General features: G+C 46.3%; 2 protein-coding genes across 3 annotated transcripts in view; one reads left to right on the forward strand and one right to left on the reverse strand.

Moving 5' to 3' along the window:
- Positions 1-12621: 12621 nt before the first annotated feature.
- Positions 12622-43841, reverse strand: CYP24A1 (cytochrome P450 family 24 subfamily A member 1). The gene is made up of 12 exons (XM_089670702.1): positions 43410-43841; positions 38561-38751; positions 31240-31333; positions 29228-29324; positions 28194-28285; positions 26525-26636; positions 25862-26007; positions 23566-23732; positions 22849-22927; positions 18866-19063; positions 16923-17039; positions 12622-14894 (listed from the first exon to the last, which is right to left on the reverse strand). Exons 1-11 carry the CDS (start codon positions 43647-43649, stop codon positions 16929-16931), a joined length of 1527 nt encoding a protein of 508 aa, XP_089526828.1. The 5' UTR covers positions 43650-43841; the 3' UTR covers positions 12622-14894; positions 16923-16928.
- Positions 43842-68419: 24578 nt separating this feature from the next.
- PFDN4 (prefoldin subunit 4) overlaps positions 68420-72089 on the forward strand; it is a 12090-nt gene continuing 8420 nt past the window's right edge. Inside the window, exons 1-2 of one of the 2 annotated variants that reach the window (XM_089670703.1) lie at positions 68420-68544; positions 70550-70657. In XM_089670703.1, coding sequence (XP_089526829.1) covers positions 68491-68544; positions 70550-70657 — 162 coding nt within the window. In that variant the 5' untranslated portion in view covers positions 68420-68490. Of the gene's footprint in view, positions 68545-68659; positions 68702-70549; positions 70658-72089 lie in introns of those variants that run through there. The other variant, XM_089670704.1, reaches the window with a different exon arrangement.

Raw genomic sequence — 72089 nt, forward strand, 5'->3', positions numbered from 1 at the left:
ACCTGAATCCGATTGAGCATTTCACTTGCTGAAGACAAAACTGAAGGGAAAATGCCCCAAGAACAAGCAGGAACTGAAGACAGTTGCAGTAGAGGCCTGGCAGAGCATCACCAAGGATGAAACCCAGCGTCTGGTGATGTCTATGCGTTCCACACTTCAGGCTGTAATTGACTGCAAAGGATTTGCAGCCAAGTATTAAAAAGTGAAAGTTTGATTTATGATTATTATTCTGTCCCATTACTTTTGGTCCCTTAACAAGTGGGAGGCACATATGAAAACTGTTGTAATTCCTACACCGTTCACCTGATTTGGATGTAAATACCCTCAAATTAAAGCTGACAGTCTGCAGTTAAAGCACATCTTGTTTGTTTCATTTCAAATCCATTGTGGTGTATAGAGCCAAAAATGTTAGAATTGTGTCCATGTCCCAATATTTATGGACCTGACTGTATGTATATATATATATATATATATATATATATATGTAGGTGGCCCGTGTGATGATGCAGATAAAATGACCTCATGAGATTTCACTCATTTTTAATATAAGCCCTAGGCTACACTCATACCTCTCAGCTTGGGTGCTTGTTATAAGGCACCTTCTTTAGAGGGACCATAAAATATCTAAAAGACAATGAAAGGTGACTGTAAGGAATACACTGAAGTGTGAATGTGTGAGTAGCAGATAGCAACGTCATATCAATGCATTAGATGAAGCAATGGCCATGCTGCAGTGCTCCGGGGTTGTGCGATCCATAAATAGTGACAATATTACACTTGGTGTCCCTGCCCCTCCCACAAGACCATAAGGACCATGTCATTCAGCTGCAGCACCATTTCTAAATTTCATCCCTGAAGCCCCCTGAGACCCATCAGTCTGGTGCGTTGGGTTGGTTCCTTTCAGCAGAGGGGATTAAATATTAACCCGACCCAACAGAGCGAGTCAGAAGAAATGACGGTGAAGCAGATTTTGGGCTCTTCAAGCTCTGGTAGCACTCTGGAACAACAAAAATTCAATGAAAGGCAATGATGAATAAAAGGGACAATAAAGTGAATCCACATACCGATCCCCTACGTTATCCATGTTTGCAGTCTGCTTTTTAATCATCCTACAGCATCCTCCTGTAGCATGCTAAATTGCAAGAAAAACAGCTTTTGCTGCAATATTCACCTTTAATCCAAAGGTTTCCCCTGCAGCACTATAGTTCCACCACTCGTCCATCCTCAAGGATCAGGGTCGGGTATGTGTTTTTAATGGGAACCCCACATCATTTTTTTATTGCTGCTCCATAACAACCAATGACTGTGCGGGCGTTCTTAGTTGCTAGGGGGCAGGCGGCACAGCAGGGAGTTGTCATGCAGTGGCAGCAGTACCATCCACAAATTGTGAAGATACCTGCCTGCATTGCTGAAAATGCAAACCGCATCCCTACGCAAGACGGGCCCATTTACATGGGTGCATATGGCTCGTTAACATGCGTTGCATTAAGGCAGCTCATTGGAAATAATGTGTTGCAGATGCACCAAAGTGTCCCAAATACTGGATGTGCCACAAATTGTTTTACACAAATTGCAGCGTGCCCCATCACCTGTTACCCTAGAGTAGGGGGGCTCTAAACGTTTCAGTGCGAGGGCCACATTGTATGTTTTACAAATATTCTTGGGTCGCAAAATAAAAATTGTTTTACATCCAAGAGTGACCATAAAAGCCCCTCTTACATTCAGGAATGCCAAGCATAGTCCCCTATTAAACTGATGTGTGCCCAGCACGGCCCCCTTACATTGATGAGTGCCCAGCACGGCCCCCTTACATTGATGGGTGCCCAGCACAACCCCCATCCATCCATTGTTTACACCCTCCGACCCCATAAGAGAATCCATCTATTGTTTACACCCTCTGACCCCATAACAGAATCCATTGTTTACATCCTCCAGCCCCATAACAGAATCCATCCATTGTTTACACCCTCCGGCCCCATAACAGAATCCATCCATTGTTTACACCCTCCGGCCCCATAACAGAATCCATCCATTGTTTACACCCTCCGACCCCATAACAGAATCCATCCATTGTTTACACCCCCATAACAGAATCCATCCATTGTTTACACCCTCCAGCCCCATAACAGAATCCATCCATTGTTTACACCCCCAGCCCCATAACAGAATCCATCCAATGTTTACACCCCCAACCCCATAACAGAATCCATCCATTGTTTACACCCCCAGCCCCATAACAGAATCCATCCATTGTTTACACCCTCTGACCCCATAACAGAATCCATTGTTTACATCCTCCAGCCCCATAACAGAATCCATCCATTGTTTACACCCTCCGGCCCCATAACAGAATCCATCCATTGTTTACACCCTCCGGCCCCATAACAGAATCCATCCATTGTTTACACCCTCCGACCCCATAACAGAATCCATCCATTGTTTACACCCTCCGACCCCATAACAGAATCCATCCATTGTTTACACCCTCCGGCCCCATAACAGAATCCATCCATTGTTTACACCCTCCGACCCCATAACAGAATCCATCCATTGTTTACACCCCCATAACAGAATCCATCCATTGTTTACACCCTCCGGCCCCATAACAGAATCCATCCATTGTTTACACCCTCCGACCCCATAACAGAATCCATCCATTGTTTACACCCCCATAACAGAATCCATCCATTGTTTACACCCCCAGACCCATAACAGAATCCATCCAATGTTTGCACCCCCAACCCCATAACAGAATCCATCCATTGTTTACACCCCCAGACCCATAACAGAATCCATCCAATGTTTGCACCCCCAGCCCCATAACAGAATGCATCCATTGTTTACACCCTCCGACCCCATAAGAGAATGCATCCATTGTTTACACCCTCTGACCCCATAACAGAATCCATTGTTTACACCCTCCAGCCCCATAACAGAATCCATCCATTGTTTACACCCTCCAGCCCCATAAAAGATGGTGGGCACCCATGCTCAGCCCCCCCACTCCGGGCTGGGGGGTAAACAAAGCAGGAGCCCACGCATGGCCATGGCAACAAACCAGACACGGTTGCAATGCTGTGCGGGACTCCATGCCGGGTGTAATCAATGCACCTTCCTGTCATCACTGATACAGCCCCATGTCTGGGTGGACTCTCCCTTTAAACCTCTTTTGGGGCGGTGAAGGGGGGCAATGCAAACTAGGGGGGAGGTCTGCAAAGCCTGACATGACGGGAAACATTAGGACCGATTCAGCCATAAACTATCCCACCTAATGTGCCCCCCACTCCTCACACGGGGAACCAGAACCATCTGAAGTGACCGCAGCCCCCAGCAATACGCTGTATACCTGTGGGATCAGCGAGTGTCCGCAGTGCGAGCGGCCGCTCTCAGTATTAGGACGGCGGAGCCGGCGCCCCCTGCCGGCTCCCGATCGCAACAACAGCGCCAGCCGAACGCAGCGTATTCGCAAGCGCGGGGTTACAGGCGGAATAGGCGTAGCGAGAGGGCGGGACTGCAGGCAGAATAGGCGTGGTGACGGGGCGGGGCTACACGCAGAATAGGCGTGGCGATAGTGCGGGGCTACATGCAGAATAGGCGCGGCGATAGGGAAGGGCTACAGGCGGAATAGGCGCGGCGATACGCAGGAGAAGCAATCACCGCGGAGTGTGTCTCCTCCAATTCCTCCCCTTCGACCAATAGAATGGGAACGATTTGTATACATAATAAGCCTTCTATAGGTAAATGTGGGCGCAGTAGATTGATAAAAACGCGAAAAATTCGCCTGTGAATGCCGCGTTTTCGCCGGATTCGTAATTAGCGAACGAAACTGATCAGAAAACGGTACAGGGACTGCGATGGGTGAAAAAAATCACCCTAATATTGAAGTTGGTGGAATATACAGGGTATAAATAGAGCAGCGGCAGAGAATGGGCTCTGGATGTGAGGGCGATCTGGCTGCGACATCTGTCACCCCATTGATCGCTAGGGTTGATTCGGCTGATCTGGCTGGCTAGGCGGGTGTCCCCTTCCTCCCTCACCGCTCCATGTGCGTCCCTCCCGAAGCTCCGCGCTCGGTCGAAGAGGATGGCCATCCCCGGTAGATGAAGCACCGATCTTCGGTCAAGGGTATACGAGTAGCTGCGCTCCCCTGCTAGAACCTCCAAACAAGATCCAAGGTCCCATTGTAGGAGAAACGTAGGGTAGTCAAGGCTTCCACCAAGTCTGCAGACACATCCAACTGAGGCGCTGCATGTGGCAGTATGCCTTTCTTTTACTTCCCGATACTGGAAGACTGGATCGTCGGCTTCGCTGAATACAGAGCTTCGAAAAAGTATTCATACCCCCTGAAACTCATTTACGATAATGGAAGATGGGATCATCAGCTTCGTAAATAACAGTGCCTTGAAAAAGTATTCATACCCCCTGAAACTCCTCTCCGATAATGGAAGACTGGATCGTCGGCTTCGCTGAATACAGAGCTTCGAAAAAGTATTCATACCCCTTGAGACTCCTCTCCGATAATGGAAGACCGGATTGTTGGCTTCGCTAATCACAGAGCTTCGAAAAAGTATTCATACCCCTTGAGATTCCTCTCCGATAATGGAAGAAAGGATCGTCAGCTTCACTAATTACAGAGCTTCAAAAAAGTATTCATACCCCCTGAAACTCCTTTACGATAATGGAAGATGGGATCATCAGCTTCGTAAATAACAGTGTCTTGAAAAAGTATTCATACCCCCTGGAACTCCTTCCTGATGCTGGAAGACCGGATCGTCGGCTTCGCTGATCACAGAGCTTCGAAAAAGTATTCATACCCCCTGAAACTCCTCTCCGATAATAGAAGACTGGATCGTCGGCTTCGCTGAATACAGAGCTTCGAAAAAGTATTCATACCCCTTGAGACTCCTCTCCGATAATGGAAGAAAGGATCGTCAGCTTCACTAATTACAGAGCTTCAAAAAAGTATTCATACCCCCTGAAACTCCTTCCTGATACTGGAAGACCACATCGTCGGCTTCGCTAATTACAGAGCTTCAAAAAAGTATTCATACCCCCTGAAACTCCTCTCCGATAATGGAAGATGGGATCGTCAGCTTCACGAATAACACTGCTTGGAAAAAGTATTCATACCCCCTGAAACTCCTTCCTGATACTGGAAGACCGCATCATTGGCTTCGCCAACTACAGAGCTTCGAAAAAGTATTCATACCCCATGAAACTCCTTCCTGATACTGGAAGACCACATCGTCAGCTTTGCCAACTACAGAGCTTGGAAAAAGTATTCATACCCCCTGGAACTCTTTCCTGATACTGGAAGACCACATCGTCGGCTTCGGTAATTACAGAGCTTGGAAAAAGTATTCATACCCCCTGAAACTCCTCTCCGATACTGGAAGATGGAATCGTCAGCTTCACGAATAACACTGCTTGGAAAAAGTATTCATACCCCTTGAGACTCCTCTCTGATAATGGAAGAAAGGATCATCAGCTTCGCAAATCACAGTGCCTTGAAAAAGTATTCATACCCCCTGAAACTCCTTCCTGATACTGGAAGACCACATCGTCGGCTTCGCCAACTACAGAGCTTGGAAAAAGTATTCATACCCCTTGAGACTCCTCACCGATACTGGAAGACGAGATCATCAGCTTCGCTAATTACAGAGCTTCGAAAAAGTATTCATACCCCCTGAAACTCCTTCCTGATACTGGAAGACCAGATTGTCGGCTTCGCTAATTACAGAGCTTCGAAAAAGTATTCATACCCCTTGAGACTCCTCTCCAATAATGGAAGACGGGATCATCAGCTTCGCGAATAACAGTGCTTGGAAAAAGTATTCATACCCCCTGAAACTCCTTTCAGATAATGGAAGATGGGATCATCAGCTTTGTAAATAACAGTGCCTTGAAAAAGTATTCATACCCCCTGAAACTCCTTCCTGATACTGGAAGATGAGATCGTTAGCTTCGCTAATTACAGAACTTTGAAAAAGTATTCATACCCCTTGAAACTCCTTTCAGATAATGGAAAACAGGAATAGCTTTGCAAACTACAGTGCTTGGAAAAAGTATTCATACCCCTTGAGCAGGGGCGGACTGACAACTCATGGGGCCCCCGGGCAATAGGGGATCATGGGGCCCCTGTCTCCTTGACCAAACTCAAAAAAACCTATGAAAAAGGTACCAGGGGCATCTCATGGGGCACCCTACTGACCCAGGGCCCTCAGGCAGTGCCCGAGTTTCCAAATGGTCAGTCCGCTCCTGCCCTTGAGACTCCTTTCCGATACTGGAAAGACGGGATCGTTAGCTTGATGAATAACAGTGCCTTGAAAAAGTATTCAAACCCCTTGAAAGTCCTTTCCGATACCGGAAGACCGGATCATCAGCTTTGTAAATAACGGTGCCTTGAAAAAGAATGCATACCCCTTGAGACTCCTTTCCGATACGGGAAGATGGGATCGTCAGCCTTGCAAACCAAAATGCCTTGAAAAAGTCTTCATACCCCTTGAAACTAATTTCCGATAATGGAACACCCCTTGAAACTCTTTTCCGATACTGGAAGACCGGATCATTAGCTTCGCAAGTGAAAGTGCCTTGAGAAAAGTCTTCATACCCCTTGAAATGTTTCAACCAAAAATGTAAATGTATTTTATTGGGATTGGATGTGATAGACCGACACAAAGTGGCACATCATTTTTTACAAATAAATCTGTGAAAAGTGTGGCGTGCATTTGTATTCAGCCCCCTTTACTCTGAAACCCCTAACTAAAATCTAGTGGAACCAATTGCCTTCAGAAGTCACCTAATTAGTAAATAGAGTCCACAAGTGTGTCATGTGATCTCAGTATATACTGTATACAATTGTTCTGTGAAGCCCTCAGAGGTTTGTTAGAGAACATTAGTGAACAAACCGCATCATGAAGGCCAAGGAACACACCAGACAGGTCAGGGATAAATTTGTGGATAAGTTTTACGCATGGATAGGTTATAAAAAATATCTCAAGCTTTGACCCTCTCACTGAGCACTGTTCAATCCATCATCCGAAAATTGAAAGAGTATGGGACAACTGCAAACCTACCAAGACACGGTACCCATCACATCATGCCTTGAACTGGTACCCAATCTAACATGGGCTAGTAAACACCATACCTTGGGATGCTACCCATCCTACCAGGTGTTGGTACCCAACCTTCCCTGTGCTGATTCCCATCATACCTTGGTCCACTACCCATCCTACCAGGGGATGGTACCCAACCCTCTTTGGGCTGTTATCCATTATACCTTGGGCCGCTACTCCTCCTACAATGGATTGGTACCCAACCTTCCTTGGGCTGGTGCTCATCCTACTTGGGACCACTATCCATCCTACCAGCGGCTGGTGCCCATCATACCAAGGGCTGGTATTCATCATGCCTAGGGCTGGCACCTACTTGGAGCTGGTACCCATCATACCCAGGGCTGACACCTACCTTGAGCTGATACCTATCACACCAGATACCAGAACCCATTATACCTCGAGCTGGTACTCACACCTGGGGCTAGCACCCATCACACCAGAGGTTGGTACCCATCATACCTTGGGCTGGTACTCAATGCCTGAGGCTGGAGGCTATCATACCAGAGGCTGGTACTCATACCTGAGGCTGGAGGCTATCATACCAGAGGCTGGTACTCATACCTGAGGCTGGAGGCTATCATATCAGAGGCTGGTACTCATACCTGGGGCTGGTACTCATCATACTTGAGGCTTTACCTATCATACCAGAGGCTGGTACTCATACCTGAGGCTGGAGGCTATCATACCAGAGGCTGGTACTCATACCTGAGGCTGGAGGCTATCATACCAGAGGCTGGTACTCATACCTGGGGCTGGTACTCATCATACTTGAGGCTTTACCTATCATACCAGAGGCTGGTACCCACATAACAGGCAAGAGGAGATTGGGCAAAAAAAAAGCAGCAGGGTGGGTGAGCTTCCTCTTTGACTATAGATGCTGTGGTTAGAAAATGGATCAGAGTCTTTAAACAACTACTCATATTGTAGGCACCACAGCTCTTTGCAGGCCCAATGGTCCAAAGACTTCTCTTCAGAGAGGATCTTATGGAAGTTCTCCATGATTGTAAGTTTCCAGGGTCTCTTTTCCCATTTTTTTCATACACAGATTATACCAGTCTTTTTCAACCTTTTTTAACATGGAGGAACCTTTGAATTGAGATATCAGGAAATCCTTGGTAATGGTTACTTTATTTACAGCTCATGGTACACTTACATGAATGTTAGGTTGAAGATATAAAAATAAATAGAGAAATATAATAGAGAATGTGATACACTAAACAAATTTGACACCCAGGGCTGCTCTATACAACAAGATTAAACAAATAATACCAGTAATAATGGCCAGAAGATACGTGAACATTGTAGTATTCCCTCACTTGGTGGTCAGTAAAGAAATGCCTGCTTGCGTTGATGGTCAGTGGGAAAGTGCCCGCTGGACATGACATGCCCCCTTTCCTTACACTTATGGTAGGAGGAGAAGGGACTACTTTGGATGGTAGTTAATGAAATGTTCCCTTACATTGGTGGTCAATAGAGAAAGGTCTTCTTATATAGGTGATCTGTGGAGAAGGACCTTCTTAGATTGTTGGTCAATGGGATGAATGTCCCCCTCAGGAGCGGACTGACCATTTGGAAACTTGGGCACTGCCCGAGGGCCCTGGGTCAGTAGGGGGCCCCATGAGATGCCCCTGGTACCTTTTTTATAGGCTTTTTTGAGTTTGGGCAAGGACACAGGGGCCCCATGATCCCCTATTGCCCGGGGGGCCCCATTAGTTGTCAATCCGCCCCTGCTCCCCCTTACAGATAACTACAAAGATCATTGGTGTTTATGAAAACTTATCTGAGAGGAAGAAACTGCACATCGCTCAAGGAACCCCTAGCAACCTCTGGAGGAACCCTACGCTTCCATGGAACCCTGGTTGAGAAAGAATGGACTATACTACACCCCTATAAAATGTATAGGTGGGCATCTAACTCGCAGCCCAATGCTGCAGATGTGATCTAAACTGCAACTTTTCCCATCTTTTGGACATGTTCTAAAATCCTACCCTGTTGGCACAAGTTCACCCTTTGCTAACTACAGTTCTGAGTTTTAACTTACCGTTTAGCCCACAAACCTATTAAAACTCTATACCAGGCTCACACACCAGGATACTGGGAACGGTATTACCATTCTATACCAGGAAAACAATTCTGCTGTGTGGATGGAGTCTTCAGTGACAGACTTTAAAACATTTCTTTTCATTTTTAATGACAATCTGCCAAAATACCAACAAGTGTCTTTAGTGGGCAGCACAGTGGCTAAATGGTTAGCACTTCCACCTGGCAGTACTATTTGGTTCAAATCCCAACCACAGCACCACCTGTCTGGAGTCTGCATGTTCTCCCTGTGCCTGGGTAAGTTTTTCTCCAGGTACTCCAGTTTCCTCCCACACTCCAAAGACATGCTGGTAGGTTAATTGGCTCCTGTCTAAATTGTCCCTAGTATGTGTATGTATGAATGTGAGTTAGGGACCTTAGATTGTACGCCTCTTGAGAGTCAGGGACCTTAGATTGTACACCCCTTGAGGGTTAGGGACCTTAGATTGTACGCCCCTTGAGGGTTAGGGACCTTAGATTGTACACCCCTTGAGGGTTAGGGACCTTAGATTGTACGCCTCTTGAGAGTCAGGGACCTTAGATTGTACACCCCTTGAGGGTTAGGGACCTTAGATTGTACACCCCTTGAGGGTTAGGGACCTTAGATTGCACGCCTCTTGAGAGTCAGGGACCTTAGATTGTACGCCCCTCGAGGGTTAGGGACCTTAGATTGTACGCCCCTTGAGGGTTAGGGACCTTAGATTGTACCCCCCTTGAGGGTTAGGGACCTTAGATTGCACGCCTCTTGAGAGTCAGGGACCTTAGATTGTACGCCCCTTGAGGGTTAGGGACCTTAGATTGTACGCCCCTTGAGGGTTAGGGACCTTAGATTGTACGCCCCTTGAGGGTTAGGGACCTTAGATTGTACGCCCCTTGAGGGTTAGGGACCTTAGATTGTACGCCCCTTGAGGGTTAGGGACCTTAGATTGTACGCCCCTTGAGGGTTAGGGACCTTAGATTGTACGCCCCTTGAGGGTTAGGGACCTTAGATTGTACACCCCTTGAGGGTTAGGGACCTTAGATTGTACGCCTCTTGAGAGTCAGGGACTGGTGTGAATGTACAATATATATGTAAAGCGCTGCGTAAATTGATGGCGCTATATAAGTACCTGAAATAAATAATAATAGTAAATAGTGGTGCTTGCCCAGTCAAGTTTGGTAAAAACTTGGGGCCTGTGACTGCAGGCCGCTCCCCTAATAACTTAATTTCATATACCTTAGATTTACTGTATGTGTAGGCATGATGTGAAAGCACCCCCATATCTATAATTATATATGTTATCCTGTGAGCTCCTATGGGAACATTTGGGAAGGGGGGGGGGGCAGACCCATTGATTAATTCAGTAGTATGTGCAAAGCTAGAAGCTTTGAATGTTATCTATTCATGTACCATTAGAGGGAAAATGTCCTTTAAAAAAAAATGAGTTAATAACAGGGGCGGACTGACAACTCATGGGGCCCCTGGGCAATAGGGGATCATGGGGCCCCTGTGTCCTTGCCCAAACTCAAAAAAGCCTATGAAAAAGGTACCAGGGGCATCTCATGGGGCCCCCTACTGACCCTGGGTCCTCGGGCAATGCCCGAGTGCTCGAATGGTCAGTCCGCCCCTGGTTAATAAAAAGGCACTAGAATGTTACAAAGCATTTTTGGTGCTGCAAAAATTAACAAATGTGTTGTGAGCAAGGAGTGTGGTGGCTGGATAGGGATGCACTGTGAGGCGTGGTGGCCATGGAGGGATGCACTGTATATAGGGGATGAGGTGGCTGTGGAGGGTAAGGTGCCCATGGAAGGATGCACTGTAAATAGTGGGTGAGGTGGCCAGGAGGCCATGATCAGATGAACTATAAATGGAGAATGAGGTGACCATAGAGAAATGCACTGTTAATGGAGGGTAAGGTGGCCACTAAGGGTTAGGGGGCCATGGAGGGATGAACTATTATTTAGAAGTGAGGTGGCCATGGACGAATGTACTGTAAATGGAGGGTTAGGGGGGCCATGGAGGGAGGAACTATTATTTAGAAGTGAGTTGGCCATGGACGAATGCACTGTAAATGGAGGGTAAGGTGGCCACTAAGGGTTAGGGGGGCCATGGAGGGATGAACTATTATTTAGAAGTGAGGTGGCCATGGACGAATGCACTGTAAATGGAGGGTAAGGTGGCCACTAAGGGTTAGGGGGGCCATGGAATGATGAACTATTATTTAGATGTGAGGTGGCCATGGACGAATGCACTGTAAATGGAGGGTAAGGTGGCCACTAAGGGTTAGGAGGGCCATGGAGGGATGAACTATTATTTAGAAGTGAGGTGGCCATGGACGAATGCACTGTAAATGGAGGGTAAGGTGGCCACTAAGGGTTAGGGGGGCCCTGGAGGGATGAACTATTATTTAGATGTGAGGTGGCCATGGACGAATGCACTGTAAATGGAGGGTAAGGTGGCCACTAAGGTTTAGGAGGGCCATGGAGGGAGGAACTATTATTTAGAAGTGAGGTGGCCATGGACGAATGCACTGTAAATGGAGGGTAAGGTGGCCACTAAGGGTTAGGGGGGCCATGGAGGGATGAACTATTATTTAGAAGTGAGGTGGCCATGGACGAATACACTGTAAATGGAGGGTAAGGTGGCCACTAAGGGTTAGGGGGGCCATGGAGGGATGAACTATTACTTAAAAGTGAGGTGGCCATGGACGAATGCACTGTAAATGGAGGGTATGGTGGCCACTAAGGGTTAGGGGGGCCATGGAGGGATAAAATACTATTTAGAAGTGAGTTGGCCATGGATGAATGCACTGTAAATGGAGGGTAAGGTGGCCACTAAGGGTTAGGAGGGCCATGGAGGGATGAACTATTATTTAGAAGTGAGGTGGCCAGGTAGTCATGGATGAATGCACTGTAAATGAGGGCGATCATGAAGGTATGACTTGTTAATGGACCAGACAAGATCTGATCTACAACACCTCAATGGCTAAGCTTGTGAGGGCTCTGCTGAAACTAATAGGGCAGGAGTGAGTATTAGAGTGCAAAGGGGTCAGGAGAGATGAGTTGGAGCAGGATGAAGTGATTCCGGAGAAAAACTGAGGAGTGGGATTGAGGTGATGGTACCAGGACAAACCAGAGGAGATGGGGCTCCATCCTGAACCATGGTGGCAAGACAGTGCAGAGGCAGAAGAGGCTCTCCTTCTCCAAATGCACCCACCCCCTCAGAAACACAATGTCTGAAGACATCCTCCAGTCAGTGGCTTTTTCTAGGCTGAGTACATGAAATCAGTCTGCTTATCTAGCACAGGCCTGGACAAATCACCCAGAACTGGGAGCCAGCTTTATAAAACGTAGGAGCCATCTCTACGCAACCTGCATATGACCGTACAGGAAGCTGAACAATACATAGTTGAACAACAGTTAAAAGGAAAAAAACAGTATGCTCTGGAAATTTTGAACAGAATTTATTTTAGCAATTAAATAAACAATAAAAATACAGAACAGACTATTACTTCACTAAAAGAACAACGTAAAACCATAAATAACAATAAACAGAAAGTACCAGATGTTCCCAACATAAACCAGGATTTTTTTCTATTAGAAGAGCTTGGGCGGAAGGGGGGGGTTATAACAGAAAGCCAGCCAGCTCCTTGCCTCTCCATACACATGCCATGGCTTGCCTGCGTTGTGGTAACACCACCCGTCTCTCACAACAAAGACGAATCACGGTCCTGGAAATTGTCAATTTTGGCTTGGGAAGGGTAGGAGAGCATCTCGTCAGTAAAGCCAGCACCGGGTGAGACAGTTGTATCCGATGTGACGGTACTGACAGCCGGTGTTGCGTGAGACAGACTGAGCTAAGTTCACCTTTCTCACACGCCAGCCCGGTCTGTCTCACGCAACACCAGCTGTCAATGGTCACATCAGCTGCTACGTCCTCACGCAGTGCTGGCTTTACCTTTCAACCCTGGAATTTCAGCACCCACTTGGCCACCATCTCAACATCCTTATGTTGAAGCAGGAAATCGGTAAGCTGTTCTTAGGTGTGACTTAGGTGTGATTTTTTGCAGGGGAGTAACAGACGAACCTACAAGCTATTTGTGTGCTGAAATTTCTGCTGCCATAAACAACCAGGCCAAATTACATAAGGCAGAAATTGATACTGCCTAGCTCTGCCTATGCTATACAGCTAGAGTCTCACAACTTTTGCTGCAGTTTTTGCAATTGAAAACGAAACCGCAAACATGAAATCTTCTTTAATTGTCACGAAAGATGGAACTGGGAACATAGGTGTAGAGCTCTCTAAGAGGTGATTCCATGTGTCAGTGACCAACTAAGAATGAGCAGACAGACACCTTAAGAGCATGCAGTAGAATGCTGTTGTTCTCGTATCTCCAAGTATCAGTGTGTCATTGGTCTGGGACCCTCAAGTGTCAGTGTGAGATTGTTCTGGGACCTCCAAGTATCAGTGTGTCATTGTTCTGGAACCCCCAAGTATCAGTGTGTCATTTTTCTGGGACCTCCAAGTGTCAGTGTCATTGTTCTGGGGCCCCTAGCGACCATGTGTCATTGTTCTGGGACCCCTAGCGACCATATGTCATTGTTCTGGGACCCCCCAAGTGTTAGTGTGTCATTGTTCTGGGACCCCCCCAAGTGTCAGTGTATCATTGTTCTGGGACCTCCAAGTGTCAGTGTAACATTGTTCTGGGCCCCTAGTGACAGTGTGTCATTTTTCTGGGACCCCCAAGTGTCAGTGTGTCATTGTTCTGGGACCTCCAAGTATCATTGTGTCTTTGGTCTTGGACCCCCAAATGTCAGTGTGTCATTGGTCTGGGACCCCCAGGTGTCAGTATGCCATTGTTCTGGGACCTCCAAGTGTCAGTGTGTGATTTGTCTTGAACCCCCAAGTGTCAGTGTGTCATTGTTCTGGACCCCCAAGTGTCAGTGTGTCATTGATCTGGGACCTCCAAGTGTCAGTGTGTCATTGATCTGGGACCTCCAAGTGTCAGTGTGTCATTGATCTGGGACCTCCAAGTGTCGGTATGTAACTGTTCTGGACCCCCAAGTGTCAGTATGCCATTGTTCTGGGACCTCCAAGTGTCAGTGTGTGATTTGTCTTGAACCCCCAAGTGTCAGTGTGTCATTGTTCTGGACCCCCAAGTGTCAGTGTGTCATTGATCTGGGACCTCCAAGTGTCGGTGTGTAACTGTTCTGGACCTCAAAGTGTCAGTGTGTCATTGTTCCAGACCCTTAAGTGTCAAGGTGTCATTGTTCTGGAACCCCTTAAAGGCAGTCTGTCACACTTCTGGAACCCTTAGTGTGAGGTTGTCATTGCTTTAGGACCTCCAAGTGTCAGAATGTTGTTCTAGGTCCTCCACGGTGCAAAGAGCAAGTAACCAGCTACAATGAACTCCTGTCAGCTTTTTCTCGTGTTATCCACCCTATGTTATCAGCAAACCTGACCTACTCATAGAAAAACAAACTGAGTAGATTATACAACTGCCTCTGTTTAGGTCTGCGAGCAGTGTGGGCAGCTCCGTGCTTTCATCATCGAATCGACCTTTGCCAGCTTTGGTGCTCTGACGTTGGGGAAGGCTGTAAACACCAGCCACTTGCTTCGTCTCACAGGGTTCAAGGCCTGAAATCTGAGCAGTCAATAGGTGAAGCAGAAACTGGATACAGCTCGCTCAGTCATCTTCGAATGCGTCACGTGGAGAAATACTGTGGACAGAAAAACGAGCTACAATCAAGCATGGTGATGGAGTTTACAGTCTCAACTCATTGTAGTCATTGTACCACTCATGGGCAGCATGGTGGCTAAATGGTTAGTAATTCCACATGGCAGTACGAGGGTTGTTGGTTTGAATCCCAACCATGGCACCACCTGCCTGGAGTATGCATGTTCTCCCTGTGCCTGCATGGGTTCCCTCCCACACTCCAAAGACATTCTGGTTGGTTAATTGATTCCTGTCTAAATTGGCCCTAGTATGGAAATGTATGAATGTGAGTTAGGGACCTTAGACTGAACACTCATTGAGGGTTAGGGACCTTAGATTGTACACCCCTTGAGGGTTAGGGACTGATGTGAATGTAATATATAAATTATTATTACAGGTACTTATATAGCGCCATCAATTGACACAACACTATACATATATATTGTACATTCCCATCAGTCCCTAACCCTCAAGGGGCGTACAATCTAAGGTCCCTAACCCTCAAGGGGTGTACAATCTAAGGTCCCTAACCCTCAAGGGGCGTACAATCTAAGGTCCCTAACCCTCAAGGGGCGTACAATCTAAGGTCCCTAACCCTCAAGGGGCGTACAATCTAAGGTCCCTAACCCTCAAGGGGCGTACAATCTAAGGTCCCTAACCCTCAAGGGGCGTACAATCTAAGGTCCCTAACCATCAAGGGGCGTACAATCTAAGGTCCCTAACTCACATTCATACATACACATATTAGGGACAATTTAGACAAGAGCCAATTAACCTACCAGCATGTCTTTGGAGTGTAGGAAACCCACTCAGGCACAGGGAGAACATACAAACTCCAGGCAGGTGGTGCTGTGGCTGGGATTCGAACCAACGACCCTAGTACTGCCAGGCGGAAGTGCTAACCATTTAGCCACTGTGCTGCACGGGCTTTTTCCCTTTGTTTATCCTATATGTAGTAGTCTACCTCTGGCAATAAAGGAGCCGCATTTTGTACAGTACCTTTGGGGCTTTTTCTTGTTTTCTCTTACATGACCATTCATCCGAGTATGGAGTATTAAGAGGAGGTAGGGACTCCTCTGTGCTACCCTAAGGGCCGCCATATTGGAATTCCATCATCACTTGGAAAGATTGCCGTTTTTTTGGGGATAGGCGATTATGGAGAGTGGAGGAAAGGAAGTGCTCCGTAAATTAACGATGCGATATAAGTACCTATAATAAATTGTAACTACAGCACTCGTCTAATAATGTGCAAATTTGCCTTTATAACACCCCATCTCCTACACAGACAGAAATTAAAGCTCAACAGGGCTCACTTGGAAAAAGGCTTTGGCTGGGGTTTCCCTTTTAAAAGTAAAACTTGGGATTTCCTGCTGAGTGGGAGGATGACTCAGTCGGGAATCAATCCCAAACACCATCCTCTTCGAAAGAGATGTCATTGGTCACAAGCCATCACCTATCTCTATAACAGGGTGCTACATAAGACTGTGAATGGGCTGTGTGAGTAGCCTGCATCTCCTCCGGGTTCAGCCAGGGTTGGGATGCAAATTGTTCTCCAGAATGGCTCTGAACACGTTTCATTGGAAGGATGGAGGTGTGTGTCGTGAGTCACAGGTGAGAGTTTCCCTGGAGGAGGCGGAAAAACTTGGAGAAAGTTCCTGAGTCTTTCTAGACTGGGAAGTGAGTGCCTTAACCCCTTCCCTGCAAGTAGAGCAATCGGCATTACTGAGCCTCCTTACACTGTTGCTCATGGCCAATCTGCTACAAACTTATACAAGAATGGCTTGGAGTAAATTTTATGTATAAAGAAGTTAAGAAAAAAAAAAATGGAAGTCCACAGCTGGCCATAAACTAGTAGTGTGTGATAGGCTGGATAGTGCGTGATAGGCTGCATATGTGGCCTCTGACTCCCTGACACAAGCCGAAGCCTCAGAAACTAAATTTTAATAAATCATTCATCAGTACACCTGAAAGATTATAGAACTCGGTGCTGGAATACCTTTGCTGGGTGTTATACCAGATGGCACTGACTCACCTTGGTCTACCTGCGGAAGAAGGCCACCGGCAACTCTCTGGTTGGCATCAGAGTCCCCAAATGTATGGTATCCACTGGGTTGTTGTCGGTGGCTACAATGTTATATCTCCTGACGAGCTGCAAGAAAAACATGGAACACAAACTTACTACAAAAAGGGAAAAGGGCGCTGAGGTCTACATTGTAAAAATGGCTATTCACTTTCTCTGGCTACGAATATCAAAGCTGTTTACAGCTGGAACCAATTAACAATTCTGTCTCAGTCTGTTAAACTGGGAGAGGCTACTAATAAGTTTACCTTCTGATCTCCTAACACCTAGAATAATTGGGTATCCCCTCCCGGCCCATTTCAATGTTGCTGTTGTCAGCAGTAGGAATGCTGGGTCTGTGCCCTGCCACTCCACCACTATGGGCGACATGTGAAGAAAAGTACTTTTTGTGACATTCTGAGAAGGTGTTATGCTAGGCCATGCACAGAAAAACTCAGCAGAAGAATTGGGTCCACTGGGAACCTCATGGCAACATAGGAATTATGGTATTTATCTCTAGCAGTCAACCAAGGGTGCCCTTACACTGGCAGTTACACGCACGGTTTGACCTCTTGTGTAGCATGAGTGTTCTGAACCGTGCCCAGCAACAGTTAGGTGCACCATGACTTGGAAGAGGTGGACCTGGCATGGTTCACTTGTGGTTCACTACCATTGTGAGTGCCAATCGTGCCAATGGAACAGAACCCTCCATAGGTGACCGGGCAAAGTAGCAAAGATCGCTGTGATCTGGTTGGTAGAGGAGATGATGTCAGTGTGCCAGATGTCAGTGGAACACTTTCTTATAGCTCAGTGTGAGTGTAGACCAGCAGGGAAGGGGGGGCAATGGAACTTGAGCACAGCTCAGTTCAACCTGTCCAACCCTGAAGAAGCTCAAACGTCTGATTACATGGATCGGAATCACTGTCCTGAACACTGTAGATACTTGGTGGCTGGTTCATTCATCATTGGGTCAACTGTGTGGCGGGCTCTTTCTACAAGTGACCCAGGTGCCCACTTTACCAGTCAGGAGGCCACCCTACAAGTGTGGGACATAAAGTAGGTCACAAGTGCTCTCTAGTACTTCATGACCAATCTGGAACACTGCAAATTGACAGTGCTTTTCCTGCACCAGCAATCTGCCTCATATATTAGTTCTACACGCTACAATCTGATTGCTCAGTCACCTTTTCCTTTGCCATAACCATGAAATGTGAGGGTCAACCTAAACAGCCCATGCAATATTTATGCATTCAGTCAGACTTGTGTAATACATTGCTGTTGTTAGATCTGAAGGTTCATATTCTATAAGTTCAGCACACACACATGGCTAGCAGCCTGTTAACGTGACCCTTGTAACATTCCCCACCAATCAATAAGAGGGGGTCTCCCTCATGCAAAGAGGACCCCTGCCCTATATAAAGGCAGTGGTTTGGGACGCTATTTCAGTGCCCGTTGTGATGTGGAAGGTTTTATCCCTGTGGTGGGATGCGGATAGCTCCAGCTAGACTTGTCGGGAGGCCACTGATTGGTCTTGAGGTTTGAGTGCTAAGTTTGGGGTAAACAATTTTGGATAGCCCTGGACTGAATTATATGGATGCACCAAGTAATACTTGTTCTACAGACGTTGGTGAGATAGGGAGAGCTCAGCTAGACTGTTTGGAAGTCCACTAATTGGTCTTGGGGTTTGAGTACTGAGTTCGGGGGAAACAATTTTGGATAGCCCTGCACTAAATTACACAGATGCACTAAGTAATGTCTCTTCTATAGAAGTTGGTTCCCATAAAGCCACATTGTCAATGACACAATTTGATGCATTGCTTGTGCAGGCAGCAAAGTGCCATTTGCAGACAGTGCGGGACAAGGAGGGTTCAGAGGGGGAAGATGGGGATGATCCTGAAATGTGCCAAGTAACTCACCCAGCAAATGCCAAGTTGCAACTGAAGCTCGGCTAGGCGTCGGCCGATGCACATCCGCTTTCCGATGCCAAATGGGACGTGGGCGAAAGGGTTCATGGTGTTCTTGTCCTGCAGCCAACGATCAGGCCGGAACTCAGACCAGTCATCATAGCATTCTTCATTGGAGCCTAGCACGTGGCTGTTTATGGTCAGGACCGTCTGCCGCAAACAAAAAACAGATACTTAATTCCATTCTTCATCTATTCCATTATATTTTCCATCCAAATACCCAGTCTCTGCTCTGAGATGGAAGAACTTTGAGTCCAATTTTTTTGCTACAATGTATAAGCCATGATGAAGCGGGGTCATTGGCCCCTGAATGGCATTGGTAGCGTTGGTTCCCGTAGTGTTAATCTTTGTATTATTTACCCCTTCCCCATCAGTTCTAGCACCCCTTTACCAGGGTCTTTACACCCAGGGGTCGGGAAGGACCAGTAGATCATGCAACCCCCTATGAGTGGCTGTCAGAGTGGTCACCTGATCTGGAACCGGTTCCACCAGCTCCCGATCATTAGTAGAGACCTAGAGCTGTCTTTGATGGCTTGGTCACTCAGTACAGAAAGCTCTGTCACCCGTGGACGCATATGTGTGGCATTTAAAGGCCAACCTCTTTGCTGCATAAAAAATGCCTTACATGGGAGCAGGGGCGGACTGACCATTTGGAAACTCGGGCACTGCCCGAGGGCCCGGGGTCAGTAGGGTGCACCATGAGATGCCCCTGGTACCTTTTTCATAGGCTTTTTTGTGTTTGGGCAAGGACACAGGGGGCCCATGATCCCCTATTGCCCAGGGGCCCCATTAGTTGTCAGTCTGCCCCTGCATGGGAGACAAGAGGTTAGAGGACTTGTCTTCTTGAGACAGCTGTGTGCCGTTTTTTTACACTGAGGTTTTATTGCCATCTGCGGGCTTATGCTCTCTGACCATTATCACCGGAATTAGAAGCAAGGGGGTCACTCAAAATTCTGAGTAGTCTGCAGAACAAAAATAGAGCGTTAATCTTCCAATGGGGAAACTTCTCCCAGTAACAGCAGAGAGGGTACTTGTCTCACAAGGGAGAATTTCTCTACTTCCATCCTCGTCTCTGCGACAGGAAGCGAAGATAAATTTCCCTAATGTGACACAGAAGGTCCCACCTCCCCCAAAAACAGAAGAGAAAAAACTTAAAATGGATCTTAAGTCAAACCTTTTAAAAAAAAATTTGGATAAGGTTATAGTCCCTGTCAGTTTTTTTGCCATCTGTATCTCGTTGGGGAAATTTCTTTACTTATCATCCCATTGGAAAAAAAAAAAAAAAGGAAGTGAGAGGAAATCCCTCTAAAGTGGTTGTCACCAAAAGATGTAAAGTTTTCCCCTTTTCTGCCGACAACCGAAGATTTGTGATTTTCTTTTACTTTCCAAGATTACAGTTCACAGGACAGTAAAAACCTCACAGGCGGTCGAATCCCTCGTCACGCTATCCGAAATAAGAAAAAAAAAATAAAATTAAAATGTTTTTGTCTTTAGTTGTTAACCATTTCCTATCTTCCCTAAATGGAAAAAAAGGTTGGTTTTGAATATGCTTTAAAAAAAAAACTAAAAAAAACTAAAAGTAGATTTCTCTTGCCATTGTCCTGACGAACAAAAGTTCTCATTTCCTCTATCAGTAAACATTAAGAATTATGTAACATCGGAGTCTGGCCTATTCTGTAGGAACACTTGCCAAGCTAGGACGGCCAGGGTGTTGTGATCCTCCAATCTGCCAACAGTAACTGAATATTGGGCTACTCATCAGAAATGTTACATAATGTACAGGCTGAGATACAAGGAACGATCGTCCTATCCTTCCTGGGAAAAGAAGTAAATGTCCCAGCATCCTTTGCTGCCAGCATTTAGTGGTTTCAGAAAAAAAAAAGTTCTCGGCTACATTGCACAAACCACTAATAATGATAAAAGGGGGTTTCTGTTTTAAATATCATGGTAGCTTAGCATTTTAGAACTTGCAGTACTGTGGTCCTGGGTCCAGTGCCAGGCAATGCAGTCGTATAGAGTGATTATGTTCTTTCCATGTTTGCTTTGTGATCCAGTTTCCACCCACAACCCAGAGAGAAACAGAGAGGTGTTTAAACTGGCCTCTAACCAAATTGGCCGCAAGGTGTCTTCTAAAGCTAGATAAATAACTATAATAGTGCGTGGTGGGATATTAGAGTGTAAGCTCCTGTGGTGCAGAGACTCATATGACTGGCTCAGTGTTCTCTGTACAGCACTGCGGTATACGTAACAGCTATACCAAGGTATAATAATAATAGGGGTTGTGTTATGATTAGGCGCGAGATCGTGTGAAACGCGTTAACAGGTCCTGTATTCATGTCCTGGCGTTTTGTGTGTCCTATGGATCAATAAAAATACACTATATTCATCTATCCTCCGGGGTGCGGCTGACTCTTCTTCTTCCTATAATAATAATAGACTGTGACTGTGGTGGGACATTAGAGTGCAGGGGCGGACTGACCATTTGGAAACTCAGGCACTGCCCAAGGGCCCAGGGTCAGTAGGGGGCCCCATGAGATGCCCCTGGTACCTTTTTCATAGACTTTTTTGAGTTTGGGCAAGGACACAGGGGCCCCATGATCCCCTATTGCCCGGGGGCCCCATGAGTTGTCAGTCCACCCCTGTTAGAGTGTCAGCTCCTCTGGTACAGAGACTGATGTGACTGGTTCAGTGTTCTCTGTACAGCACTGCGGTATATGTCAGACCTATATAAATGTATAATATTAGTGTGTGCCTGTGGGGGAGGGGACATTAGAGTGTAAGCTCCTCTGGTACAGAGACTGATGTGACTGTGGGGGAGGGGACATTTGAGTGTAAGCTCCTCTGGTACAAAGACTGATGTGACTGTGGGGGAGGGGACATTAGAGTGTAAGCTCCTCTGGTAGAAAGACTGACGTGACCGGTTCTGTGTTCTCTGTACAGCGCTGTGGTATATGTCAGAGCTATGTAAATGTATAATAATAATAGTGTGTGACTGTGGGGGGACATTAGAGTGTAAGCTCCTCTGGTACAGAGACTGATGTGACTGTGGGGGAGGGGACATTTGAGTGTAAGCTCCTCTGGTACAAAGACTGATGTGACTGTGGGGGAGGGGACATTAGAGTGTAAGCTCCTCTGGTGCAGAGACTCATATGACTGGCTCAGTGTTCTCTGTACAGCGCTGTGGTATATGTCAGAACTATATAAATGTGTAATAATTATAGTGTGTGACTGTGGGGGAGGAGAAATTAGAGTGTAAGCTCCTCTGGTACAGAGACTGATGTGACCGGTTCAGTGATCTCTGTACAGCACTGCAGTATATGTCAGACCTATATAAATGTATAATAATAGCGTGTGACTGTGGCGGGACATTAGAGTGTAAGCTCCTCTGGTACAGAGACTGATGTGACTGTGGCAGGACATTAGAGTGTAAGCTCCTTTGGTACAGAGACTGATGGGACTGTGGCAGGACATTAGAGTGTAAGCTCCTTTGGTACAGAGACTGATGGGACTGTGGCAGGACATTAGAGTGTAAGCTCCTTTGGTACAGAGACTGATGGGACTGTGGCAGGACATTAGAGTGTAAGCTCCTTTGGTACAGAGACTGATGGGACTGTGGCAGGACATTAGAGTGTAAGCTCCTTTGGTACAGAGACTGATGTGACTGGCTCAGTGTTCTCTGTACAGCACTGCGGTATATGTCAGAGCTATATAAATGTATAATAATAATAGTGTGTGACTGTGAGGGAACATTAGAGTGTAAGCTCCTTTGGCACAGAGACTAATGAGGATCATTTTACATTCTCTGTACAGTACTGTGGAATATGTCAGGGCTATATAAGTGCATTTAATTCACACCTTCCCATGGTAATGTTGCCTTGTTCACTGCTGTGTAGATTATGGGGCACATTATCTTTCAGACAACCATAAATACTCACCCCCTCGGGCAATACGTAATCCCCCAGCACGGTCTCCTTATCCAGAGTGCGAGTGGTGAATGGCACGGAGGGGTTTATCCTGCAAATTGAACAATAATATGAGAAGTCATCAGCCGTATGTACAGGACATGTATCTTGCTCCTTCAGGGTGATGGATAAGATCTGTAATTAGCATGTATCATCCAAGGCATCCAGTGATAAATTCCTAGCAGGCATGAACTGTCATTTTCTAAGAGGTAGACATAAAATGAAACAGGGGGCATAGTAAAGAGTTAATGAAGGCCCGTGCAGTACACGAAAAGCCCCGTGGCAATCAAGGATGGCAGAAATATTGTGTGACGGTTAAAGCTGATCTCTAGGCAAACAGCTAAATCCACAGAAGAAATACATATAAGGAAGTCATTATACCTGCTAAAGTATTTGTATTTCTGCCTATCCAGCCTTGAGATTTACACAGCTCTGCCACACAGCAGGGCAGACGATCTGATTGCAGTTAGGTAACACTTACAGGTCTTAGGTCCCCACACTGTGATAGGACAGTGATATGGGAAGCAGAAGACTGATGAGCTCATCTCTCTGCTCTCTCCCTCTATCAACATATTCCTTGTTAGCACTTGAGCACTGCAGTACAACTTAATCGCTTCCATGTCCACGTGTGCACATTTGTACAGTCTAGAGGTTTTTACGCAAAATTGACGTAGCTATTTGGAGACCTACCTCATCGATTCCTTTAAGCAGGCCTTTAGGTAGGGCATGTGCTTTAAGTCCTCCGCGCTTGGCACCTGGTCGGGCGACAACACGCTTTGGATTTCAGCGTAAAGCTTCTCTTGGATGTGCGGGTTTCGGGAAAGGTTAAATATGGCCCAGAGTAAGCTGTTTGCCACCTGGACAACAAATGAAAAATGTGAAAAAGGGAAGATAAATAGGTGATTAGAAACATTAAATAAATATGTATGGAATTTTTACACTGCGTCAGGAATGAGGTACAGCGATCACAGAGAGAAGGGAGGGTTTGTAATGAAACGGTAAATATTTGACAGTCCAATCATCTGCATGCCCAGAAATGCAAGTTTAAAAGAGAAGGTGGGCAGGACAAAAGAGAGGAATTAGGGAAGAAAAAGAGGGGAATAAGACACTGAGAGAGAAAGGGAGAGAGAGAGAGGGAGAGAGAGAGAGAGGGGGGGGGAGGGGGGAGATGGAGAGAGAGAGAGGGGGGGGAGGGGGGAAGAGAGGGAGGAAGAGAGAGGGAGGGAGGGAGGGAGAGGGGGGGGGAAGGAAGAGAGAAAGGAAGAGAGAAAGGACGAGAGAATGGGAGTGGGAGAGGGAGAGGGAGGGAGAGAGAGAGAGAGAGAGAGAGAGGGGGGGAGGGAGAGGGAGAATATAGAGAGAGGGAGGGGGAGAGGGAGAAGAGAGAGAGGGGGGGAGGGGGGGGGAGAGAGAGAGAGAGAGGGGGGGGGAGATGGGGGATAAATGAAGAGAGAGAGAGAAAGAAAGGAAGAGAGAGAGGAAGGGAGAGAGAGAGAGAGAGATCGATAGAAAAGGCAGACAGAGAGGAAGGGGTAAGAAGCAGAGAGTGCACAGGAGGAAGGAAATTACAGAAACCTAAATGGAAATGGGAAGGGCAGGCAAAGAACAGGGGAAACAAAAGAAAAAGAGAAAGGAAAAATGAAAAAAAGGGAAGGAATGAAAAATAGATAAAAGGAAGGAAAAAAAGTTAAAAAGAGAGTAAAAGAAAACAGAAAGGGAGGAAAAAAAGGAAAGGGATGAAAAGCCAAAAGGGAAGGAAAGGCAAAAAGTGACTGGAAAGGTGGGAAAAAAGAAGAGAAAGGAAAGGAGAAGGGAATAAAAAGAGATTAATACAGTAAGGAAAAGAAGAAAATAGATGAGGATAGAAAGGACAGGAGAATGGAAGGAAAAAAGATGAGGATAGAAAGGAAAGGAAAAGAGAAGGAAAAAAGATGAAGACAGAAAGGAAAGGAGGAGGGAAAGAAAATAGACGAGGATAGAAAAGAAAAGAGAGAGGAGGAAAAAAGATGGAGACTAAAAAGGAAAGGTGGAAGAAAGAAGAAATGAAGAGAATAGAAAGGAAAGGAGAAGGGAAGGAAAAAAAATGAGGATAGAAAGGAAAGGAGAAGGGAAAGAAAATAGATGAGGATAGAAAGGACAGGAGAAGGGAAGGAAAAAATATGGAGAATAAAAAGGAAAGGAAAGGAGAGGGGAAGGAAAAAAGATGGAGAATAAAAAGGAAAGGTGGAAGAAAGAAGAAATGAAGAGAATAGAAAGGAAAGCAGAAGGGAAGGAAAAGAGAAAAGGATAGAAAGGAAAGGAGGAAGAAAGAAGAAAAGAAGAGGATAGAAAGGAAATGAGACAGGAAGGAAAAGAGAAGAGGATAGAAAGGAAAGATAATAGAAATGATGGGGTTCAGAAAGGAAAAGAGAAAAAGATAGAAAGGAAAGGGGAAAGGAAGGAAATAAGAAGAGGATGGAAAGGAAATTGGAAGGGAAGGAAAAGGAAAGATAATGGAGATGAGAAGGGAGGGGAGGAAAAGGGAAGGGATGGAAAATAGAAGAGGAAGGGAAAGAGAGGTAGAAGGGAGGGAGAATTCAATGAAAGGAAAGAGGGTGGGAAAGCAGAAGGAAAGTCTGGGGAAGGAAAATAAGGGTGAAAGGAAGAGTAAGGAGAATGAAAGAAAAAGGGAAAGGAAATGGAAGGAAATGAAATTTAGGAAAAGGATTTTGGTTACTTTGCTTGTAAGTAAAGCAATGGCTCCAAAAACAAACATATCTGTGGATTTTACAAAGTTTGTTGGTCTACATCCACATCCAGGGGCGGACTGACAACTCATGGGGCCCCCGGGCAATAGGGAATCATGGGGCCCCTGTGTCCTTGCCCAAACTCAAAAAAGCCTATGAAAAAGGTACCAGGGGCATCTCATGGAGCCCCCTACTGACCCCAGGCCCTCGGGCAGTGCCCGAGTTTCCAAATGGTCAGTCTGCCTCTGACCATATCTTACCGTTTCTACCCCTCCGATCAGCATCTCGGTGATGGTGGCATACATCTCTTTCTTGGACAGCTTGCTGTCTTTGTAGATGGTGCAGAGGAAATCCTCGTCCTCCTTACTGGAAAGCTTCATCAGTCTTCTGTCTATGTGACACTTTGCTGCAAAGGGGAGACAGATGACTGTGTAAAGCCGGCTCTGCACCACATATCATGGTAAGAAAAAAAGGGACTCACATGGGGAAAAACACAACGTAAATCAATGGCGCAGATAAAAATGACAACACTGTCACTTCCATTTATCAATCACTTTTGTAGCGGCAGGAGGAGAATGAATGATTGACTAGACGATGGTGTGCTCATTGTGCTTCCTGCGGACATTAATTGCTGCATAGGTAAACATCCATAGCAAACAATGAAATATAGATCATGATCAGCTGGAGTTTGATTAGCTTTTTCTACGGCTTCAAGGGAAGCTCCAGTTAAAGGGACATAAAATCTAAATACATTTCAATGGGCTGATAACCTCACCATAATTTGTCTTAAAGTACAACTTTGCCCAAGACTATTGTGCTTTGGATATGGTGGGAAAATATTTTATCTGGAGTTGGATTTTAAGTTTAAGCATTGATGGAGGATAAAGTGGGGCCATGAGCTTGGGTCAGAGTTGGTTCTCTACCTGTTTTGAAGATGCTGTCCCAGGCATGGGTGTGATCTTTCCAGATTTTGGTGTTCAGACGTTTGTGCAGTTCCACCGGTGTCACCATCATCAGACCGAAGGTGCTCATCATCTGTAGGACAAACCAGAGGAGATATGTCTTAGTTTAAAACTACGTACCTGCAGCCATGGTGAACCTCAAGTTTTAATGTTTTATTCCTTTTCTTTTTTTCTTGCCAGAGAACTCATGGTTATATTTGCTGAGACAGACTTGGGTATGGTCCTAAAGAAGTCTGTACTGATCTACTGTGCAAGGTGGCCAGCACAATGAAGATGTGGCCTGATCTGAACATTGTGGAAGCCGTGGCCATAGTTTGAAGGCTAGTATCGGTAGAAAGGAAGAATGGGTTACTTTAGGTTGGGGGTGTAAAAAGCATGAGCTGGGTGGGAAGTATTAAGTCAACAGGCCCTACACAATGTGCTAATTTTTCAGTGTGCAACATCTTCTCATAACGAACATGGCTTTCAGCTTGATAAGAGCCAACACAGAACAATAGCCTTCATGGAAAGCATATGTAGCACTACCCCCTTAGGAGTCGCTAAAGTTTGGGTCCCCTTATAGTCCTGTACAGCCAGTTTCTTCTTCCATGCTTGTACACTGAGACAGGAACCAGTCCTTAGGCTTGTTTGGAAGTTTTATTAGGGGAATTAGAACTTGGATGGGGTGACGGGGTATATGGAATGCCCAAGGACAATGGTAACAGAGATCAAACTCTTTAGCAACTATGTACAAGTCTTTACAGCAACAATTCTTATGGAGAGCTAGCCAGCATCTCCTGTAGTACCGCCCCAGACCCCAGATGAATCCTCTCCTCATCTAGCTGTACTGGGTGAATCCCTAGGCAGGGGATCCAGTGCCTGCCACTGCAGTGTGAACAGTCCAGGGTAAAGATAATCCAGATCCCCACCAGAGTACCTCTTTCCCCTTGCTGGCCCAGGGGGTGCAGGTTTACTCACTTGGTCCTACTCCTGTCTTACCGGTGGGTTGTGGCTGCTACCAGACCTTCTACCTGGGCCGCTCATTCCCTGCCTTCACGGCTGGTTAATTCCCAGTCTTTCCTCCTTCCAAGGTCCCTCTACCTGGAGGTGAGCCCCTTTCCCATCTGGGCCCCCTTCACAGGCTCCTTCATCTTTTCCTCTCTCACATCTTCCACATGACTCACTCTCCCTTTTGAGCAGGCTCGGTTGCTCTTAAAGATTATCCTGGTCCCTTGCCAAGCCTCCTGTTGGGGACTGTCTAGGATCCTCTAAGAGTACAGACCAGCCACTCCTCAGATCAACACACTGCTTTTAGACCTTTCTCCAAAGTTCTAGAGCAGGGGGAAATTCCAGAAGGCTGGCCTGCAGAACCTCTCAGCTCTGAGAAAAATCTGACCCCTGCTAGCTACTGCTACTCAGCCCTAACTAACAATTGGAGTCTAGTTCCCCTGATTAACTAGGAGGGTGCTACACATACGTAAATAACACATGTGCTATTTTCCCTATAGCTGTGTTATTGGCAGCACTGTCCATTTTCATTGTCCTTTCAAACCCCCACAAAATTTCCTGATCCTGACCTGCTGTGACTTTATAACCTGTTATCAAAAGACCTGATGGCTTTAATCTGCCATTGCTGGAACAATTGTCATACCGTTTTTATAGCCGTGATAAAGTCCAAGGCCTCTTCTCCTAAATTAGGCTGTAAAAAGCCAAATCGCTTCTCATAGAGGATCATGCAGATACCTGAGAAGGAAACACAGAGGGATCCATAAATCGTAATGTTAACGGGGAGTGGCGTGCCTCCTGATGTTGTTTCAGAGTGTTCATCAAACACACGTACATGCAGATCAGAATGTCACGTTGATTTAAATCATTTTGGGCAGTAATGGAGGTATAAAGCAGACCTGTCATCAGAAATATTTTTTCATGTTGAGTGCAGCATGTTAAGTACTGTATTTACTACCTTTCTCAGAAATCGCAGTACTCCCCCTCCTCACATTACTTTCATCTGCTATCCAGGACAGTGCCGTTATATTTCAGGCATTATCCAGAGTCATTATCTTCTCCCTGGATTGAGAATCATCTGTATCTGTTTGAAATACATATATTGGGGCTTTGCTTCTGGTTTACTAGAGCTGCAGAGTCATTGCAATACACTGTTCTGTCATTGTAAGTCTGCCAGTCAGGCCTGACTGATAGAAAGCAATGCACTCTGGAGCCGATTCAGTTTATTCTGCGCAGTTGCTTCACGGAGCGGTGGGTGATTGCATTGAGATACAGATATAGATTAGAGGGGGCGTGCACATATTTCCATAAATAATTTAATAATATGTATATGGACTAGAAATGATAGAAACATGGGAAAGCCTGTCACAAGCAGTTTTAGGAAAATGTAATAATAACAGGTCAGTTTCTCTTTATAGGGAACCGGATATAGAAACACCTGCCCTCTTTCTAAAAATGAGAATAGCTTGGGTATTGTTCTGAATCTCCATCTACCAAGTGAGACATTGACCCAGAGCAAGCATGCAGGATGAGGGTTCTGACATCACAAACCTTGTTCTTACCCAATGCAGTGAGGGCATAAGATCAACATGACAGCCAATAAGCTAGCATAAGGATTCGTCTCATGACAGGTCCTCTTTTACAGCATTACTAAATCTTCAAATGCAGTAAGAAACTTACTCTCCAGAGACCACTTATTCAGTTCACAATACAAGTCCTCGATCTTCCCCTCGGGAGTGAGCACCTCATCCATTCTCTGCACAAAGTCCACCATCACCTTGGTGTAAAGGAAATACATTCAATGTTTGGGGATGGCATGTACAGTAACTGCAATGTATCACACCCATTCTCAGAAATCTAAATTTCTGCCAGTACCCCAGGCAGCCACTGAACCATTTCTGTAAATGTGTTCGTCTAAAAAACTGATGCCTCCAGCTGATGGACTAACTGGGGCTTTTCATGCCATGAACGGTTTTGATACTTGAAGTACAGCCAGACCCCCCCTCCCCCCCCCACCACCACCACCACCACCACCATATTGGTCACCTTCTCTCTTTCTACTATATGTTTCCCCTTTTCTCCCCATCCTTCTGTTTGTCTTTTACTTCCACATGTTATCCTCTCATTGCCTGTCACCTTCTTGTCCTCTCTCACCATCTCATCTACTTTCTCCCTCAATTTCTATGACGGTTCCTCTTTACCTATCTCCTCACTTGCTTGCTGTCTCTTTTCTTCTCTTTATCTTTTATCACCTTTTTCTCGCTCTTTTTTCTCCTTTTTTGTTTCTCTTTTTCTCCTCCTCCTCTCTCCTCTCTCCCCCCTCTCTACTTCCACTTCCCTCTCTAATCTCTCTCCTTCCTATCTCACCTTTCTAAAGCAATCTCTCCCTCCTCTCTTCCCTCTCCTTATCTCCTCTATTTCTCTGCCGACTTCTCATTTTTGCTCTCCTTGTCTCTCTTTCTTATCCTCTCTTTTACTCATGTTTTCCTTTCTCCCTCTCCCTCTTTTCCTCCGCCTCTCTCTAACTTCAGTCTGCTTCCTTCCTTCCTCTTGCTCTCCCCCCCTCTCATACACCTTCCCTTTCCCTCTCCCTCTCTATGCCCCACTCATCCACCTCCTATCTCTCACACTTTCTCTCTCTCAAAACTCTCCTGTTCTCCTTCCCTTTCACCCATCTCCTCTCTCTATCACTCATCCTCTCTTTCTCACCCCTCGCCCGCTCTTCTCTCACTGTGTCTCTCTCACTGCTCTCCTCCTCTCTCACCTAGCTCCCTTCTGTCTCTCACCCATCTCTCGCTCTCCTTCCCTGTCACCTGCCTCCTATCTCTCACTCTTCTCCCACTCTCCTCCCCTTTCACCCATCTCCTCCTCTCTTTCTCACCCCTCTCCCGCTCTCCTCTCCTCTCACACTGTGCCTCTCTCACTGCTCTCCTCCTCTCTCACCTAGCTCCCCTCTCTCACCCTTCTCTCACTCTTCTTCCCTGTCACCCACCATCTCTCTCTCTCTCTCTCTCTTTCAATACTCTCCCCCTCTTCTCCTCTCTCACTCGCCTCCCCTCTTCCTCTCTATTACCTATCTCCTCTCTCTCTCACTCCTCTCCCCCTCTTCTCTCACCCAACTCCTCTTTTGCACTCTCTTTCTCTGCTCAGCCCCCCACCACCCCACTGTCTCTCTCTCGCTACTCTCCCGCTTTCCTCCTCTCTCACCTACCTCCCCTCTCTCTTACTCCTCTTCCGCTTTACTCCTCTCTCACCCATCTCCCACTCTCCTCCCCTCTCACCGGACTCCTCTCTCTCTCTCACCCCTCTCCCGATCTCCTGCTCACTCACTCACCTCCTCTCTTTGGAACTCCTCTCCCACTCTCCTATGCTCTCACCCTCCTCCTTTCTCTGTCATTCCTCTCCTGCTCTACTTCCCTGTCACTCACCTCCTCTATCTCACCCCTCTTCCTCTCTCCTTCCTTCTTGCCCACCTCCTTTCTTGCACTGTCTCTCTCTCACTCCTCTCCCGCTCTCCTCCTCTCTCACCCACCTCCTCCCTCTCACTCCTCTTCTGCTCTCCTGCTGTCCCACCTATCTCCTCTCTCTCTCCTCTCCCCCTCTCCTCACCTCTCCTCCACCTCCTCTGTTGTCACTCTCTTAGTAGCTCTGGTAACATAAGCCATGCATATTAAGCATCTCGGTGTAATTACCTCATTGATTTTGGTGTCTAATTTCCCAACTTCTGTCGGCTTCATTAACTTTTGCTGAAAAGCACTTCGAACTCGCTGCCAGTCCTTCCCTTCCCTGTACAGGGACACAAATGAATTAGTGAAACAAACACCTTACCTAACACACAAAACCAAGAAAAACACCATGATGCTTTGTGTGTCCTACATTGGTGATATATATCTTGAGGAGCAACAGGTATCTATGTACACACACACTCTAAAGCCTAGTACACACGATGAGAAATTTGGGCGAAAAATACCGCTTTCGGAACGATCGTCCGACAAACTGATCATTAGTGCACAGCTTTCGAGAGTTGATCATGACAGTTCATGCAAAATTATCCAAAGGCACAAGCACGAAAATTTTTCTCGTACAATGCCAGAATGAATGATTGTCATTCAATCGGTACAGCATTCTTCCGTTAAAAAAAAAAATCGAGTAACCAACACCGCGCATACTCGGAAAAGAAAGAGTTATGTTCTGTATCAGCCACTCCTCTCTGCCAATCCCTCCACTGATCTCCACTCAGTGTCCTCCACCCCTCTCTGCCAATCCCTCCACTGGTCTCCACTCAGTGTCCTCCACCCCTCTCTGCCAATCCCTCCACTGGTCTCCACTCAGTGTCCTCCACCCCTCTCTGCTAATCCCTCCACTGACCTCCACTCAGTGTCCTCCACCCCTCTCTGCCAATCCCTCCACTGGCCTCCACTCAGTGTCCTCCACCCCTCTCTGCCAATCCCTCCACTGGTTTCCCATTGCCCAACAGATACAATTCAAAACATTAACAATAACATATAAAGCCATTTATAACTCTGCCCCAAATTACATCACTGATCTTGTCTCTAAATATCACCCAAACCGTACTCTCCGCTCCTCGCACGACCTCCTGCTCTCTAGCTCCCTTGTCTCCTCCTCCCATGCTCGTCTCCGGGACTTCTCCAGAGGTTCCCCCATCCTCTGGAATTCTCTACCCCAATTTATCAGACTATCGCCTACTCTGCTCACTTTTGGGCGATCTCTGAAAACCTATCTCTTCAGGGAAGCCTATCCCGCCCTCAGCTAAAAACAGAATCTTCTACTCTTCCAACCAGTCCATCCCCCACAGTTACTACCTTTTGACCACTAGCCCCTCCCTCCTAGATTGTAAGCTCCGAGGATCAGGGCCCTCCTATCCCTCTTGTATTGAACTGTATTGTCTTCCGTTATATTGTAAAGCGCTGAGCAAACTGTTGGCGCCATATAAATCCTGTATAATAATAATAATAATATTCTGTAGTAGTAGAATTTTTGTAAATGTAGTAACCCCTTAATTTTCAATTTGAGATTAGCATGCAAAAAAAATAAAACCAGACGATCATTTGTCCAATATTCTTATCGTGTGTGTAGGAGGCTTAACACACACAACTCCTTTGATTTAGGATCTCAGGCTTAAACAAATACTCTTCCATTCCACACCTGACACCACTGAACCAACGTGAGCAATTGAACTGACCATCACCTAATATCAGAGGAAAACTATCCAATCAGCGCTGGGACTTCAAGTACTTAGTAGGAGTGAGGAAAATACAACTAATTCAGCCAGATCGCTGGCTGCTGCTCAGCTGCTCATAGAAGACGGTGATCTCCTCCAGGGAAGCAGCTCAACGGATGGAAATACAACAGGAGTACCAAGCCAAAAGTCCAAAATTGTAATTGTTCTTTAGTAAATAACGAGCCAATGCGTTTTGGGGGGCAAAAGCTCCATCTTAATCAGGCCTTACATGTGATCAACGAAATCTGAATATAATGCTCAAAATAGTCACGGCCAAACATTTTGGTCAGTGTAAAGAATGTCTCTTACATTGGGGGTCAGGGGGAAGAATGTCTCTTACATTGGTGGTCAGTGGGGAAAAAGCTCTTTACATTGGCGGTGAGTGCGAAGAATGTCCCTTACATTGGTGGTCAGTGCGAAGAATGTCCCTCACATTGGTGGTCAGTGGGAAGAATGTCCCTCACATTGGTGGTCAGTGGGAAGAATGTCCCTTACATTGGTGGTTAGTGGGAAGAATGTCCCTTACATTGGTGGTCAGTGGGAAGAATACCCCTTACATTGGTGGTCAATGGGAAGAATGTCCCTTACATTGGTGATCAGTGGGAAGAATGTCCCTTACATTGGTGGTTAGTGGGAAGAATGTCCCGTACATTGGAGGTCAGTGGGATGAATGTCCCTTACATTGGAGGTCAGTGGGAAGAATGTCCCGTACATTGGAGGTCAGTGGGAAGAATGTCCCGTACATTGGAGGTCAGTGGGATGAATGTCCCTTACATTGGAGGTTAGTGGGAAGAATGTCCCTTACATTGGAGGTCAGTGAGAAGAATGTTCCTTACATTGTTGATCAGTGGGGAGAATGTCCCTTACATTGGGGGTCAGTGGGAAGAATGTCCCTTACATTGGAGGTCAGTGGGAAGAATGCCCCTTACATTGGTGGTCAGTGGGGAAAAAGCTCTTTACATTGGTGGCGAGTGAGAAGAATGTCCCTTACATTGGTGGTCAGTGGGAAGAATGTCCCTTACATTGGTGGTCAGTGGGATGAATTCTCCTTACATTGGTGATCAGTGGGAAGAATGCTCCTTACATTGGTGGTCAGTGGGAAGAATGTTCCTTACATTGGGGGTCTGTGGGAAGAATGTTCCTTACATTGGTGATCAGTGGGAAGAATGTTCCTTACATTGGAGGTCAGTGGGAAGAATGTTCCTTACATTGGAGGTCAGTGGGAAGAATGTTCCTTACATTGGAGGTCAGTGGGAAGAATGTTCCTTACATTGGAGGTCAGTGGGAAGAATGCTCCTTACATTGGTGGTCAGTGGGAAGAATGTCCTTTACATTGGGGGTCAGTGGGAAGAATGTCCCTTACATTGGTGGTCAGTGGGAAGAATGCTCCTTACATTGGAGGTCAGTGTGAAGAATGCCCCTTACATTGGTGATCAGTGGGAAGAATGTCCCTTACATTGGTGATCAGTGGGAAGAATGTCCCTTACATTGGTGATCAGTGGGAAGAATGTCCCTTACATTGGGGGTCAGTGGGAAGAATGTCCCTTACATTGGAGGTCAGTGGGAAGAATGTCCCTTACATTGGAGGTCAGTGGGAAGAATACCCCTTACATTGGGGGTCAGTGGGAAGAATGTCCCTTACATTGGTGGTCAGTGGGAAGAATGTCCCTTACATTGGTGATCAGTGGGAAGAATGCAACCCTTACAGATGTGGTCAGAATGTCAACATTAAAAACAGCTAAAAATATAATTGGTGTCATACTGCTAGCTCTTCCAAGTGGTATTGGCCTTGGAAATATGCAGGCACCATCAAATAGGAGGTCAACCGGCCACAATTAAAGAAACCTCTGGAGGAACAGTAAGGTTCCACAGAGCCATGGTTGAAAATGGCTACCTTAGACTCAGGGGTGGACTGACAACTCATGGGGCCCCCGGGCAATAGGTGATCATGGGGCCCCTGTGTCCTTGCCCACACTCAAAAACACACCCAAAAAAGCCTATAAAAAAGGCATTTTATGGGGCCCCCTACTGACCCCGAGCCCTCCGGCAGTGCCCGAGTGCTCGAATGGTCAGTCCGCCCCTGCTTAGACTCTGCACCTTGGCCACTGTAAGCATTCTAAGCTGTGCTGCTCATGCAGGCTTGCCATGTTCTTCTGTTGATGCCAATGAGTATTCTGCCTATTCATGACTTTTTGTAGTTCTCCATGTTTTCTCTGTGGCCAACACCTCTTCCTAGCCCTAGCTGTTACAACTGACTCTTGGCTAGTCAAGGGGCTCCTAACATTTTAATGCTTGTCTGTTAGAAGTGCGGCAATTTTCACAGAAAGGTAATCTATTCTCAAATTACATTCGTTCTGTGATTACATAGATTTAAATGGGGTTCAGGAGTTCCCCCATTTTATTATACATTCGGACGGGGAGGAATAAAAGGTAAAAGGAAAAAGCTATGTATTGTCAAGATGGTCTCGGATCCTTGTGTTCCCAGTTGTGATTGGTCATTGCGTCTGTTATTATGCCTGTTACAGGATCTGCGTATCCACATTCTGTCTATGTGTCCGTTTTTATATTTCATTGTCTTGACAATAAAAGTTGTTTGGATTAAAAAAAAAAAAAAAAAGAGGGGGGGGGGGTTCAGGAGAAGTTTTATTGAACAGTAAATTTAGTTTTAGGATGCGCTTTATATAGATAAATAAATAGATAATAGATAAATAATTTCCCGATCAGAGATGGTGTTGTTGGGATTCAATGGTGATACTGACAGATGAAAATGAATGAAGCGTATGATTCATATCCCAGTCGCACTACAGGGTGTCGCAATTTACCAGACCGGCGAGAAAACAGTCTGGCCGCGGCGTAATCAATCACGAAAACCTGACTCTGGAAATAGCTCTAGCTCCAAACAAAAAAAACGAGGACCCCGCCTGTCTAATTTACGATGCCTCCTCAAGAAGACCGCAAAAGGCATTACGCCTCGGTCAGTAAAAAAAAAATTTAAAAAAATTGCCCGTTTTATATTTTAGTGACTCGTCTGCGCCTGTCGCTTTGGCCCTGCTTGCGTGACTCTTGGCCCCGTCCACACAATGACCCCATAGATGGCTGGCATAGGTCGGCACTGTCTGTCTGCTTTTTCATCTCTTTTTATGAATCTTACCACCAAGTGGAAAAAAACCGCCACGCCATCTGCAAATATTTTTATAGGCCCTCAGCTATTCATAATAAAATCGAATGTTCCGTGAGGGCGTTGGCTTTATCCAATCTGGTCTCTTCATAATAAAAACATAAACATCTGGCACTGCGCATGCTACCCGTGACTACTGTATACAGGATTATCTCTTCTGGCGCTGACTATACTCCTGCATGTGAGTAGGCAGGTGGACCAAGCACAATATCAGCTTTTCTACTGATCACATCGTTCACACGCCAATAAATCCAAGGTTTTAAAGGATTTACCCCGAGGGCTATAGTGAAACTCAGAGACTAAAAACATGACAGCAAATCACAGGCTATCCCCCCCTCCAGACCATCATGAATACTGCTGCCAGACTCATCCACCTTACTAACCGTTCTATATCCACCATCTCTCTCTGCCAATCCCTCCACTGGCCTCCACTCAGTGTCCTCCACCCCTCTCTGCCAATCCCTCCACTGGCCTCCACTCAGTGTCCTCCACCCCTCTCTGCCAATCCCTCCACTGGCCTCCACTCAGTGTCCTCCACCCCTCTCTGCCAATCCCTCCACTGACCTTCACTCAATGTCCTCCACCTCTCTCTGCCAATCCCTCCACTGACCTCCATTCAGTGTCCTCCATCCCTCTCTGCCAATCCCTCCACTGACCTTCACTCAATGTCCTCCACCTCTCTCTGCCAATCCCTCCACTGACCTTCACTCAATGTCCTCCACCTCTCTCTGCCAATCCCTCCACTGACCTTCACTCAGTGTCCTCCATCCCTCTCTGCCAATCCCTCCACTGACCTTCACTCAATGTCCTCCACCTCTCTCTGCCAATCCCTCCACTGACCTTCACTCAATGTCCTCCACCTCTCTCTGCCAATCCCTCCACTGGCTTCCCATTGCCCAACGAATAAAATTCAAAACATTAACAATAACGTATAAAGCCATTTATAACTCTGCCCCAAATTACATCACCAATCTTGTCTCCAAATATCACCCAAACCGTCTTCTCCGCTCCTCACAAGACCTCCTACTCTCTAGCTCCCTTGTCTCCTCCTCCCATGCTCGTCTCCAGGACATCTCCAGAGCTTCCCCCATCCTCTGGAACTCTCTACCCTAATTTACCTGACTATCGCCTACTCTGCTTACTTTCAGGCGATTTCTGAAAACCGATCTCTTCAGGGTGTGTACACCTGCTGTGCCCATTATGAGGGGTTCCCACCATCCTTGTGTTGAGTTCCCGGGTCTGTACACCCGCTGTGCCCATTATGAGGGGCTCCCACCATCCCTGTGCTGAGTCCCGGGTCTGTACACCCCCTGTGCCCATTATGAGGGGTTCCCACCATCCCTGTGCTGAGTTCCCAGGTCTCTAGACCCACTGGGTCCATTATGAGGGGTTCCCACCATCCCCATGCTGAGGTCCCGGGTCTGTACACCCGCTGTGCCCATTATGAGGGGTTCCCACCATCCCTGTGCTGAGTTCCCAGCTCTGTACACCCGCTGTGCTCATAATGAGGAGTTCCCACCATCCCTGTGCTGAGTTCCCAGGTCTGTACACCTGCTGTGCCCATAATGAGGAGTTCCCACCATCCCTGTGCTGAGTTCCCAGGTCTGTACACCTGCTGTGCCCATAATAAGGGGTTCCCACCATCCCGGGTCTATACACCCGCTGTGCCCATTATGATGGGTTCCCACCATCCCTGTGCTGAGCTCCAGGGTCTGTACACCTGCTGTGCCCATTATGAGGGGTTCCCACCATCCCTATGCTGAGTTCCTGGGTCTGTACACCTGCTGTGCCCATAATAAGGGGTTCCCACCATCCCGGGTCTATACACCCGCTGTGCCCATTATGATGGGTTCCCACCATCCCTGTGCTGAGCTCCAGGGTCTGTACACCTGCTGTGCCCATAATAAGGGGTTCCCACCATCCCGGGTCTATACACCCGCTGTGCCCATTATGATGGGTTCCCACCATCCCTGTGCTGAGCTCCAGGGTCTGTACACCTGCTGTGCCCATAATAAGGGGTTCCCACCATCCCGGGTCTATACACCCGCTGTGCCCATTATGATGGGTTCCCACCATCCCTGTGCTGAGCTCCAGGGTCTGTACACCTGCTGTGCCCATTATGAGGGGTTCCCACCATCCCTATGCTGAGTTCCTGGGTCTGTACACCCGTTGTGCCCATTATGAGGGGTTCCCACCATCCCTGTGCCGAGTTCCTGGGTCTGTACACCCGCTGTGGCCATTATGAGGGGTTCCCACATCCCACCAGGTGTACAGAACTCAGCACAGGGATGGTGGGAACCCCTCATAATGGGCACAGCAGGTGTACAGACCCGGGAACTCAGCACAGGGATGGTGGGAACCCCTCATAATGGGCACAGCAGGTGTACAGACCCGGTAACTCAACACATGGATAGTGAGAACCCCTCATAATGGGCAGACCTGAAACCCAGCAACAGAGTCTCCAAGAGACAGAGGAGAGGCAGTCAGGGGGTTTAACCCTCCAGCATCTACCAAAAACTCAAATGTCGGTTTTATTTGGACTGATCCTGAACTCTCCTACAGAACGCAGTGTATATATATATATTTTACGTACAATATTAGGAGACCGTAGGCTTCATCCCGGTAGTCTCGGTACGCCTTCCAGGGCTTGATCTCCAGTCTTTTGGGGTAATTGCTCTCCTCTCTGAACAAGGCTTCTAACAGGCAGGGAGCCCCGATGTGGACGGAGTCAAACGATCCCAGCTTCATGCGGAAGATCTTCCCGTATTGCTTGTGGTAGCCGGCCTGAAAAGAAAAAGGTTAGTCAGGGCTGCATTCAGAGTGGACGGGCCGCTTAAAAGTTTATCTAGATGCAAGAACTCAGATGCAACATTTGCAGCCTATTAGTCCTTAGATGCAATGGCTGCATTACTTTTACTTTTTCCGAACCTTATTTTCACCTGGTGATCCTACCAGTAACACACTTCCTGTCCTATGGTGACAACGCTCCCTTACTGTACTGTATCTGTGGAGGAGCAGCATTAGAACTTGTAGTATGTTAGGACCAGGGGTGGGCTGACAACTCATGGGGCCCCCGGGCAATAGGGAATTATGGGGCCCCTGTGTCCTTGCCCAAACTCAAAAAAGCCTATGAAGAAGGTACCAGGGTCATCTCATGGGGCCCCGTACTGACCCCGGGCCCTCGGGCAGTGCCGAGAGCCCGAATGGTCAGTCCGCCCCTGGTTAGGACTAGAGGACATCTTCCCCTCTCCTTCTATACATAAAATTGAGGATTATCAGCTGGGTAGGGCTGATATCAACACCAGACATCACTGGATTTCTTCCAGCATCTACAGGGATTTCCGAACTTATCACACAGATATAACAAATGCTTTCAATTGTACATTTAACAGATCAGAAGGGAGCCATTGAATGAAGTTCATTGGTAGGGTTGGCTGAGAGCGCTGATTGGATGCGGGCTTGCTCTTTGACGGAAGCTTGTCCGGAGACCGACTTCTGTTGGAGGAGCTGTACATGCGGGTGGAAAGTTGGCCGGTTCCTGATGAAGTGACCGTTTCTGGACAGATTTCGGCCCATGTGTACCCAGCATTACAGACTGTTTTTGTGTTTAGGGAAAGGGGGAGGGGTTGTCTTTGCACACCTCTCATTATGATAACCTCAGTTTCCAGTAATCCCAATGATGACATTGTCACCAACACAGGAAGTGAAAAAGGATCTAGGAAAAGGGAGTAGGAAATGGAAAGGAAAGGGAACGGGAGAGGGGAAAGGACAGGAAAGGGAAAGGGAGAGGAGAAAAGGAAAGGAAATGAAGTAGGAAAGGAAAAGGAGTAGGAAAGGAAAGGGAACAGAGAAGGGAAAGGAAAGGAAAGGGAAAGGGAGAGGGGAAAGGACAGGAAAGGGAGAGGGGAAAGGACAGGAAAGGGAGAGGGGAAAGGACAGGAAAGGGAAAGGGAGAGGGGAAAGGACAGGAAAGGGAGAGGGGAAACGACAGGAAAGGGAGAGGGGAAAGGAAAGGGAAAGGGGGAGAGGAAGGGAAAGGGAGAAGGGAAAGGAAAGGGAAGGGAAAGACAGAGGGAAACGGAAAGGAAAGGGAAAAGGGAAAGGAAAGGTAAATGGAAAGGTAGAGGAGAAAGGAAAGGGAGAGGGGAAAGGAAAGGAAAGGGAGAGGGGAAAGGACAGGAAAGGGAGAGGGGAAAGGACAGGAAAGGGAGAGGGGAAAGGACAGGAAAGGGAAAGGGAGAGGGGAAAGGACAGGAAAGGGAGAGGGGACAGGACAGGAAAGGGAGGAGGGAAAGGAAAGGGAAAGGGGGAGAGGAAGGGAAAGGGAGAAGGGAAAGGAAAGGGAAGGGAAAGACAGAGGGAAAAGGAAAGGAAAGGGAAAAGGGAAAGGAAAGGGAAAAGGGAAAGGAAAGGTAAATGGAAAGGGAGAGGAGAAAGGAAAGGGGAGAGGGGAAAGGAAAGGAAAGGGAGAGGGGAAAGGACAGGAAAGGGAGAGGGGAAAGGACAGGAAAGGGAGAGGGGAAAAGAAAGGAAAGGGAAAGGGGGAGAGGAAAGGAAAAGGGAAAGGGGAAAGGAAAGATAAATGGAAAGGGAGAGGAGAAAGGAAAGGGAGAGGGGAAAGGAAAGGGAAGGGAAAGACAGAGGGAAAAGGAAAGGAAAGGGAAAGGGGAAAGGAAAGGTAAATGGAAAGGGAGAGGAGAAAGGAAAGGGAGAGGAGAAAGGAAAGGGAGAGGGGAAAGGACAGGAAAGGGAAAGGGAGAGGGGAAAGGGAAAGGGAGAGGGGAAAGGGAAGGGAAGGGAAAGGGAAAGAGGGAAGGGAAGGGAAAGGGGAAAGGACAGGAAAGGGAAAGGGAGAGAGGAAAGGGAAAGGAAAGGAAAAGGGAGAGGGGAAAGGAAAGGTAGAGTAAAGGAGAGGAGAGAACAGGGAGAGGAGGGAAAGGGAGTGGGAACAGGAGAAAGGAAAAGGAGAAAGGAAGGAGAAAGGGAAGGAGAAAGGGAAGGAGAAAGGGAAGGGGAGAGGAAAGGAGAAGGGAAGGAGAAAGGGAAGGGGAGAGGAAAGGAGAAAGGGAAGGAGAAAGGGAAGAAGAAAGGGAAGGAGAAAGGGAAGGGGAGAGGAAATGGGGAAGGGATAATGTTTTTTCTAGCATGACATGAATTACTACATTTTAATTATTAATATTCTCAGACAGAACCAGTCATTCCAGCAGGAGAGGCTTCCCTGTAATCGGGATTTTGGCTCGCTGTCAGTTTCTCTACATAATAAAGAATATTTCAGGTTTGCAATCCTGATCCTAATTTTAATTTTTATTTCAGAGAAACAACAACTTGCTGTATTTATCAAACATTACATTTCGAAGCACACGCTGGCCTCCTGCAACAGTTTCCATCTCATTGCTTTAGGAGTTAAGGGCAACAGGAGACTTTTTACGACAAGGTTTCTTTGTACGGTGATCACTGTCACACGAGGGTGATCACCGACCATTGGTGAGTGTATTCCTTCGCCTGCACAGTGACAATTGCACTCAGAGAGATGGGGATATAAACGCACGCAGGGAAGACGTTCTCTCTGATAGTAGCTGGGAAGTACACTTGTTGCTGGAAGACCCTAAGGGGTTAAACAGCCTCTCAAAGCTTATAGTGAAGAAGGTAACAGACCAGCGGAAAGTTCAGCTCACTGCAACAGATTTCAGGCTACTGTACATACGCTGAGCTGTCTTCCTCATACTACAGAGACCTGCCGCTGTTAACCATTCGCGTTCTGCAAACAATTTTGCAGCAGCGATTTTAACCTTTACGAAGTCCCTTACGGTACAAAAAAGTGAGAATAACATAAAAAACATAAAAAAATCTATGAATTAAAAAAAATTAATAATAATAATTTTTTATATTAAACTAAGAATTAAGAAAAAGCAACATGGATAAATTTTAAAACAAATCCACTTAATGTCAAATATTTTAAAGAATATAAAATGTATGTAAAATGTATGTAAAATGTATATTAAGCTGAGCATAAAAAAATTTAGAAAAAAATAAATAAAATGAAATAAAAATCAACTTAATGTAAAATATTTAAAAGAATATAAAATATATATTAAGCTGAGCATAAAAAAAATTTAGAAAAAAATAAATAAAATAAAAATCTACTTAATGTCAAATATTTAATATAAAATATATTAAGCTGAACATAAAAAAATTTAGCAAAAAATAAATAAAATAAAAATCCACTTAATGTAAAATATTTAAAAGAATATACAATATATATTAAGCTGAGCATAAAAAAATTTGAAAAAAATAAATACAATGAAATAAAAATCCACTTAATGTAAAATATTTAAAATAATATAAAATATATTGTGCCTGTGTGGGTTTTCCTCCCACGCTCCAAAGACATGCTGGTAGGTTAGTTGGCTCCTGTCTAAAATTGTCCCTAGTATGTGTATGTATCAGGGGCGGACTGACCATTCGGGTACTCAGGCACTGCCCGAGGGCCCGGGGTCAGTAGGGGCCCCATGAAATGCCCCTGGTACCTTTCATAGGCTTTTTTGGGTGTGGTTTGAGTGTTGGTGAGGACACAGGGGCCCCATGATCCCCTATTACCCGGGGGCCCCATAGGTTGTCAGTCCGCCCCTGGTATGTATGAATGTGAGTTAGGGACCTTAGATTGTACACCCCTTGAGGGTTAGGGACTGATGTGAATGTACAATATATATGTAAAGCTCTGCATAAATTGATGGCGCTATATAAGTACCTGTAATAAACAAATATTAAGCTGAGCATAAAAAAATTTAAAAAAATAAATAAAATGAAATAAAAAGCCACTTAATGTAAAATATTTAAAAGAATATAAAATATATATTAAGCTGAGCATAAAAAAAATGTAGAAAAAAAAATAAAATGAAATCAAAATCCCCTTAATGTAAAATATTTAAAAGAATATATTATTATACAGAATTATATCGCGCCAACAGTTTGCTCAGCACTTGACAATATAACGGGAGACAATACAGCAACAATACAGTTCAATACAAGAGAGATAGAAGGGCCTGATCCTGGGAGCTGACAATCTAGGAGATATATAAAATATATATTAAGCTGACCATTAAAAATTTTAGAAAAAAATAAATAAAATTAAATAAAAACCCACTTAATGTAAACTATTTAAAAGAATATAAAATATATATTAAGCTGAGCACAAAAAACATTTAGAAAAATATAAATAAAATTCAATAAAAATCCACTTAATGTAAAATATTTAAAAGAATATAAAATATATATTAAGCTGAGCATAAAAAACATTTAGAAAAATATAAATAAAGTTAAATAAAAATCCACTTAGTGTAAAATATTTAAAAGAATATAAAATATATATTAAGCTGAGCATAAAAAAAAATAGAAAAAAATAAATAAAATTCAATAAAAATCCACTTAATGTAAAGATTTACCAGCGCCTGGTGCTGCCTCTTCAGCCCTCCTTTGCGCAGTATGTCCACGAGGCTGCCCAGCAAGGGCCAGTTGGTGGGTCCAGGCAGGGTGGACAGGGAGTGTGGGCACTGGGGTGGTGGCGCCGGAAGCCCCTGCGTTTTCAGGTCGCAGGCTGTGGCCCCGGGGATGCTGTGGTGCAGGCTGATGTACCTGGATTTGAGCATCATCCACAACTTCTCCGCTTTGATCTTGGCAGCCATGGCGTTAGCAGAAGCAGGCGTGCAGCGGCTGTGAAAATCTGCATTTTTTAGGCTATGGTATATATAGACGGCTGAGGTGTCAGAAAGGTCTGCTGCACAACAATCCCCAGCCAATCAGAGAGGCCCAATTAGACGATGGATCAGCTTCGTCAGGAGGGTGCTCTGGTACTTTGAGTTCATTAAAGGGCTGTTTTCTTGGCATGGGAACCGCAGGCAGCAGCCAGATCCCAAGATAAAGGCGTTCCACAGAGAACTCCACTGATTAGTCACCTCTGGGAGGATGGACTTTCTTTCCCTGCAAAGTTGACTTTTTTTTTTTTTTCTTTCTTCCCTTTATTTGCTTTTGTTTGCTGTACGCTCAGGTGTCACCCAACGCTGACGTGTGTCACAAGAATGGACTCATTCACCCGCACTGATCTGTCACTGTTGCTTTCTGTGCTTTAAAGAGATGCACTATATAAACCCCAATTCTTAACTTTTTTTTTTTTTAATTTTTTTTTTTTTAATTGGTTTTAATCAAATCGGTTTAAATTTGTGCATTGCGGGAATGTGCGTACAATTGTGTGCTTTCCTGCAGTGCCCTTTTGCAGATTGCAGAATGCATCTGGGGGCGTGTGCCATGCATTTCAGTGCTGTGCAATTCCTCAAAGGTTTCATGTGTGGGCAGCACAGTGGCTAAATGGTTAGCACTCCCGCCCTGGCAGTACTCAGGTCGTTGGTTCGAATCCCAACCATGGCACCTCCTGCCTGGAGTTTTCATGTTCTCCCTGTGCCTGCGTGGGTTTCCTCCAGGTACTCCAGTTTCCTCCAACACTCCAAAGACATGCTGATAGGTGAATTGGATCCTGTCTAAATTGTCCCTAGTATGTGTATGTATGAATGTGAGTTAGGGACCTTAGATTGTACGCCCCTTGAGGGTTAGGGACCTTAGATTGTACGCCCCTTGAGGGTTAGGGACCTTAGATTGTATGCCCCTTGAGGGTTAGGGACCTTAGATTGTACGCACCTTGAGGGTTAGGGACCTTAGATTGTACGCCCCTTGAGGGTTAGGGACCTTAGATTGTACGCCCCTTAAGGGTTAGGGACCTTAGATTGTACGCCCCTTGAGGGTTAGGGACCTTAGATTGTACGCCCCTTAAGGGTTAGGGACCTTAGATTGTACGCCCCTTAAGGGTTAGGGACCTTAGATTGTACCCCCCTTGAGGGTTAGGGACCTTAGATTGTACGCGCCTTGAGGGTTAGGGACTGATGTGAATGTACAATATATATGTAAAGCGCTGCGTATATTGTGCTCATCGCTGTGCCGCTTCTCCTTTCAATGTCCAGTCACAGGTTGGGGGCCCGTCCTGGATTACCTGTGCTCAGAAGAAGTGGGTTGAATGAAGCTCAGACTGAGGACATCTAGTGGCAGAAACAAAATACTGCAGAGGAGATCAACCACTTACCATCAGCTCTATAGCAGAAGTACTGCTACAGGGCGGCAGGGCTGCGCAAAATCATGTGTGTGTGTATACAGTCATGGCCGAAATTGTTGGCACCCTTGATATTTCTCCAGGAAATCATGTATTTCTCACGAAACGTATTGCATTAACACATGTTTTGCTATACACATGTTTATTCCCTTTGTGTGTATTGGGACAAAACAAAAAAAGGGAGGAAAGAAAGCAAATTCGACATAATGTCACACAAACCTCCAAAAATGGGCTGGACAAAAGTATTGGCACCCTTTCACAACTGCGGATAAATAAGAATGTTACAAGCATGTGATGCTCCTGTAAACTCACCTGGGGCAAGTAACAGGTGTGGGCAATATAGAAATCACACCTGAAAGCAGATAAAAAGGAGAGACGTTCACTTAACCTTTGCATTGTGTGTCTGTCTGTGCCACACTAAGCATGGACAACAGAAAGAGGAGACGAGAACTGTCTGAGGACCTGAGAACCAAAATTGTGGCAAAATATCAACAATCTCAAGGTTACAAGTCCATCTCCAGAGAACTAGATTTGCCTTTGTCCACAGTGCGCAACATTATCAAGAAGTTTGCAACCCATGGCACTGTAGCTAATCTCCCTGGTCGTGGACGGATGAGGAAAATTGATGAAAGATTGCAACGCAGAATAGTCCGGATGGTGGATAAGCAGCCCCAAACATGTTCCAAAGACATTCAAGCTGTCCTGCAGGCTCAGGGAGCATCAGTGTCAGCGCGAACTATCCGTCGACATTTAAATGAAATGAAACGCTATGGCAGGAGACCCAGGAGGACCCCACTGCTGACACAGAGACATAAAAAAGCAAGACTACAGTTTGCCAAAATGTACTTGAGTAAGCCAAAAGCCTTCTGGGAAAACGTCTTGTGGACAGATGAGACCAAGATAGAGCTTTTCGGTAAAGCACATCATTCTACTGTTTACCGAAAACGGAATGAGGCCTACAAAGAACAAAACACAGTACCTACGGTAAAATATGGTGGAGGTTCAATGATGTTTTGGGGTTGTTTTGCTGCCTCTGGCACTGGGTGCCTTGACTGTGTGCAAGGCATCATGAAATCTGAGGATTACCAAAGGATTTTGGGTCGCACTGTAGGGCCCAGTGTCAGAAAGCTGGGTTTGCGTCCAAGATCCTGGGTCTTCCAGCAGGACAATGACCCCAAACATACGTCAAAAAGCACTCAGAAATGGATGGCAAAGAAGCACTGGAGAGTTCTGAAGTGGCCAGCAATGAGCCCAGATCTAAATCCCATTGAACACCTGTGGAGAGATCTTAAAATTGCTGTTGGGAAAAGGTGTCCTTCCAATAAGAGAGACCTGGAGCTGTTTGCAAAGGAAGAGTGGTCCAAAATTCCGGGTGAGAGGTGTCAGAAGCTTATTGATGGTTATAGGAAGCGACTGATTTCAGTTATGTTTTCCAAAGGGTGTGCAACCAAATATTAAGTTAAGGGTGCCAATACTTTTGTCCAGCCCATTTTTGGGGTTTTGTGTGACATTATGTCATATTTGCTTTTCTGCCTCTGTTTTATATTTGTTCCAATACATACAAAGGGAATAAACATGTGTATAGCAAAACATGTGTTAATGCAATACCTTTTTTGTGTGAAATACTTGATTTTCAGGAAAAATATCAAGGGTGCCAACAATTTCGGCCATGACTGTATGTGTGTATGTATATATATATATATATGTGTGTGTGTGTATATATATATGTGTGTGTGTGTGTGTGTGTGTGTATATATATATATATGTGTGTGTGTGTGTGTGTGTGTGTGTGTGTGTATATATATATATATATATATGTGTGTGTATATATATATATATGTGTGTGTGTGTATGTATATATATATATGTGTGTGTGTGTGTGTGTGTGTGTGTGTGTGTGTGTGTGTGTGTGTGTGTGTGTGTATATATATATATATGTGTGTGTGTGTGTATATATGTGTGTGTGTGTGTATATATATATATATATGTGTGTGTGTGTGTGTGTGTATATATATATATATATATACAGTTGTGTCCAAAATTATTCAACCCCCAATGCTGTAAAGGGGTTTAGGGACTATAGTGTACATTTGGAATTGTATTCAGAATCAAATCCTACAAGGACGTTGTAACTACCCAAATGCAACTAAAATGACATCAATTGTTTATGTAATACAGTAGTAAATGGTTCTTATGTGGTTTCTTCATTGCCACAATTATTCAACCCCTTAAAGACTACCACTCTGAAGAACAGAGGTTCATACAGGTGCTTTCCATCAGGTATTGAAAACACCTGTGGATGTCACCGAGCAGCAATCAAGCATAATAAGCACCAATTAGGCAGCTTTAAAATGACTGTGATACTCAGCTCCTTCTAGACATTTACTGGTGTGGTTACAAACATGGTGAAGGCAAGAGAATGGTCCAGGAAGACAAGAGAAGAGGTGATTTCTCTTCACAGGAAGGGCAATGGCTATAAGAAGATTGCAAAGATGTTAAACATACCAAGAGACACCTTAGGAAGCATCATTCGCAAATTCAAGGCAAAGGGCACTGTTGAAACGCTACCTGGTCGTGGCAGAAAGAAGATGCTGACTTCGACTGCTGTGCGCTACCTGAAGCGTAGAGTGGAGAGAAGTCCCCGTGTGACTGCTGAGGAACTGAGAAAAGATTTGTCAGATGTGGGTACAGAAGTTTCAGCCCAGACAATAAGACGCACACTGCGTAATGAAGGCCTCCGTGCCAGAACTCCCAGGCGTACCCCCTTGCTGTCTCCAAAGAATAAGAAGAGTCGACTGCAGTATGCCAAAAGCCATGTGGACAAACCACAAAAGTTGTGGGATAGTGTTCTGTGGACTGATGAAACAAAATTAGAACTGTTTGGGCCCATGGATCAACGCTATGTTTGGAGGAGGAAGAACAAGGCCTATGATGAAAAGAACACCTTGCCTACTGTGAAGCATGGTGGAGGGTCAATCATGCTTTGGGGCTGTTTTGCTTCTGCAGGTACAGGGAAGCTTCAGCGTGTGCAAGGTACCATGAATTCTCTTCAGTACCAGGAGATATTGGATGGAAACGTGATGCAGTCCGTCACACACCTGAGGCTTGGGAGACGTTGGACCTTTCAACAGGACAATGATCCCAAGCATACCTCCAAGTCCACTAGAGCATGGTTGCAGAGGAAAGGCTGGAACATTTTGGAGTGGCCATCGCAGTCACCAGACTTAAATCCGATTGAGAACCTCTGGTGGGACTTAAAGAAAGCAGTTGCAGTGCGCAAGCCTAAGAATGTGACTGAACTGGAGGCCTTTGCCCATGAAGAATGGGCGAAGATACCCGTAGATCGCTGCAAGACACTTGTGTCAAGCTATGCTTCACGTTTAAAAGCTGTTATAACTGTAAAAGGATGCTGTACTAAGTACTAAGATTGAATGTCACTTGGGGGTTGAATAAAACTGATAATGCTGTGAGCACAGAAAAGACATTTGTGGTTATTTCATTATAACTGTTATGTTATATTTGTCTGACCTACAAGTGCCTCTTTAATGTAAATGTAAGCAAGATGACTGAATGATCAAAAGCAATGTCAAACTGGCCAAAACACTCAATTTCAGTGGGGGTTGAATAATTTTGGACACAACTGTATATGTGTGTGTGTGTGTATGTATATATATATATATGTGTGTGTGTGTGTGTGTGTGTGTATATATATGTGTGTGTGTGTGTATATATATATATATACATACATACGTGATTTGCACTTCCAGGTGGTGGGCATGTGCCGCTATTGGCTGCTGGGGATGTCAATCACTGGGTCATGGCGCACTCAGTGATCGTTGGCAAAGCTGACGGAGGACAGACCTGTATGTAAACAACACGGGTTTCTCTCCTGTCAGCATGGACATGCTGCTTTGTATCTCTCTGCACAGCAGTGAAAATGTTTTTTTTTTCAAAATTGTTTTTTTTTGTTTAAAGTGCAAAAAATAAAAAATGCGGAGGTGATCAAAAACCCCTGAAAGAAAGCAGTATTTGTGGGAAAAAAATTAAATAAATGTCATTTATGTACAACATTGCATGACCGCACAATTGTCAGTTAAAGTGACGCAACGTCGTATCGCAAAGAATGGCCTGGTCAAGAAGGGGGGGGGGGGGAGTCCTCTGGAGGGCGAGGGGTTAAGCTGAACTCCAAGCAGATAAAAACAGCTGAAATACAGATCTGTTTTAATTGGACAATGGATAAAACCGGTTTTCAGATTCCAATACCCAGCTAGGTCCTTGACCTCACTTTCCAACCTGGCAGTTCAAACAGTTTGGCTTGGTCACAGACCTACATCAGCCTGTAGTTAGATCAAAGGAGGCTGATATCAGATTTTAAACGTCTTTAGTTCTGTAATGAACCAAGAATGGCAGCCGGAGAAAACTGCGTCACCCTGATTTTCCACTGCTGATTGTTCTGCGATAGCAGTGTCGATGTAAAAGGTGACAGCTATTTGTACATTGCTCTGTCCTGTTCTGCAGCTTTGTAACCTCGGGGTCATTGGTGGTACTCAATCACTTGGGGGGTGGAATTTCTTTTGTTCCTCTGTGCACTCACTAACCCTTGATTGCTCGCTCCCATTTTAGGCTGTGACCCTTGCACCTTCCTGCCCTGCATAACCTGCACACCAGCTGTAAGTCAGATAACAGATAATGGTTTTTCCCTCCAGTGTATTAACTCCTCGATGTGTCAGAGAGTGATCAGAAGGCAAAGCAACAATCAATCAACTGAATTAATAATAATAAGAATAATAATATTTATACAGGATTTATATAGAAGCCAACAGTTTGCTCAGCGCTTTACAATATAATGGGAGACAATACAGCAACAATACAATTCAATACAAGAGGGATAGGAGGGACCTGATCCTGGGAGCTGACAATCTAAGAGGGAGGGGCTAGTGGTACAAAATGTAGTAACTGTGGGGGATGGACTGGTTGGAAGAGTAGAAGATTCCAGTATTAGCCGAGGGCAGGATAGGCTTCCCTGAAGAGAGAGGTTTTCAGAGATCGCCTAAAAGTGAGCAGAGTAGGCGATAGTCTGATAGATTGGGGTAGAGAGTTCCAGAGGATGGGGGAATTCCTGGAGATGCGCATGGGAGGAGGAGACAAGGAAGCTAGAGAGCAGGAGGTCGTGCGAGGAGCGGAGAGTACGGTTTGGGTGATATAATTAATAAATGGTATCCGATAGGGCAGGGGTCCACAAACATGTCAGTAAGGGGCCCACATCATATAATATACAAATGTTCGCAGTCCAGGAAAAAAAAAACAGTTTTATAAATGAAAGCCAAAAAATTCACATGAATTCAGATGTTTTACATGGAGTTTTTGTCATGAGCATGAGAGGATTCAGTACAACAGAGAAAGAACTGAACCAAACACAGCAAAGAAATTCCAGAAAACTTCAGTCATTATTAAAAGTCCAACAAAAAGCAATTCTGTCTGCACCGGTCTTGTCACAGTCCCTCCTCAGAGTCCTGCATTATGTTAGGGTCCTCATTAGAGCCCCCTTATATCAGATTCAACACTAAAGTCCACCCTTACATCAAAGTCCCCTCTTACATTAGGGTCACCGTCAAAGTCCATCCTTATGTCGGAGCACCCCCTTACATCAGTGTCCCCATCCCAGTCCCCCCTTACATCAGTGTCCCCATCCCAGTCCCCCCCTTACATCAGTGTCCCCATCCCAGTCCCTCCCTTACATCAGTGTCCCCATCCCAGTCCCCCCTTACATCAGTGTCCCCATCCCAGTCCCCCCTTACATCAGTGTCCCCATCCCAGTCCCCCCCTTACATCAGTGTCCCCATCCCAGTCCCCCCTTACATCAGTGTCCCCATCCCAGTCCCCCCCTTACATCAGTGTCCCCATCCCAGTCCCTCCCTTACATCAGTGTCCCCATCCCAGTCCCCCCCTTACATCAGTGTCCCCATCCCAGTCCCCCCTTACATCAGTGTCCCCATCCCAGTCCCCCCTTACATCACACTCCACATGGGTCCTCCTTACATCAGAGTTCCCCTTTACATTAGACTCCACGCAAAAGTCCCACTTACATCAAAGTCCCTCTTACATTAGGATCCTCATCAAAGTACCTTACTTAAATCAGAGACCCCCCCCCATCCCCCTTATATCAGTGTCCCCATCCCAGTCCCCCCTTACATCAGACTCTACACCAAAGTCCCACTCATATCAAAGTAACCTCTTACATTAGGGTCTACATTATCCCTTCCTTACATCAGAGATCCCCTTACATCAGGGTCCCCATCAGAGTCCCCCCTTACATTAGGGTCCCTATCAGAGTCCCTTCCTTACATCAGAGATCCCCTTACATGAGGGTCCCCATCAGAGTCCCCCCTTACATTAGGGTCCCTATCAGAGTCCCTTCCTTACATTAAGGTTCCTTCCCTTACATCAGTGTCCCCTACGGTCCCCATCAGAGTCCCCCCCCCCCTTACATCAGGCTCCCCACCAGATTCTACCCGTACATCTGGGTCCCCTCCTTACACCAGACTCCTCTGTTACATCAGAGTCCCCTTTAGATCAGGCTCCCCACCAGATTCTACCCTTAGATTTTACCCGTATATCAGGCACCAGAGGACTGACCTGTAAAACCCTCTAACCTGACCTGAAGTAAACCCTCTGTCTCGCACCCAGGCTTCTAAAAAGCCCCTAGCTACATTAAATGTACACTAGAGGGCGCTACACATAGGTTAAAAAAAAAAACAAGTCCATCAAATTCAAATAATAGAAAAAATAAATAACTAGCACATGTTCCTGTTTCGGTGGACCAATCATCTCCTGAGTAGCTGCACTCAGACTGGCACAGGCAGGGTAAGCACTCAGGGGAACATGCTTGCAGAACAGGAGGTCTGTCTCTCTCTCCCCCCTCCCTTCTCCCTCCCTCTCTCTCCCCCCTCATTTCCTCCCCTCTATCCGTATCTCCACCCTCTCTCCCCCCTCTCTCTCTGCCCCCCTCCTTCTCTCTCCCCTCTCCCTCCACTTCCCCCTCTCTCTCTCACCTTCCCTTTTTCTGTCCCTCCTCTCTCCTCCCCCCCCCCTCCCCCCCCCCCCCCTCATCCCCCCCCTCTCTCCCTATCTCTACCCTCCCTCTCTCTCCCCTCTCCCTTTCTCTCCCCCCTCTCTCTCTCTCCTCCTCTCTCCCTCGTTCCCTCTCTCTCCCCCTTCCCTCTCTCTCCCCTCTCCCTCTCTCTCCCCTCCTCTCCTCCCTCTCTCTCTCTCCCCCTCTCATTCACCTAGTCAAAAGGCCCAACAGACCTCATTCCTGAAGATTAGCTGAAGCCAACCAATGAGTACCAAGTGATTCTTGATTGCCAATCACAGCCCGCTATAGATGCGTAGAATCCTGAACTAAAATTCTTTGTATGAAAATTGTCCGCAATGGAAGCGATCATATCGGTGCGATAACTCAAACTCCATCTCAGTCATACCGATTTTGATAGTACATCATGCACTACTTTTTGCACGTTCATTAGACATCTTTGCATGAAGTCACACAGATATCTTCCAGGTGGTTCCTGAAGTCTCACTTACATCCGACTTTGAAATCGTATGATTTCAAAGTGGGATTTGGTGTGACCGAAGACTAAAGGTGGGAATACATGATTAGAAAATCGACCGATCGGTCATCCGATGACAGAGAGGCGTTCGTTTGTTGGTCGAAATTGTGGTCCACATTAACCAATCTAAAAAAATCATTCGTCGGGCAATACGTAGTGTTGACGTCTTCCGTACAAGTGGAAGTGATGCGGTGTGCGTGTGACCTTGTAGCCACGCCCTTCCGGCCAGAACGAGCGATATACACGATTACCAGCAATGAGTATAATATTGTTTATTACATAATCTATATACATAAATAGTGATACATTATTATTATTATACAGTATTTATAAAGCGCCAATAGTTCGCTCAGCGCTGTACATTACAAAGGGAGACAGAACATGTGACAGAACAATACCAATACAATGCAAAACATGAGGGGATCGAGGGCCCTGCTCCTTGGAGCTTACAATCTAGGAGGGAGGGGATGGTGGCACAGGAGGAGATAGCTGTGGGGGATGGAGTGGTAGGAAGAGTGGAGGAGGTCAGCAAGTTAGCAGGGGGTGGGGTAGGCTTCCCTGAAGAGATGGGTGTTCAGGGTGCGCCTAAAGGAGAGGAGAGTAGGTGATAATCTGATGGGTTGGGGCAGGGAGTTCCAGAGGATGGGTGACACCCTGGAGAAGTCCAGGAGGCGGGCATGGGAGGAGGAGACCAGGGAACTAGAGAGAAGGAGGTCTTGTGAGGAGCGGAGTGTGCGTGTTGGGAGGTACTTGGATATTAGGTCAGTGATGTAGTTCGGGGCAGTATGGTGGACAGCTTTGTACGTCAGTGTTAGGATTTTGAATTTGATCCGTTGCGCAATCGGAAGCCAGTGGAGGGATTGGCAGAGGGGGTGGAGGACACTGAGTGGAGGCCAGTGGAGGGATTGTCAGAGGGGGGTGGAGGACACTGAGTGGAGGCCAGTGGAGGGATTGGCAGAGGGGGGTGGAGGACACTGAGTGGAGGCCAGTGGAGGGATTGGCAGAGGGGGGTGGAGGACACTGAGTGGAGGTCAGTGGAGGGATTGACAGAGGGGGGTGGCGGAAACGGAGTGGTTGGAAAGGTGAATGAGATACATAAAATATAATCTGCAGAATTCTGGTTTCATGATCTCATTAGGCCGATCTACTTTTAACATTTGGATTTTTCATTCGTGTTGACGAAGATTCCTTGGACATCAACATCCAGGTCATCTTCTGTTTCCGTCATGCGTGATAGCGCTTGATTTTTTTCGTACGACCGTCCTACCACCGCATAGAAAATCGGTCATTCGTATGCAAAACGACAACATTTTTCACTTTTGTTTAACCAGATTTTTTCGTTCACAATATCATTATCGGTCAAAACATCCTGGTCATCAACGAAGAGAAAATCGTTCGATCGGCGGTTCCGCAAAATTTTTTGTGCGATTTTCTTATCGTGCTTTTGGGGTATTAGTGTCTGAGGTTTTATTTCAGCAGTTGCTGCTCGAGGGGGGGGGTCAGATGCAGTGATAGAAAGATATGAAATAGATACAATTTGTTACAATAAATCCTCTGCAGTTTCCTTTGAACAAATCCATATTTCATCGACTTGTGAGTAATCCACAGGAGTCCATTCCCCGAACTTTCTGTTCTGGGGTCAGAGAACAGTCTGTGCTGTTTATTGTCTGGATTTGGGAGGAGGAATGGTGGCAGTGTGGGAGATCGATGCCGGCCTGTGCGACTGAATGAATCTCAGCACCGCCATCACCTGATACGGGGTAATGAAATATGATTCATGCCTTTGGCCACTTCAGAATTCTCCCATAGAAAGAGAAACTAGCAGGAGTTCATAGGGTTCAGCCTCTGTACAAGGCCAGGGGCTTTTCTTGTGCAGGTGTCACAGCTCTGAAAAGAGAACCAGTCACCACGGGGCTTGTTCAAGAATCTGAACATTCCACCTTCAGTACATGTAAACCCAATCACCCGTTTTCAATCTTTTTAAATCTGCAGCTTTCGTGGCCACTGGGAGTAGAAAAGGTCCCAATGTCAGGGGGAAAAAACAATGCCCCATCATTGTCAGTTGTGTCAGTGGAAGGAATTGTGCCCCATCATTGGTATCAGTGGGAGGAATAGTGCCCCATCATTGGTGTCAGTGGGAGGAATAGTGCCCCATCATTGGTGTCAGTGGGAGGAATAGTGCCCCATCATTGGTATCAGTGGGAGGAATAGTGCCCCATCATTGGTATCAGTGGAGGAATAGTGCCCCATCATTGGTGTCAGTGGGAGGAATAGTGCCCCATCATTGGTGTCAGTGGGAGGAATAGTGCCCCATCATTGGTATCAGTGGGAGGAATAGTGCCCCATCATTGGTATCAGTGGGAGGAATAGTGCCCCATCATTGGTATCAGTGGGAGGAATAGTGCCCCATCATTGGTATCTGTGGGAGGAATAGTGCCCCATCATTGGTATCAGTGGGAGGAATAGTGCCCCATCATTGGTGTCAGTGGGAGGAATAGTGCCCCATCATTGGTGTCAGTGGGAGGAATAGTGCCCCATCATTGGTGTCAGTGGGGGGAATAGTGCCCCATCATTGGTGTCAGTGGGAGGAATAGTGCTCCATCATTGGTGTCAGTGGGGGGAATAGTGCCCCATCATTGGTGTCAGTGGAAGGAATAGTGCCCCATCATTGGTATCAGTGAGAGGAATAGTGCCCCATCATTGGTGTCAGTGGGAGGAATAGTGCCCCATCATTGGTGTCAGTGGAAGGAATAGTGCCCCATCATTGGTATCAGTGGGAGGAATAGTGTCCCATCATTGGTGTCAGTGGGAGGAATAGTGCCCCATCATTGGTGTCAGTGGGAGGAATAGTGCCTCATCATTGGTATCAGTGGGAGGAATAGTGCCCCATCATTGGTATCAGTGGGAGGAATAGTGCCCCATCATTGGTGTCAGTGGGGGAATAGTGCCCCATCATTGGTGTCAGTGGGAGGAATAGTGCTCCATCATTGGTGTCAGTGGGGGGAATAGTGCCCCATCATTGGTGTCAGTGGAAGGAATAGTGCCCCATCATTGGTATCAGTGAGAGGAATAGTGCCCCATCATTGGTGTCAGTGGGAGGAATAGTGTCCCATCATTGGTGTCAGTGGGAGGAATAGTGCCCCATCATTGGTATCAGTGGGAGGAATAGTGCCCCATCATTGGTATCAGTGGGAGGAATAGTTCCCCATCATTGGTATCAGTGGGAGGAATAGTGCCCCATCATTGGTGTCACTTGTAGGATTAGTACCCTATCATTGGTATCAGTGGGAGGAATAGTGCCCCATTGTTAGTGTCAGTGGAAGGAATTGTGGCTCATCGTTGGTGTCAGTGAGAGGATTAGTGCCCCATCATTGATGTCAATGGAAGGAATTGTGCTCCATCGTTGGTGTCAGTGGGAGGAATAGCGCCCCATCATTGGTATCAGTGGGAGGAATAGTGTCCCATCATTGGTATCAGTGGGAGGAATAGTGCCCCATCATTGGTATCAGTGGGAGGAATAGTACCCCATCATTGGTGTCAGTGGGAGGAATAGTGCCCCATCATTGATATCAGTGGGAGGAATAGTGCCCCATCATTGGTATGAGTGGCAGGAATAGTGCCCCATCATTGGTATCAGTGGGAGGAATAGTGTCCCATCATTGGTGTCAGTGGGAGGAATAGTGCCCCATCATTGGTGTCAGTGGGAGGAATAGTGCCCCATCATTGGTATCAGTGGGAGGAATAGTGCCCCATCATTGGTATCAGTGGGAGGAATAGTGCCCCATCATTGGTATCAGTGGGAGGAATAGTGCCCCATCATTGGTGTCACTTGTAGGATTAGTACCCTATCATTGGTATCAGTGGGAGGAATAGTGCCCCATTGTTAGTGTCAGTGGAAGGAATTGTGGCTCATCGTTGGTGTCAGTGAGAGGATTAGTGCCCCATCATTGATGTCAATGGAAGGAATTGTGCTCCATCGTTTGTGTCAGTGGAAGGAATTGTGCCCCATCATTGGTGTCAGTGGGAGGAATAGTGCCCCATCATTGGTGTCAGTGGGAGGAATAGTTGCCCCATCACTGGTATCAGTGGAAGGAATTGTGCCCTATCTTTGGTGTCAGTGGAAGGAATTGTGACCGATCATTGGTTTTTGTTGGGCCCCATTGTTGGTGCCATTGGGAGGAATTCTGCCCCATCGTGGTGTCACTGGTAGAAACTGTGCCCCAAAATTGGTGTCACTGGGAGGAATGGTGCTCCTTCATTGATGTCATTGGGCCCCATTGTTGGTGTCAGTGGGAGAAATAATGCCTTATCATTGGAGTCAGTGGGAGGAATTATACACTACTGTTAGTATCAAAGGCTGGATAAAAGCAAGCAAAGGGCCGCAGTTCGGACACCACTGCAATAAAGGATAAATAAAAATTCTGGTTATAATATATGATGCTTTAAAAATCCAACTGCCATTCAGGTAGAGTTTACATCTACTTTTAAGAGGGCCTAGCATCAGATATATTTGTATGTTATGTACATGCAAGTATCTAAAGATCAGAGATCACACTTCTCCCCCTTACAATGCAGTCACATCCTCTCCAGAATGATGCCTCCATCTTTGTTCAGACATCCTCCAGGGTCACCATCTACTTCATGGTCTGAGATGACATAGTCGTCTAAATCTTAGTGTTCTCAAATGTCTGACACAGATCAGACCCTGCTGCAGCCACTCAGTTTGCAACTTGCTACAAAGTTGCAATGTACAGCCTGAGTGATCACTGGAGGAAATGCCTGCAGCAGGCCAATCGCATCATTCAACTGAGGCAAAGTTTGCTTGTTTTTTTTTGTAATGATTAAAGGGGATGTTTTTAAACCAACGTTATAGGCCTCGAATGCTTTGTGCATGCCCAGGGTACATTTTTATGGTCATCTGTTGCTAATGTGATATCAGATTATCTGTATAAATTAGGAAAATCTGGGTTATGCATCATACGCTCGCATCCCATCCCATCCCATCCCTAGGTGTGTGCCTGCCTCTGCCGCCTCCGCCTTGCTGCCCTGCTTGGCGCACACTAGCCCGAGACGAAACAGGGGCAGCTCCCGCTGCATCATGGGAGGGGAGCACTTATGTTTTATTGCCTCTGAACTAGTACACTCTGACAGGCAGAGGATATGAAATAACAACGGCCTCAGGATTTCATAAACATCCAGCGTCTCTGGATAGACAGGTCACTGTTTGTGCTGTAACAGGCGAACAAAACATTCAGCGCCGCAGGGCTGAAGAAGTCAGGAAAATGGAATGAATTGTATTTAGGGAAAAGGTGACGCTGCTTTTACAATGTACACAAGACCAGGGGGACTCCACCCATAATTAGCCTTTAATTAATAAAATGATTGCTGGCAAATGAACACTATCAGCTCTCTGCTGCCCCCCGGCGGATGTCAAACAGAACAGTCCAGAGGTTAGCACACCGATGAGGGACTTTGTGTGGCAGTCTTCGCTACAGTCAGCCAATAGCAGGCTTACTTTATTTATGTATATTATAGGTATTTATATAGCGCCGACAATTTATACAACTTGTACATTCGCATCAGTCCCTGCACTCAAGGAACTCGCAGTCTAAGGTCCCTATCTCATATGAACGCACACACATACTAGGGCCAATTAACCTACCAGCATGTCTTTGGAGGTGGGAGGAAACCGGAGTACCCGGAGGAAAGGCGGGCAAGCAGAAGAACAGGCAAAGTTCATGCAGATAGTGTCCTGGATCACATTCAAACCAAGAACCTCAGTGCTCCTAGATAGGAGTGCCAACCACTAACACACTGTGCTGCTACTGCCAGGGAGAGGGAGAGAGGAAAAGAAGGAGAGAGGGAGAGGAGGAGAGAGGGAGAGGAGAGAGAAGAGAGAGAGGAGAGAGGGAAAGAAGGAGAGAGGGAGAGGAGGAGAGAGGGAGAGAGGGAGAGGAGAGAGAGAGGAGAGAGGGAATGAAGGAGAGAGGGAGAGGAGAGAGAGAAGGAGAGAGGGAGAGGAGAGAGAGAAGAAGAGAGAGAGAAGGAGTGAGGGAAAGGAGGTGGAGAGGGAAAGAAGAAGAGAGAGAAGGAGGGAGGGAAAGAAGGAGGGGAGAGAGAGAGAGAGAGAGAGAAGAGAAGAGAGAAGGAGAGAGGGAAAGAAGGAGAGAGGGAGAGGAGAGGGAGAAGAAGAGAGAGAGGAGAGAGAGGAGAAGAGAGAGAGAGAAGGAGAGAGGAGAGAGAGAAGAGAGAGAGAGAAGGAGAGAGGGAGAGGAGAGAGAGAAGAAGAGAGAGAGAAGGAGAGAGAGAGAAGGACAGAGGGAAAGAAGGAGAGAGGGAGAGGAGAGAGGGAAAGAAGGAGAGAGGGAAAGAAGGAGAAAAGGAGATGGAAAAGGAGAAAGGATTAAGGGAGGGGGAGAGAAGAGAGGGAAAGAAGGTGAGAGGGAGAGAGGGAAAGATGAAAAAGAAGAAGGAGAAGTGGGAGAGAGGGAAAGAAGGAGGGATGATGGGGAGGGGGCGGGGGGGGATATCAAATTTGCTGTCTGGATTTTTTTTAAAACTCAAGCTTAAAGAGAACCTCCACCCAAAATGGAAGCTCTGCTTGTCTGCCTCCTCCCTCCTCCACTGCCACATTTGGGGGGGAGAAGGGAATGGGTATCTGGTTTTGACAGGTACCTGCTTCCCACACTTCACAGGTCCCAGATGACTGCCGGACCAGCTATCCCAGCCCCCTGCCTCAGCTCCCCTGCAGTGGGCCGGCTCTTGGGAGGGGTTATGCACATATCAAAATGCCTTGATGGGTGGATGTTAATCTAGAGGAGGGGGCGTTCCTGGTCAGGATGTATTTACATGCAGACCACCCTAGGTAACGCCCACATGTGATGATGAACCTCCATGTTTGAAAGAACTGAAATGCAATGAATGAAAGGAGTGGGACAGGGACAGTCAGGCTGGGGAGGAAAGAGCTAGATGGTGCTGGATGTCCTCCAGGCAGGAAATGAGGTGCAGTTCTATCTGACTTGCTGCAGCTTCTAATGCACATTGTGAGAAGCTCACAGTGTGCAGTGAAATCAGAGGAAGCCATTTCAGTCCATGAGAGGAGTGCAAGACTGGAGGGAAGGGGGCGGGGGGGTCAGCTTTAAGCCGTGACAATGGGAACTCAGGTCAGGCATGATGGTGAAGAAGGCAGCTCTGCACAACAATTCCTTACAGAGAGATTTATGGCTTCTATTTTACAAGTCAGTGAAAGTAAATGAACCTCGCGGTATCTCTCACCTCTGAGTACGATGTTCTATTTCACACGATTATCAGCAACAGAAAAAAATAACAAAACAAACAACTTTCTCCCGAACTCCTCGCCCCCGCTGGGGGAGAGAAACTATCAGCTGATCTTTATTCTTTAAACAAATGCTTAAGGTCACCATTGTGGTAATCGTGTTTTCACAACCTGATAAAGCCTACGCTATGAACTCTACAACTCTATAAACAAGTATGAGCGCAAATATTATCATTGACTTACAAGGGAGCCTTCATATTGTACCTGAACCCATTGGATATACAGCCCCCTGTTCACCAAAGACCGGTGATGTCACTGAGAATGCGGCCTATCCATTCACTAGAGAGCGGTGACATCACTGAGAATGCAGCCTATCCAATCACTAGAGAGCGGTGACATCACTGAAAATGCGGCCTATCCATTCACTAGAGAGCGGTGATATCACTGAGAATGCAGCCTATCCATTCACTAGAGAGCGGTGACATCACTGAGAATGCAGCCTATCCATTCACTAGAGAGCGGTGACATCACTGAGAATGCAGCCCATCCATTCACTAGAGAGCGGTGACATCACTGAGAATGCAGCCCATCCATTCACTAGAGAGCGGTGACATCACTGAGAATGCAGCCTATCCATTCACTAGAGAGCAGTGACATCACTGAGAATGCAGCCTATCCATTCACTAGAGAGCGGTGACACCACTGAGAGCGCAGCCTATCCATTCACTAGAGAGCGGTGACATCACCGAGGATGCAGCCTATCCATTCACTAGAGAGCAGTGACATCACTGAGAATGCAGCCCATCCATTCACTAGAGAGCGGTGACATCACTGAGAATGCAGCCTATCCATTCACTAGAGAGCGGTGACATCACCGATGAAGCAGCCTATCCATTCACTAGAGAGCAGTGACATCACTGAGAATGCAGCCCATCCATTCACTAGAGAACGGTGACATCACTGAGAATGCAGCCTATCCATTCACTAGAGAGCGATGACATCACTGAGAATGCAGCCTATCCATTCACTAGAGACCGGTGACATCACTGAGAATGCGGCCTATCCATTCACTAGAGAGCTGTGATGTCACTGAGAATGCAGCCTATCCATTCACTAGAGAGAGGTGATGTCACTGAGAATGCAGCCTATCCATTCACTAGAGAGCGATGATGTCACTGAGAATGCAGCCTATCCATTCACTAGAGAGCAGTGACATCACTGAGAATGCGGCCTATCCATTCACTAGAGAGCGGTGACATCACCGAGAATGCAGCCTATCCATTCACTAGAGAGCGGTGACGTCACTGAGAATGCAGCCTATCCATTCACTAGAGAGAGGTGACATCACTGAGAATGCCGCCTATCCATTCACTAGAGAGCGGTGACACCACTGAGAGCGCAGCCTATCCATTCACTAGAGAGCGGTGACATCATCGAGGATGCAGCCTATCCATTCACTAGAGAGCAGTGAAATCACTGAGAATGTGGCCTATCCATTCACTAGAGAGCGGTGACATCACCGAGGATGCAGCCTATCCATTCACTAGAGAGCGGTGACATCACTGAGAGTGCAGCCTATCCATTCACTAGAGAGCGGTGACATCACCGAGAATGTATTTTTTTTTTCGTATTTGTGTATGAAGTGATGGTGGGAATATCATTTCTATTAGATCTCTGACTCCTGAACATTTCACAGAATATACTTGATTGAACCGTCTGTAACCTACGACTATTATTATTATTATTACTACGAGTTTATATAGCGCCAAAGGGTTTGCTCAGCGCTGTACAATAGGGGGGACAATACATGGCACAGTACAACAACAACAAACAACGTACGAGGGGTAAGAGGGCCCTACTCTTACGAGCTTACAATCTAGGAGGGAGGGGGTATGTGGGTGGATGGATGGATGGATGGAGTGATGGAGAGATTTCTGTGGCAGGATTGTTGGCCATTTCAGCCAGGCTGGGGTCATGACTTTGGTGACATTGGGTAATGGTGACACTGGACGGGACCAGGTTCCCAGCAGGGAGTATTTACAATGTGCCCAGTGCAGTGGAAATGACGCACTGAGCTGACCAAGTGACTGTCCTTGACCGCTGTTATCCCTGCACTGGGAATGGTTAATCTCTTAGCTGTACTACACAGGAACCGTTCCAACACACAAATGAAATCTCTAGGCCAGCAAACATGGCAACCCTTTTTTATTCCAAATATTAACCTAAACGTGCTGTTTGTGTCAGCTGCCATGGGACAGAAAGTGATGGGAAATCCAACATTTCACAGGAACAGGAGGAAGAGGAGGAAATCTTTCCATGGGGACATCAAAAACAACAGCACGTATGTATAGAGTCAGGAGTATTGATCTCTGCCTTGTATCCATTTCTTCTTCCAGCCAGTCATACAAGTGGAAGATAAAAGCTGTACGTTCAGAGCCTCTGTTATGTCACCATTAACCTGGAATGTACGGCACAGCGTTTATCAGTGACACCAAACGGTTGCCTGGGTGGCTGGGATAATTACAGAACTGCCTCAGTGACATGGACTCCACTCTACTTAATAGCTTGTTAAAGGCCACGTATGTGAGCAGTGATAACGGTGGGAAATCTTTGCCCGCCACTCATTCGGTTTCTTTCGCTGTATAGCGGTGTTGGTTGAGAAAGTACCGTGGTTTCCAAAAGACTGGGAATTTGCAGAAACAACCATCTGTTGGCTGGACTAGAGCAGGGGTCCCCAAAATTTCTAAACAAAGGGCCAGCTTATTATCCTTCAGACTTTAGGGGGGCCGGAGTGGCCAGTGGGAGTAGAAAATGTCCCAGTGAAAGGGGGGGGGGGTAAAAAAAACAAAAAAAACATCATGCTTGTAGTCAGTGGAAGGCGTAATAGTGCCCCATCATTGGTATTAGATGGAGGAATAGTGCCCCATCACTGGTATTAGTGGGAAGAACAGTACACCATCACTGGTATCAGTAGGAGGAATGGTGCTCCATCACTGGTGTCAGTGGGAGGAATAGTGCCCCATCATTGGTATCAGTGGGAGGAATAGTGCCCCATCATTGGTGTCAGTGGGAGGAATAGTGCCTCATCATTGGTATTTGATTGGAGGAATAGTGCCCCATCCTTGGTATTTGATTGGAGGAATAGTGCCCCATCATTGGTGTCAGTGGGAGGAATAGTGCCCCATCATTGGTGTCAGTGGGAGGAATAGTGCCCCATCATTGGTATTTGATTGGAGGAATAGTGCCCCATCCTTGGTATTTGATAGGAGGAATAGTGCCCCATCATTGGTATTTGATTGGAGGAATAATGCCCCATCATTGGTGTCAGTGGGAGGAATAGTGCCCCATCATTGGTATTAGTGGGAAGAACAGTACACCATCATTGGTATTAGTGGGAGGAATAATGTCCCATCACTTGTGTCAGTAGGAGGAATAGTGCTCCATCATTGGTGTCAGTGGGAGGAATAGTGCCCCATCATTGGTGTCAGTGGGAGGAATAGTGCTCCATCACTGGTGTCAGTGGGAGGAATAGTGCCCCATCATTGGTGTCAGTGGGAGGAATAGTGCCCCACCATTGGTATCAGTGGGAGGAATAGTGCCCCACCATTGGTATTGATTGGAGGAATAGTGCCCCATCATTGGTATTTGATTGGAGGAATAGTGCCCCATCATCGGTGCCAGTGGGAGGAATAGTGTCCCATCATTGGTATTGATTGGAGGAACAGTGTCCCATCATTGGTGTCAGTGGGAGGAATAGTGCCCCATCATTGGTATTGATTGGAGGAATAGTGCCCCATCATTGGTATTGATTGGAGGAATAGTGTCCCATCATTGGTGTCAGTGGGAGGGATAGTGCCTCATCATTGGTATTGATTGGAGGAATAGTGCCCCATCATTGGTGTCAGTAGGATGAATAGTGCCCCATCATTGGTGTCAGTGGGATGAATAGTGCCCCATCATTGGTATCAGAGAGAGGAATAGTGCCCCATCATTGGTGTCAGTGGGAGGAATAGTGTCCCATCATTGGTATTGATTGGAGGAATAGTGCCCCATCATTGGTATTGATTGGAGGAATAGTGTCCCATCATTGGTGTCAGTGGGAGGAATAGTGCCTCATCATTGGTATTGATTGGAGGAATAGTTGAACAGTTTGGTATTGAATAGTTGAACATCATTGGTATTGATTGAACAGTTTGGAGAGCCCAGCTCTTGGGTGATGATTCTGTACTTTGGTTGATCACTTGTCAGCTGTGCTGTTGAAAATTTGAGTGCCGCAACCCGGGAGCGTCACATGTGACAGCCAACCCCTCCTAATAAGGGTGTCTGGCAGGGGCCAAGTCTTTATTGTTTAAGCTGGCCATACACACCCCTGGGGGTGACTACAAGCAAAATCGCAGACACGCATCGCACAGGTGTGGTCCACTGCTGTCACTTTCAGGAAGTCGGTCCAGAGAAAGGACATGCAGCTGTTTTTGGAGCATATGCATGTAGACAGAAAGCAGCTGACAAAGGCTGGGGAAGATCTGCCCCAGGGATGACAAGAAGAGAAAAAAGGGACTATACAGCAGGGGCGGACTGACAACTCATGGGGCCCCCAGGCAATAGGGGATCATGGGGCCCCTGTGTCCTTGCCCAAACTCAAAAAAGCCTATGAAAAAGGTACCACGGGCATCTCATGGGGCCCCCTACTGACCCCGGGCCCTTGGGCAGTGCCTAAGTTTCCAAATGGTCAGTCCGCCCCTGCTATACAGTCCGTCTGTGGCCTTAAAAATGATATTCAGGTTTCTGCATTTCATATATATTCCCAGATGAAGATATGACCTCCAGTCAATGCATTGTGTAAAACATGTGTAGGACATCCCGTGACCTGCGTAGAGGGTAGACATTCTCTATGGGGGACTTGTCTTGGCTGCTGTCAATGACACCATGGGAAAACTCTCCAGAGGCCGCGTCAATCTCTTGTTTATCTTCTGCAGTAAAATAAACATTTCGCCCCACGCATGTAATAAAAGGAAGGCGAGACTGGAGCCGAATATTGAGCCCCGGTGTGAAACTAATAGATTTTCATATCTCCCGAGGGGGTGGCATTGTCAGTCGCGGCGTCTCATCGGAAACCTGTCAGACCAGCTGATGTTTCTGTATCACGGTAATGGGTTAGCGTTCGCCCAGGGAATATCCAAGATATGCATCAGTTTTACGCCCAGAGATGTGACAGATACAGCTATTAAAATCCATTTTTTTTGTAAAGTTCCCATCTCCACTTCTGTCACATCCTATGAAAAGGTGATAATCGACGCGTGAGCCTTCCGCTGTGACAGGCACGATAGACTTCTGCGTTTAGCTACGTGCAGAACTATGGACTAATTTAAAAAAAAAAAAAAGGAGAGTGCTTTGGAGAACAATTGCAACCAAAGAGAATAAAACTCCTTCAGGTTCAGTTATGTGGCTTTTTTTCATAACTGGTTGGTCAAACTCAGCCGATGAAATCTACTGAAATCTGTCTTCACCGTATGGGTGTCATTATTGTCAGAAGGGTGTTTTTAGCCACAGGCCTTTGCGTATTCATTGCATATTTTCAAATACAGCATTGTGGTCCGCTAAGGCATTCTTCTTTCTCTGCAGGGCCTCGAGGTGCAACAAAGAACCAAGAAATGCCTTAATCATTTGTTCTAGCGCACCACAAGGCGGATGTTGTTACAACACACTTGCACAAGTCTGAATACAGTCTTTATAACTATAGGTATTTTAAGGCCCAACTCCATGCTGCCCTTGTTCCCCTGTTGAGAACCCCCCCCCCCCAGGCAGTATAATATACTTTTTCATTTTTCTAAAACTCAACTCTTCCAGTTGAGTCTTCAATCTTATCAATGGACCCTATAGTGGCCTTTTCTACAAGCTGCATGGTCCTCAGTGTCAGGGAGCGAGGAGCCAGACACACAAGGAGGTGCAAATAAAGGTAGGTTTATTATACAACAACAAGACAGATTCTATGCAAGTCCAACAGCAACAGCGGATGACTTGGTAGAACAGTAGCCAGGAAGGATGATCGCCAGAGCCGGGGTCAGAAGCCAGGAAGGATGATCGCCAGAGCAGGGGTCAGAAGCCAGGAAGGATGATCGCCAGAGCCGGGGTCAGAAGCCAGGAAGGATGATCGCCAGAGCCGGGGTCAGAAGCCAGGAAGGATGGTTGCCAGAGCCGGGGTCAGAAGCCAGGAAGGATGGTTGCCAGAGCCGGGGTCAGAAGCCAGGAAGGATGGTTGCCAGAGCCGGGGTCAGAAGCCAGGAAGGAGTCTTGCCAAAGCCGAGTCGGTATCCAGGAGAGCAATGAGAAACTAAACAGGAGCTTGCTGCTGTGCAACAGACAGGACACGAATGCAATGGACAGCTACAAACAGCAGACTTATATGTGATAACCTGCCACCTCCTGGGGGAGGAGCTGCAGGGGGCTGAAAGCATAAAGGATCCTACAATGCTTTGCAGACACCTAAGATGGATGCCAGCACATGGAGCAGCACAAGCCCTGAGGAAAGGTAGGACCTTGACACTCAGTGATGCAAAGACTTCATTAGACTAGGAAGCCCAGGAAATACTTCCAACATTGACCACCTTAGGACTGCCTGCCCGCATTGTACTGTGGATGGGAGGCAACATACCTGTACAGTGCTCGCCTCTGCCGGGTACAGAGCACAGGTCGCAGGGCGCCCCCCCCCCCCCCTTCACCAACAAAAAACAGCAGGATTTTGTGAGCAGGTCCCAAACCATGATTCATGTCCGGGACCTGCTGATCAGCTGTATCCAATCACAGGCCAGAGCTCTGTGTTGACAAACAACACAGGGCTCTGTACAGACAGAGCAATCTCTTTGCTTTGCAGTGAGAAGGAAAAAAGAGATTTTTTGTAAAAAAAACAGTATATATTACACACATTAACCCTTATTAGGCACACATTTAACCCCTTGATTACCCTGAGATGTTAACGCCTTCCCAGCCAGTATCGTTAGTACAGTGACAGTGTGTAGTATTATCTCTGTTCACTGTATTAATGTCACTGGTGATGTCTGTGTCAAGTTAGTTAGTGCCCACCCTGTGTTAGTTAGTGTCAGATTGTCTGCTGCACTATCACAGTCCCACTATAAGTCACTGATGACAGCCCCCATCCACAGCCTGGCACTCCAGTGAGCGCTGGAGGGGCACAGCAGAGAGCCGGTGACTGACAGCCTCAGCTCTGTGCTCAGTGCAGACTTGAGAAGTGAGAGATCATCGATCAGCCGCCTTTGATTGCTGAGTGTAGAGGCAGCGGATGACATGGATCCAATGCTGTATCCACCTGGCGGGTATGAGTGTTTTTTTTTTTTTTTTTAATTCTGCACATCTCTTTTAATAGGACACCAATCAGCATGCTGCAAATGGGTGTTCCTGTGCAGTTTTGGGCTGGGAAATATAATTTTCCTAGTAACACATGCATGCAGTAATGGTGTGCTTCCAATGTGCCAGGCTGCATTTTGGATGGAACCCGAAGAATGGGAAGTGCAGGCCATTGAACCATGCTGCGATTTTCCCCATCCCAGCACATAGGATGGGGACAGGTCATGGTGAGAAGGGATTTTCAGAGATCCATACACCTGATTAAACTGAATCCATGATGATAGTAATAGATAAAAAACACAGGTGTCCCCATCAAGGCTAATTGAGGGAAGGGGACACAGGGATCTGGCTAGAAAGGAGACAACAGGAGTGATGAGTGATTACACTGCTAAAGCCTATACATATATACACACATATATATATATATATATATATATACACAGCTCTATGTGATTTGCTTTACAGATTTAAATTGCTACAAGAAGAATGAAAATATTACCTGCTGATACAATGTATCTCTGCAATGCCATCTACAGCATAGCGTACAGCGACATCTATCGGCCGGCTCAGCACATAGCGCACAGCATTATCTATCGGGCCGGATAAGCACTTAGCGCACAGCGACATCTATCGGCCGGCTCAGCACATAGCGCACAGCGACATCTATCGGGCAGCTCAGCACAAAGCGCACAGCGACCTCTATCGGCCGGCTCAGCACATAGCGAACAGCGACATCTGTCGGCCGGCTCAGCACAAAGCGCACAGCGACATCTATCGGCCGGCTCAGCACATAGCGCACAGCGACATCTATCGGCCGGCTCAGCACATAGCGCACAGCGACATCTATCGGCCGACTCAGCACATAGCGCACGTCGACGTCTAAGCGGCTGCTCTGTGCAGTCTTCCTCCCATAGAGGCTCGTTATTCGGGCTGTACCATCTTCATCCCGGGGGGCGCTTGGTAGGTTTTCCTTACAGTGAGATAACGAACAAAAGCCCGTCAGTTATCTGTTGTTATTGGTTCTTCTTGATGAACGTGTTGTTATTGGCGGTGCTACACAAAAACGGGGGTGTTCTTGTTGTGGGCCGATGTATGTATAGAAGGTGGGGGAATATCCCCCTATGCGGAGCCGGCGGTGGTACGGTCTCAAGATGTCCGCCACCATGAAGAAAGCGGTGAGGCGGCCCGGGGAGTGTGTGCGGGGATGTTTGCCCGGTGTCCGGGAGGGGGGAGATGTGGTGTTACACTCGGTGTGGGGTGGGGCCTGATGGGGCAGTGTAATTCATCACATCCTTCAGGGAGACAATGGAGGGAAGTGTACGGTACAACAAGGTACCACATGTCACCCCTCATAGTATTCTATATTACCTCTGATTGCTTTTCAATATGTTTTCCCGGTACCCCATATTACTCATCATACTACTCCATATTACCTCATAGAGCCCCATATTACCTCATAGAACACCATATTACCTCACATTACCTCATAGAGCCCCATATTACCTCATAGAACACCATATTACCTCACATTACCTCATAGAGCCCCATATTACCTCATAGAACACCATATTACCTCACATTACCTCATAGAACTCCATATTACCTCACTTTACCTCAGAACCCCATATTACCTAATAGTACTCCACATTACCTCATGGAACCTCACTTTACCTCATAGAACCCCATATTACCTCATAGCACCCCATATTACCTAATAGTACTCCATATTACCTCATAGAACCTCACATTACCTCATAAAACTCCATATTACCTCACTTTACCTCATATAACCCCACATTACCTCATAGAACTCCATATCATCTCACTTTACCTAATAGAACCCCATATTACCTAATCGCACTCCATATTACTTCATAAAACCCCATATTACCTCATAGAACCCCAAATTACCTCATAAAACTCCGTATTACCTCATAGCACCCCATATTACCTAATAGTACTCCATATTACCTCATAGAACCTCACATTACCTCATAAAACTCCATATTACCTCACTTTACCTCATAGAACCCCATATTACCTCATAGAATCCCACATTACCTCATAGCACCCCATATTACCTTTTAGTATTCCATATTACCTTATAGAACCCCACATTACCTCATAGAACTCCATATAACCTCACATTATCTAATAGTACTCCAAATTACCTCACAGAACTCCATATTTTCTCACATTACATCAGAGTACTCAATATTACCTTACAAAACTCCATATGACCTCACATTACATTATAGTACTCCATATTACATCACATTTCCTCATAGAACTCCATATTTCCTCACATTACACATCATAGTACTCCATATTACCTAAATGTACCTGATAGTACCCCATATTGCCTCACATTAACGCATAGAACTCCATATTACCTCATAGAGCTCCATATTACCTCATAGAACTCCATATTACCTCACATTACATCATAGTACTCCATATTACCTCACATTACATCATAGTACTCCATATTACCTCACAGTACTCCATATTACCTCACATTACATCACAGTACTCCATATTACCTCATAGAACTCCATATTAACTCATATTACTCATATTATTCCATATTACCCCATAGTACCCCATGTTACCTCACATTACCTCATAGTACTCCATATTTGTTTACATTACCTCATAGTCCTCCATATAACCTCACATTACATCATAGTACTCCAGATTTCCTCACATTACTTCATACTACTCCATATTACCCCATAGTACCCCATGTTACCTCACATTACATCTCTGATCTGATCTCATTGAACTCCATATTACCTCACATTACCTCATAGTACTCCATATTACCTCACATTACCTCATAGTACTCCATATAACCTCACATTACATCATAGTACTCCATATTACGTCACATTACCTCATAGTACTCCGTATTACCTCAAATTACCTCATAGTACTCCATATAACCTCACATTACATCATAGTACTCCATATTACGTCACATTACCTCATAGTACTCCATATTACGTCACATTACCTCATAGTACTCCATATAACCTCACATTACATCATAGTACTCCATATTACGTCACATTACCTCAGTCTGGGACAGGAAGTAAATGAAGTGACATCTATCCTCACCCACGATTGGTTATTGATACACACTGATCCCTCCCCTCTTCCATTCATTTCTCCCGGCAGGTCGCCGAGGACGTCAATGTCACCTTCGAGGACCAGCAGAAAATTAACATCTTCGCCAGGAACACAAGTCGGATCACAGAGCTGAAAGATGAGATTGAGTTGAAGAAGGTATGCCGGGGATTCCCTCCTCCTCCCCCTGTCTGTGTGCTGATTGCTGTGGGAGGATAGAAAACCTCTGGCTGTGTGCCGTCACTGTGTTCAGCTGGCCATACACCAACAGTCTTCAGGCTGTAAGAAAATTACCAATTCCTCCATCCATGCCATACAGCGCTGATGGATGAACCTCCTGCTGTGGCATCATTTCTGAAACGCTTGGTCAGCCACAAAGTCATGGCCGCTGCCAGAAAATCAGTTACGGCATAAGCCACCGCCTGGAGCTTAGTGATGCGTAGAGCACAATGTAGAGGCCCTGTCAGCACAGCAATGATTTCTACAGCAATCTTCCCCTACGATTTTATGTGCATTTAGTATCATTTACCTGTAGAAGCCTACCTTGTGTAGACCTCCAAAAGCCTAGAGACGGCTGCTGGGCGCCGCCATCTTGGATGTGAGCTGTCACTCAAGTCTCCTTTGCTCCTCCCCCCAGCACCTACATAAAAGATCACGTAGGGAGGTGATGGGCAAAGGAGCTGGGCCAGTACAGACAGTAATTAGACATTCCTAGAGGAGGAGAGGGTTATGATGAGGGCTATAAAACATAGCCAATGAAAATTAAAAAAAAAAAAAAAAAGTTTCATAAGTTTAGGCCAAAATGTATTCTGCTACATGTCTTCGGTAGAAAAATAAAATCTCAGTAAGTATATTAATAGGTTTGTGTGTGTGTGTGTATATATATATATATATATATATAATGTGTGTGTGTACAGTGAAGGAAATGCGTATTTGCTCTCCTGCTGATGTGTGTGTGTGTGTACAGTGAAGGAAATGCGTATTTGCTCTCCTGCTGATGTGGAATGTTCGCCCCTCACAAAGAAATGATCGGTCTACAAATCGAATGTTCGGTGTAACACTGAGAGACAGAATAGCAACAACAAATTCAGCAGAAATGCGTCTAACAAATGATGACGGATCTGCATGTTCATGAGGGAAAGAAGGATTTGATCCCCTTCACAAAACATGACTTAGTACTTGGTGGCAAATCCCTTGTTGGCAATCACACAGGTCAGACGTTTCCTGCAGTTGGCCCCCAGGTTTGCACACATCTCAGGAGGGATTTTGGCCCACTCCTCCTGGCAGATCCTCTCCAAGTCATTAAGGTTTGGTGGCTGACGTTTGGCAACTCAAACTTTTAGCTCCCACTACAGATTTTCAATCCGATTAAGGTCTGGAGACTGGTTAGGCCACTCCAGGACCCTAATGTGCTTCTTCTTGAGCCACTCCTTTGTTGCCTTGGCCGTGTGTTTTGGGTCATTCCCATGCTGGAACACCCATCCACGACCTATTTTCAATGCCCTGGTTGAGGGAAGAAGGTTCTCACCCAAGATTTGATGGTACATTGCCCCGTCCATCGTCCCTTTGATGCGGTGCAGTTGTCCTGTCC

This window comes from Staurois parvus, unplaced genomic scaffold, assembly GCF_062004578.1.
Source record: "Staurois parvus isolate SC_StPar_1 unplaced genomic scaffold, SC_StPar_1.0 ptg000093l, whole genome shotgun sequence".
NCBI classification, from domain to species: Eukaryota; Metazoa; Chordata; class Amphibia; order Anura; family Ranidae; genus Staurois; species Staurois parvus.

What these genes read in the sequence shown, in the direction of transcription:
- CYP24A1 (XM_089670702.1), bottom strand. Translation starts at nt 43,649, where the DNA reads ATGGCTGCCAAGATCAAAGCGGAGAAGTTGTGGATGATGCTCAAATCC. An exon ending in GCCTACGGTCTCCTAATATT is followed by an intron (nt 31,334 to 38,560) that starts GTACGTAAAATA and finishes GTCCCTGTACAG; the next exon opens with GGAAGGGAAGGACTGGCAGC. An exon ending in GGACAGCATCTTCAAAACAG is followed by an intron (nt 26,008 to 26,524) that starts GTAGAGAACCAA and finishes TCCCCTTTGCAG; the next exon opens with CAAAGTGTCACATAGACAGA.